Source organism: Tamandua tetradactyla (assembly GCF_023851605.1).
Source record: "Tamandua tetradactyla isolate mTamTet1 chromosome 22 unlocalized genomic scaffold, mTamTet1.pri SUPER_22_unloc_3, whole genome shotgun sequence".
Taxonomy (NCBI): domain Eukaryota; kingdom Metazoa; phylum Chordata; class Mammalia; order Pilosa; family Myrmecophagidae; genus Tamandua; species Tamandua tetradactyla.
In genome coordinates, this window is record NW_027518253.1 from 1258418 (window position 1) to 1322170 (window position 63753).

The 63753-nt window shown below is 43.7% G+C and overlaps 1 long non-coding RNA gene and 1 other non-coding gene across 6 annotated transcripts; one reads left to right on the forward strand and one right to left on the reverse strand.

Moving 5' to 3' along the window:
* Positions 1–30221: 30221 nt before the first annotated feature.
* On the reverse strand, positions 30222–58443 carry LOC143672996 (uncharacterized). Of its 5 annotated transcripts, none has more exons than XR_013170128.1 (7): positions 56013–58249; positions 54363–55921; positions 47291–47915; positions 44082–44166; positions 43535–43618; positions 37010–39530; positions 30222–32377 (listed from the first exon to the last, which is right to left on the reverse strand). It is a non-coding gene; the product is annotated as an uncharacterized LOC143672996 (long non-coding RNA). The 5 variants fall into 5 exon arrangements; XR_013170129.1 differs by having other exon boundaries at positions 54363–54458; positions 55820–58249; XR_013170127.1 differs by having other exon boundaries at positions 54363–55536; positions 55820–58249.
* An 855-nt stretch (positions 58444–59298) lies between these two features.
* On the forward strand, positions 59299–59405 carry LOC143673016 (U6 spliceosomal RNA). Its single transcript, XR_013170142.1, has one exon. It is a non-coding gene; the product is annotated as a U6 spliceosomal RNA (small nuclear RNA).
* Positions 59406–63753: the final 4348 nt, after the last annotated feature.

Here is a 63753-nt window from a genome sequence, read left to right on the forward strand (position 1 = left end):
TTTATTCAATTATCCTGGAGATGCTTAGGGACACCCACACAGCACTCTGAGTAGTGGAAGAAGAGAGGGTCCCAATTAACTTCTGCTCATGTTGTGAATGGCTTGTCTGATTACAAAAATAATGTATATGCACGCTAGAAGACTTAGAGAATAACATTTTTTAAAGTACAAAAATTTAATATCTAGAAGCAACTGCAGGACATATAAACATTTTTTTATGGCAATAATTTTAGGTTTACAGAAAAGTTGCACAGATAATATGGAAAATTCCCATATATCCTCCACCCAGCTTCCCCTAATGTTAACATCTTAACAGAATCATACTACACCGGTCAAATGAAGGGATTAAAATAGTACAACACTATTAACTAACTAAGCTACAGCTGTTATTTGGATTTCAACGGTTTTCAAAAGGATATCAAGAAATACCCTTTTCCAGTTCCAGGGTCTAATCTGGGGTTCTCCCCTGCATTTAGCTGTCATGTCTTCTTAGACTCTGACTCCATCTTCTCTTGATTTACACAGCTTTGACAGCTTTGACGAGTAGTAGGGGTGCTTTGTAGAATGCCTCTCAAATTGGGTTTGTCTGATGTCTTCTGATAAGACTGGTATTGAGAGTTTTGGGGAAGAGTACCATAGAGGTAAAGTGCCTTTCTCATCACCTCCTCTCAGGGGTGCATGCTACCAACAGGACTTATTCTTGACTGCTTGGTTAAGGCGATCTCTGTCAAGTTTCTCCACTGTAAGGTTAACTATCTTTTTCCTTTCCATACGTTCTTCCTTGGAAATGAGGCACTAAGTCCAGCTTGAAATCCAGAGGAAGGTAATTAAGCCCCAGCCTCTAGAGGAGAAGGACCTCCGTATATTAGCAGAGGTATTTTTAATATGCATTTCTATTGGCCACAAAGGGATCACACTTTATGTACTATTCTGGCAGACATGATTTGCCTCTCAATAATATTAGCACCAACTCTTCACCTACAAAATGACTTTTGTTAGCTGTTTACAATTATTTGACTGTCTGGATATATCAGAAATTAACTCATTTGTTAGTTTGGGCCATTTAGGTGATTGACAGCATTCTAGGTAAAGCTTTGAGCTGCTATTTTAAAGGTAAAAGGTCAACTAAAACAGATGTATCAAAGTATACACACTTTTAAAAATTTGGGAGGTATGTGCTGTCAAATTGCCCCTAGAAAAGAGCTATTGCCCCACATGTCCCCTTCTGCTGTGGTTACTCAGGAGCCTTCACCATGGGAATTAGACATGGGGATGCGAGCAGCAAATCGGGGTGGGCAGCTGTTATGGGTTGCTGCAGGAGCAGAGCAGGCACACGAGGTTTGGGCTGCTTCCCTAATACACCAACCCTGGGATGATTTAATCATGCTAATGGCAGCATGTTCTTATCGAGATGGCAGCTGCAACATTTATTTATTCATTAAAAAAAGTCTTAGTAAAATGCATTGCCAAATAAAGCACACACACACACACAAAGCGCATTCAACAAACTTAACCATTATGAAAGAAGTTTAAAGTGAATGCACATGTAACTGTACTCATTGCTTTGGATATGGTATTGAGAATGGGCAAGCGCATCTCATCTGTGCTCCCCTGCCGGTATTGCAGAGGTCTATGCTGGCATCACCCCATCTTCAGATAACCACTAACCTGTCCTCAATGGCAGTCACTTCTGTGCTGTTCTTTATTCTCAAAATCATAGATAAGACATATGTGCATGCGGCAGAAGAGATGAATAGAGGTTTACAATGTGAATTCCCTCCCACCACGCATTCTTCTACAGACGCAGCCTTCTGGATCAATGCCTCCCAATAGAACTTTCTCCCTCGGCACCACCTATTCCAACAGGCACTGGCCGCGCGTGGCTACTGAGCAGTTAAATGTGGCTAGTGTGATGGAGGAACTGAATGTTTAGTTTTCATTCTAAATAAATACAATTGATTTAGTTTTAATTCTAAATAAATAAATGGCTGGTGGCTATCAAATTGGACAGCACAGCTGCATGGTTTTGAAACACCATCTCCTATGTTAGAGCCCTGGGGCCTCACATATCTCACACGAGGGGCAATGCACATCCTCGCAGGTGCAGGACAAGCCCAGGTCTCCCAGGGAACAGTTCTGCAGCTCTGTCCTGGACCTCATGCCCAGCATGCTGCCATGCTGCCCTTCTAGATGTCATCACCAACAGTCAGGTCAGCTATGCATGACTTTTTTTTTTCCTTTTAAGGATCTGTCTCAGTCTACACTCTGAGCTGGAATTTGAGCAACCCACTCAGGGTTCTGTATGGTTTAATTTAAAAAAAAGGGTGGGGTATGGGCTGCTGCTTCCCTCCCCCAATGACCTTTTCTCTCTGAGTCTATGTTTCCATGTAGCTATTTTTGACAGCTGAATTTTGCAGCTCTGTAGACTTGTGTTATCACCAGAGTGATCTTACTTTTTAAATTTTCATCTGTTTCTTCTTTTGAGACCAAAAAATAAAATAATAATGGAGGACAGTTCCTGTTTGTGTGTGAATTAAAGAGCAGACTTGGAAATTGTGGTTCATGACTTTCTACCTCTCTACTGGAGGCTTACACTGGGAGAGCTAGGACCAGAGTCCTGGGCCCAACCCTTCCCTGGTAGCATGCAGGGAGTTTTTGTATAATGATTGGAGACTTGGGGACTGGTTAGGAGAACCCCAGAAGCATCCTCCAAAGTATTTAAGGGGAAGGTACTTAATATTTATGGGTATTTATGGATTCCTTCCCCTGAGCCTAAATTCCACTGCTATTATCACCCATTTAAAACTGTCTCACCACTGGACATCATGGAGGTGGTGTAATAGTGTAATACATCTGCAATATTTCCATTCAACTAGCTAGCTGGCTCAGAGCAGTTACTGTAATGTGTGTTCCATTGGAAGAAAGTAGAAAGGAAGGGAGGAAGGAAGAACAGAAAGGAAGGAGAGAGGGAGGGAAGAAATAAGCAGTTTAGGTACTGATTAAGTACCTCTCATACCTTATCATGTACTTATTCACTCCAACAACTAGGCAAGGGAGATACAGATGAAGAAAATGCACCTCAGAGAGGGCAAGTAACTTGCTGAATCTCACACAGAAGCTAAGTAGTCGAGTTTTTGCTCTGGTGGCAGCTCGCAAACCTAGAATCCAGATTCCCAGATTACTGCATCCATTCTTAAGGATGGTTACAGATGGTTCAATCAGTGTCTTTTGCTGAGTACCTGTGTCCCAAGCAAAGTCCCATGGACGACTTGAGAAATACAAAGCTCTTAGCTCAATTCATTCCTGGAGCCCTTTCTCTTCCTGATATTAAGCAAATTTCCTGTGCTGACATTCTCATGAATATGGATTTAGAGAAGGGGCACATTTCTCAGCATGCCTTAGGAAGTATATTAATTTCACAGAGGCCCCCTCCACTCCTTGAGGAGCCTTCTCACTGAACCATTTAAACTCTTCTTTTGTCTGAGTTGAGAATGGGCATTTCTCCCCTTAAAATGTCCCCCTCATCAAACTCTTTGTTGTGGAGGTCAGGCCCGGAGAGGAGAACATGGTGGTCCAGCAAGCTTGGGAAAAGCCAGAGAGGAGGGCCTTGCAGGGGATGACTAGTCACAGGGGCCCCTGAACTCTGAGGCCTAATCCCCTGTAAGGACCTGTGTCAGGGAGTCTTTGTGGAGCCATGAAAAGAAGTGGCCTGGGGAGGGGCGGTGCCCTTCTCACCCTCGGTTTACAGAAGGCCTTGGGTTGCTCCTTTTTTTTTCTTTTTTGACATATTCCAAGTTTATTCTCAAATGTCGATTCACATCAGTGGGACCATACAGTATTTTTCCTTTAGTTTTTGGCTAGACTCACTCAGCATAATGTTCCCTAGGTCCATCCATTTTATTACATGCTTCATAAATTTATTATGTCTTAAAGCTGCATAATATTCCATCGTATGTATATACCACAGTTTGTTTAGCCACTCGTCTGCTGATGGACATTTTGGTTGTTTCCATCTCTTTGCAATTGTAAATAACGCTGCTATAAACATTGGTGTGTAAATGTCCGTTTGTGTCTTTGCCCTTAAGTCCTCTGAGTAGATACCTAGCAATGGTATTGCTGGGTCGTATGGCAATTCTATATTCAGATTTTTGAGGAACCGCCAAACTGCCTTCCACAGTGGTTGCACCCTTTGAAATTCCCACCAACAGTGGATAAGTGTGCCTCTTTATCCGCATCCTCTCCAGCACTTGTCATTTTCTGTTTTGTTGATAATGGCCATTCTGGTGGGTGTGAGATGATATCTCATTATGGTTTTGATTTGCATATCTCTAATGGCCAGGGACATTGAGCATCTCTTCATGTGCCTTTTGGCCATTTGTATTTCCTCTTCTGATAGGTGTCTGTTCAAGTCTTTTTCCCATTTTGTAATTGGGTTGGCTGTCTTTTTGTTGTTGAGTTGAACAATCTCTTTATAAATTCTGGATACTAGACCTTTATCTGATATGTCATTTCCAAATACTATCTCCCATTGTGTAGGCTGTCTTTCTACTTTCTTGATGAAGTTCTTTCATGTACAAAAGTGTTTAATTTTGAGGAGTTCGCATTTATTTATTTCCTTCTTCAGTGTTCTTGCTTTAGGTTTAAGGTCCATAAAACCGCCTCCAGTTGTAAGATTCATAAGATATCTTCCAACATTTTCCTCTAACTGTTTTATGGTCTTAGACCTAATGTTTAGATCTTTGATCCATTTTGAGTTAACTTTTGTATAGGGTGTGAGACATGGGTCTTCTTTCATTCTTTTGCATATGGATATCCAGTTCTCTAGGCACCATTTATTGAAGAGACGGTTCTGTCCCAGGTGAGTTGGCTTGACTGCCTTATCAAAGATCAAATGTCCATAGATGAGAGGGTCTATATCTGAGCACTCTATTCGATTCCACTGGTCGATATATCTATCTTTATGCCAATACCATGCTGTTTTGACCACTGTGGCTTCATAATATGCCTTAAAGTCAGGCAGTGCGAGACCTCCAGCTTCGTTTTTTTTCCTCAAGATGTTTTTAGCAATTCGGGACACCCTGCCCTTCCAGATAAATTTGCTTATTGGTTTTTCTATTTCTGAAAAATAAGTTGTTGGGATTTTGATTGGTATTGCATTGAATCTGTAAATCAATTTAGGTAGGATTGACATCTTAACTATATTTAGTCTTCCAATCCATGAACACGGTATGCCCTTCCATCTATTTAGGTCTTCTGTGATTTCTTTTAGCAGTTTTTTGTAGTTTTCTTTATATAGGTTTTTTATCTCTTTAGTTAAATTTATTCCTAGGTATTTTATTCTTTTAGTTGCAATTGTAAATGGGATTCGTTTCTTGATTTCCCCCTCAGCTTCTTCTTTACTAGTGTATAGAAATGCTACAGATTTTTGAATGTTGATCTTGTAACCTGCTACTTTGCTCTACTCATTTATTAGCCCCAGTAGTTTTGTTGTGGATTTTTCTGGGTTTTCGACGTATAGTATCATATCGTCTGCAAACAGTGATAGTTTTACTTCTTCCTTTCCAATTTTGATGCCTTGTATTACTTTTTCTTGTCTAATTGCTCTGGCTAGAACCTCCAACACAATGTTGAATAATAGTGGTAATAGTGGACATCCTTGTCTTTTTCCTGATCTTAGGGGGAAAGTTTTCAATTTTTCCCCATTGCGGATGATATTAGCTGTGGGTTTTTCATATATTCCCTCTATCATTTTAAGGAAGTTCCCTTGTATTCCTATCTTTTGAAGTGTTTTCAACAGGAAAGGATGTTGAATCTTGTCAAATGCCTTCTCTGCATCAATTGAGATGATCATGTGATTTTTCTGCTTTGATTTGTTGATATGGTGTATTACATTAATTGATTTTCTTATGTTGAACCATCCTTGCATACCTGGGATGAATCCTACTTGGTCATGATGTATAATTCTTTTAAAGTGTTGTTGGATTCGATTTGCTAGAATTTTATTGAGGATTTTTGCATCTATATTCATTAGAGAGATTGGCCCGTAGTTTTCTTTTTTTGTAATCTTTGCCTGGTTTTGGTATGAGGGTGATGTTGGCTTCATAGAATGAATTAGGTAGCTTTCCCTCTGCTTCGATTTTTTTTAAGAGTTTGAGGAGAGTTGGTACTAATTCTTTCTGGAATGTCTGATAAAATTCACATGTGAAGCCATCTGGTCCTGGACTTTTCTTTTTAGGAAGCTTTTGAATGACTGATTCAATTTCTTTACTTGTGATTGGTTTGTTGAGGTCATCTATTTCTTCTTGAGTCAAAGTTGGTTGTTCATGTCTTTCCAGGAACCTGTCCATTTCATCTAAATTGTTGTATTCATTAGCGTAAAGTTGTTCATAGTATCCTGTTATTAGCTCCTTTATTTCTGTGAGGTCAGTGGTTATGTCTTCTCTTCCATTTCTGATCTTATTTATTTGCATCCTCTCTCTTCTTCTTTTTGTCATTCTTGCTAAGGGCCCATCAATCTTATTGATTTTCTCATAGAACCAACTTCTGGTCTTATTGATTTTCTCTATTGTTTTCCTGTTTTCAATTTTATTTATTTCTGCTCTAATCTTTGTTATTTCTTTCCTTTTGCTTGCTTTGGGGTTAGTTTGCTGTTCTTTCTCCAGTTCTTGCAAGTGGACAGTTAATTCCTGCATTTTTGCCTTTTCTTCTTTTCTGATATAGGCATTTAGGGCAATAAATTTCCCTCTTAGCACTGCCTTTGCTGCGTCCCATAGGTTTTGATATGTTGTGTTTTCATTTTCATTCACCTCCAGGTATTTACTAATTTCTCTTGCAATTTCTTCTTTGACCCACTCGTTGTTTAAGAGTGTGTTGTTGAGCCTCTGCGAATTTGTGAATTTTCTGGCACTCTGTCTATTATTGATTTCCAACTTCATTCCTTTATGATCCGAGAAAGTGTTGTGTATGATTTCAATCTTTTTAAACTTGTTAAGACTTGCTTTGTGACCCAGCATATGGTCTATCTTTGAGAATGATCCATGAGCACTTGAGAAAAGGTGTATCCTGCTGTTGTGGGATGTAATGTCCTATAAATGTCTGTTAAGTCTAGCTCATTTATAGTAATATTCAGATTCTCTATTTCTTTATTGATCCTCTGTCTAGATGTTCTGTCCATTGATGAGAGTGGTGAATTGAAATCTCCAGCTATTATGGTATATGTGTCTATTTCCCTTTTCAGTGTTTGCAGTGCATTCCTCATGTATTTTGGGGCTTTCTGGTTCAGCGCATAAATATTTATGATTGTTATGTCTTCTTGTTTAATTGTTCCTTTTATTAGTAAATAGTGTCCTTCTTTGTCTCTTTTAACTGTTTTACATTTGAAGTTTAATTTGTTGGATATTAGTATAGCTACTCCTGCTCTTTTCTGGTTGTTATTTGCATGAAATATCTTTTCCCAACCTTTCACTTTCAACCTATGTTTATCTTTGCATCTAAGATGTGTTTCCTGTAGACAGCATATAGAAGGATCCTGTTTTTTAATCCATTCTGCCAATCTATGTCTTTTGATTGGGGAATTCAGCCCATTAACATTTACTGTTATTACTGTTTGGGTAATATTTTCCTCTAACATTTTGCCTTTTGTATTATATATATCATATCTGATTTTCCTTCTTTCTACACTCTTCTCCATACCTCTCTCGTCTGTCTTTTCGTATCTGACTCTATTGCTCCCTTTAGTATTTCTTGCAGAGCCGGTCTCTTGGTCACAAATTCTCTCAGTGACTTTTTGTCTGAGAATGTTTTAATTTCTCCCTCATTTTTGAAGGACAATTTTGCTGGATATAGGAGTCTTGGTTGGCAATTTTTCTCTTTTAGTAATTTAAATATATCATCCCACTGTCTTCTAGCTTCCATGGTTTCTGCTGAGAAATCTACACATAGTCTTATTGGGTTTCCCTTGTATGTGATGGATTGTTTTTCTCTTGCTGCTTTCAAGATCCTCTCTTTCTCTTTGACCTCTGACATTCTAACTAGTAAGTGTCTTGGAGAATGCCTATTTGGGTCTATTCTCTTTGGGGTGCGCTGCACTTCTTGGATCTGTAATTTTAGGTCTTTCATAAGAGTTGGAAAATTTTCAGTGATAATTTCTTCCATTAGTTTTTCTCCTCCTTTTCCCTTCTCTTCTCCTTCTGGTACACCCACAACATGTATATTTGTGTGCTTCATATTGTCATTCAGTTCCCTGATCTCCTGTTCAAATTTTTCCATTCTTTTCCTGATAGTTTCTGTTTCTTTTTGGAATTCAGATGTTCCATCCTCCAATTCACTAATTCTAGCTTCTGTCTCTTTAAATCTACCATTGTAGGTATCCATTGTTTTTTCCATCTTTTCTAATTTGTCCTTCACTCCCATAAGTTCTGTGATTTGTTTTTTCAGTTTTTCTATTTCTTCTTTTTGTTCAAAAGCCCATGTCTTCTTCATGTCCTCCCTCAATTTATCGATTTCATTTTTGAAGAGGTTTTCCATTTCTGATCGTATCTTCAGCATTAGTTGCCTCAGCTCCTGTATCTCATTTGAACTATTGGTTTGTTCCTTTGACTGGACCATATTTCCAATTTTCTGAGTGTGATCTGTTGTCTTCTGCTGGCATCTGGGCATTTAATCAGATTTCCCTGGGTGTAAGACCCCACAGGTTGAAAGATTTTTCTGTGAAATCTCTGGGTTCTGTTTTTCTTATCCTGCCCAGTAGGTGGCGCTCGTGGCGCTCATCTCTCTGTGGGTCCCACCAGCAAAAGATGCTGTAGCCCCTTTAACTTTGGAAAACTATCGCTGTAGGGGGGGTCGCCAGCCAAAGCGGCTTGGGGGAGTGTCAATCCAAATCTCCCAGTGGGCCTGGGGATCCGCATGCAGGGAGGGTCGCCAGCCTCTGCGGCTTGGGGGAACGCCTGTCCAAATTTCCCAGCCAGCCCGGGGCGCCAAGCATGGTGGGGGGGCGCCAGCCGCCGTGGCTTGGGGAAGTGTCTATCCACCGTTCCCAGCCGGACCGGGAAGCCACGTGTTTGGACGGGACCCCGTTCGCCGTTCTCTGCAGCTTGGGAATCTCCGAACCAATTCTCCCAGCTGGTCCAGGGGGCTATGCGTAGGGGGGCACCAGCCACCGCGGCTTGAGGGGACCACCTGTCCAATTCTCCCAGCTGGCCCAGGAAAGAGGGAGGGAGGAAATCCGGCCGCCTGCCGCCCTGGCCTGGGGAAGCCCATGCCCCTCGGCGATCTCACTGGAGCGGGTTCTCCCAGCCAGTCAGCCATTCCAGAATGGGGTACACTGTCTTCTTGGTCTCTGTCATGGCTCCAGGAGCTGTTCTGAATCGTTTGTAGTTCTCTAGTAGCTGTTCTGGAGGAGGAACTAAGACCCGCGCGTCTTACTAAGCCGCCATCTTCTCCGGAAGTCTTGGGTTGCTTCTAATGACTGGGTAGGGAGAGGACACAGCTGAAAATCTCCTGCCTGTCACCAAAATGGGGTGAAGGGTGAGGCTGCAGGATTCCAGCAGCTCCAGGCTCAGGGTGCACTCCCCACCCTCCTGGCCAACTGCCCCCCTCCTGCCCTTTGTGGGAAGCCGCATGAACTCACACCCGGATGCTAAACCCCGGGTCGCAGACCCGAGGTCACAGTTCAGATCTATAAGAGATCAGAAGTATGTGGATTATTAAAAATAAAACAGAGCAGGCATTTCAAGACACTAGGGTCAAATATTTAAGAGACAGTGCATGGTCACACAAGCTGACTTCCCTTCTCCGAGACTCAGTTCTCTCGATTTGTGGTGAGAACGAGAGAGGAAAATCCCTAGTGCAATGTAGGTGCTCACCAAGTGGTGGTGACTTGAAGGAATCCAAGGAATAGACTCATCCAATCCCTGAATTCTTGGAAGAAGAAAGTGAGCTCAGAGGTGGGCAGCGATGAGGTAAAGGCTGCAACAGCAAGTTCATAGCAGACCCGAGTGGGAAACACTTTGCTCTGGGAACTAAAGTCGAAGTGCAGAGGGGTCCTGCCCCCAAAGGCCAGCATTACCTTAAAAGCTGGATTTGCAGCATCTACAAATTGAGAGACAGTATCACACACATCTGAGAGATGTGAAAAGTGACTACACATTCCCTTTGGAATACTGTGATATTTCTGGGTGGTGTTTTCTTTGGAGCAGAAACGAAAAACCATAATTTTTAGCTCAGGAGTTGGCATGCTGGGTAGTTATTACTGCTTTAGCATGGAATGGCAAAGGAAATAGTTCTGCTTTTGGAAAAAAGAATATGAATGGAGAGAAAACCTGAAAGAACACTAAAGAGGGGCAAGGTGGTTAGGACTCTGAGGTTCCCAAAGCAAGGAATATTCATGTTGATGAGAAGTGAATTCTGTGTGATTCCTTTAAATGAATTCCTGACTGCTTTGATTTGGGGTCTTCCACTTTGTTATGCTCAGTCTCCTTTGCTCAGTCTGAGGTGGTCAGGACCTTTTCTAGAAGAGGAAGGATTAGTCCTATAAGCACATGTTTATCTGAGTGCCCTACATGATCCCTTGTGAGTTCTGTGAAGCTTTGAGGAGTAGGCATTTTTATCACTTGTATTTTTCAGATGAAGAAATTAAGGCTCAGAGGTAACTTGTCAAGTGTCATTAATCTAGTGAGCAGGTGTGGTGGCACTGGGACACAAGCCTTCTGACACCACATGAAGCAGTCTTTGTACTGACCTGGGGGTAGAGAGTGGGTTTGCTCTCTGCTTCTGGGCAGCAACTCAGGGTGGCAGCTGAGGGGGTTTCTAGTCCATGCCACCAGCCTCTCCTCTGCGGCTTGGCAAGAGTGTCTGCAGACTGGTTGACAGGTTCCTTTTCCATAGCTCATTTGGCACTTAGTCTACCCATGACAGTGGGCTCCTCTGATCTTTGCTCCTGATCCCTGGTGTCCGAGTTCCTGCCTTGTGCCCCTGTTCCTATCATGGGTCACCAGCTTTCTTCCAAACGTAACAAACACTGTTGGCTCCCATTGTCCATGGAATCACCACCTCTTCCTTGCTAACAGAATTTATGACCTTCAAGCAGGCTAGTTTTGGTACCAGCCCCAGGCTTGGGGAGTGACCCCTGATTGGTGTAAGCTAGTTGTCAGGGACCTGCCCACTTCACAGTGATCGCTTTAGGTGTGGGCATTTTGGACCATGAGACATGCATGGACATCTGTTCAGGGGGTTCTGGGACAGGTTTTCCTCATCTTCAGAAGGGACTTCAGGTGTGCTGCTGCTTACGCTGATGATGCCTGGAATTGCAGCTGCCATCTTGGGACCATAAAAGGTATGAGCCTGAGGGGGACCAGCTGGGCTTGGCGTGGTGGGAGGTTGGATGTCACCTGGGTCCTTCAGAATCTCATTGAATTAACCAGCTAATGCCCCTCCTCCAGCCTCCTCCTTAGTGTTTAAGCTAATTTGGAACTGTTTCCCTATTATTTGCAGCTCAAGGCATCCTCATTGATAAAATAAATTGTCCCAATAATCCATTTACTTCCACTTCCCTTCATAGGGCTTTGTTTTTGACACCTTCTCTCTCTTCCTTTTCTGAAGCTCCCTGCTCTGGGAGTAGGGACATATTCAACATTGCAGGGAGGGGAGCTGGAAGCGGGCCTGGGGTCTGTGGGGAGTAGTGACTTGACTACCTTCTCGTGTGTCTCACAGTCTAACTGGCCATACCACTTGATTTAGTGTCTTTTAATAAAAAAATTAGCTTCTAAAACACTGTTGAAAAAGAGCCACTTTAGGAGAATGGGCCCAGGGCAGAGAACAATACCCTGCCATTTCCTGTCTGCTGCTGTTCTGAGGAGACACCCCCCTGAATTGCCACCAGTCCTGTTAGAATGCACCTCCTCCCCCATGCATCTTGCCACCCTCTTCTATCACCAACTGTACAGACAGAGTTTCTTACCCTTTTAACTCTTGTTCCCTCTGGCCTGGTAAAGCCTCCACTGTTACTTCTGCCTCTCCTTGTCCACTTGTGGACTCATACTTGGTGTCTCCCTGTTACCCCATTGAATGTCCCATATTCCAGGTCTGATAGCCAGGCTTTATTGCCAGATATCATTCAATTCATTCATTCATTCTGTCACTTAATTCATTCATAAGTCAGAGAGGTCAAATAATATAATAAAACATATCCAAAAATATGTTCCACTTAAGGCTAATTCTGTAAGATGTTCTGTGAAGAACAGGTCCTGAGGTCATATGATGTATAATATCCTTCTTTGTAGATTTGCAATGTGCCCTTTGATATTAAAAACCAAGAAGTACTGCAGGAGAGAAACCTGCTTACAGCAGTTGAAGCAGTCCTTTACAATGCTGGGGTTTGACTCTGTGGTCGTTTGTTGACCAACGCCTATTAGTATCCATGAAGCATGTGGTGAGAAAGGCTGTCTTGTTTTTCAAAGCAAAGCCTCGAAGTCAGACAGCTCTGCCACTTGCTTTGTGAAGCATGGTTTTTTGATTTGCAAACTGGGGCTAATAGTTATAACCTGGAGAATTGTTCTGAGGATCAAATAGGAGAATCTATGTAAAATGCTAACACAGATCATTATTGTTATTTCATCATCCTCTCTGTTCATTCGTTTATTCAGGAATTTAATAAGCATTTATTTGTTGAGTGCCAAAATGTACAGTCCTTGTTGAATGGAAATATTTCAAGTTTCTTGATTTTCTCTTTACTCTGAGCTGTGCTCAGGTATTGAAAACCAGAGGAAAGATCAATCTTTATCTCTTACAACTTTTCCCCCTTGCCCTCTTTTTAAAAAAATACTTTTATTGATAAATCTTAACACACAAACATTCCATACATGGTGTACAATCAGCAGCTCACAATATCATCATATAGTTGTGTATTCATCACCATGATCATTTTTTAGAACATTTGCACAATTCCAAAAAAAGAAATATAAAGAAAAAAGGGAAAACTCTTACATACCATACCTCTTATCCCTCCCTCTCATTGACCACTAATATTTCCACTTACCCAATTTATTTTAACCTTTGTTCCCCCTATTATTTATTTTTTATCCATATTTTTTACTCATCTGTCCATTCCCTAGATAAAAGGGGCATCAGACACAATCACACAGTCACATTGCTAAAGCTATATCATTATACAATTGCTTTCAAGAATCAAGGCTACTGGAACACAGCTCAATAATTTCAGGTACTTCACTCTAGGAATTCCAATATTTCATAAACTAAAAAGGGACATCTACATGATGCATTAAGAATAACCAGGATAATCCCTCAGTTCTGTTTGAAATCTCTCAGCCACTGAAACTTTATTTTGTCTCATTTCTCTCTTCCCCATTTTGGCCAATAAAGTTTTCTAAATCCCTTGATGTTGGTTCCCACTTTGCCAGGGAGATTTACACCCTTACGAGTGATGCCCCATGAAGGGGTGAGGGCAGAGAATTCACCTGCAGAGTTGCCTTAGAGAGAGAGGCCTCATCTGAGCAGCAAAAGAGGTTCTCTGGGGGTGACTCTTAGCCCTAATTTTAAGTAGGATTAGCCTATCCTTTGCAGGAATAATTTCATAGGAGCAAACACTAAGATTGAGGGCTTGGCCTATTGATTTGCTTGTCTCTACTGCTTACAAGAATGTCAGAAATTTTCCAAATGGGGAAGTTAAATATTTTCTCCTTTCTCCCCAGTGTCCCAAGGGGACCTTGCAAATACTTCTTTATCCTTCCCCTCCACCCCCCACTTTTTTTCCTTTTTTTATTAATTAAAGAAAAAAAAGAAATTAACAAAACATTTAGAAATCATTCCATTCTACATATGCAATCAGTAATTCTTAACATCATCACATAGTCACTTTCTTTTTTTTTTAATCAACAATGATATCTGACCCCAGGGGTCCTCTGACTTCACCTTAAAATCAGATCTAGGCCCTCAGGAAGGATGGTTGGTTTCATCACCTTGTGTCTATAGGTGCAGTGTGGGGTCTGGTTTTGTGAAAAATGAAACTCAGATTGTCCAGTGGCCAGCCGGGACCAAGGACACGAGGTCTGTTTGGTCATGGCAGAAATGCTCTGGGGCAGCTCTGCTGTGGATCTCTTAGCTTGCAAGTCCTTGAAATCTCAAGGAGTTTTGTAACTTTATTTCATTATAATCAGAGTTAACTCCTATGAGTAAATGGTGCTGTATGGGAATCATAACACAAAGTAAAGTCCACCAGTTAGAAATTACCAGGAGAGTCAGTAATTCCCAAGTGCTTTCTTTGTGAGAAGTTCTGTGTTAAGCCTTTTATGAACATTGCCTCACTGAATCTTCACAAATTACCCAATGATTACTCCCATTTTATAGTTGAGAAAACAGAGGCATGGGGAGGTTAAGGTGCTCAAGCCACATGGTTGGAAAGTAGTGGAGTCAGGGTTTGAGCTCGTCGGTCTTACTCGAGGGCTCAGGCTTTTAATCATGTGGTCCTATTATTACAACTAATTCCTATCTCTACTTATAGATTGGAAACCAGGGCTCAGAGAGGTGAAGTGATTTGACTATCTAACCACACAACTAATAAATAGCTGATTTGAAATCTAAACCCACATCTCTCTGGCTCCAAAGTGCTCATACTTTTCATTGTGGAACAACTAACCCCTCCCCACTTCATGGCACCTCACTCAGATCTACACATGGAACAAGAAGTGTCTGGTTACAGTCTCACAGCAGTCCCATGCACTGTGATTTATTAGTCCCTTGTCTGCAGACAAGTCTTACAACATTGAAGTAACTTGCCCAGAGCACACAGCTTTATGCTTGGAAGCCCGGGTTCCAACACTTTCCCATGTCACCCTCAAAACACTTTCCTCTATTCTTCCCCTGGCTAAATCACACTCACCTCCCAGACCCCAGCTCAAATGTCACTTCCATAGGGCAGCCTTCCCTGGTCCTCAAACCAGGTCAAGACCCACCTTTTAGAGGCTTATGGAACATCCTCTAATTTTCTTTCTTGCTTTTAAATGATCTATCTGTGCAATTATTTTATAAATACCTGCCTTCCCCTAGACTGCACATACTGTGAGGTAAGAGCCCGTATCAGTGGTGTTCAGTGATATTGCTAGTGTTTTTATAAACATTTTTTGTTGTGAAATATAACATGTGTATACATATATTTATAGCAATAGCTTTCAAAGTACCTTGTAACCAGTAGTTACAGGACAGATTTCAAAGTTTATTATGGGTTACCATTCTACATTTTCAGGTTTTTCCTTCTTGCTGCTCCAAAAACTGGAAGCTAAAAGAAATATCATTACAATGAACCCACATTCGTATTCAATTGTTAAATCTTATCTTCTCTGTTATAGCTCCTCCTTCTCATTTGGTCCTTCTTCCAATCTATTTGGGTTATGTCCATTCTAACTTTTCATGTCAACAATATGGGATGGAGGATGGAACTAGTTGATGTTCTTCGAGAGAGTGGCCCCTCTGGGTTTCAGAACTTTTCTGTCTTAGGAACCTCTACAGGTTATAGGTTTCAGGAAAGTAAACTTAGTGCAAGGAACTTTCATGGAGTCTTAGGTAGAGCCTTAGGTGTTCTTTAGGTTTAACAGGAATGATAATAGTTGGGGTTTGGCAAACCATGGCAATTAGCAATATCTAGCTGAAGCTTGCATAAGAGTAGCCCCCAGAATAGTCTCTCAACTTCACTGGAACTCTCTTAGCCACTGATATCTTATTTTGTTATGTTTCTTTCCCCCATTTTAGTCCAGAAGATATTGTTGAGCCCACAGTGCCATGGCCAGGCTCAACCCTGGGAGTCATGGCCCCCATTGTTGGGAGACTTTCACCCCTGAATGTCATGTCCCATGTAGGGGTGAGGGTAATGATTTTCCTTGCAGAGTTGGGCTTAGAGAAGGAGAGGCCCCATCTGAGCAACTAAAGAGGATTCTTGCAAGCAACTGTTAGTCATAATTATAGGTAATCTTGGCTTCTTCACTACAGAAATAAATTTCATGAGGACAAGCATCAAAATTAAAGGCCTGGTCCATTTTCTTGAGAGTCCCTAATGTTTGAGAGAGTACCAGGGGTTTCCCAGATGGGAAAGTTTAACAGTTCCATATTTTTTCTCTAGTCTTTCAAGGGACTCTACCAATATTTTAAATTATCAGCCCACTGTAGTTTGGGATGTATCCAGGTATTACATGAAGCTGCACAGAATTGCCATTCTAGTTCTGGTCTACACGTGTTTGGGTTATTTAAATGAACTATCAAGACAGGTTGATTTGTATTGTACATTACAGTAAATTTTAAATTTAGGTTCTAGACCCAAAAAAAAACCCCTCTGCCTTTGGTGTCATACAATAGATTAAGTTCTAGAGTACATACCCTATCATATTTTAGCCTGTATTATGATTTATTTTAGTCCTAAGCACATTGGCTCTGTTTTTATCTCTAACTGAAGCCTGATCTCTTTTTTGGTTACTTTAACGGTTATTGTATGTAGTAGTGCTGACTTCCAAAACTGCAGAGCTCCAACTCTGAATTTAGGTGTCACAGAGATACTCAAAGTTCCTGAGAAATACCAGCTCATACACATATAGCTCTGTGTCGTGGAGTCTAGAAATACACTTACAACTTTGGACTAAGTATGGCTGCTATAAGAGTTTATAATCTAGGCTTCAATTTTTTTTATAAGTATTTTCTGGAAGAGACCATAACTTATTTGTTCCTGTGTTTCTGGCTTATTTTGCACAACACATTGTCCTCAAAGTTTATTCAGTTTGTTGCATGCCTCATGATGTCATTCTTTTCTGTAGCTGCACAGTATTCCATCATGTATATATCTATACATATATATATATCTTTATTACAGTTCACCTTTAGGTTTCTCAGTCATTGTATCTTTCAGCCCCCTCCATTCATTAGGCATCATGGATAATGTCCAAAATAAACAAAACATGATTACAATGTCTTCACTTGGTTGGACAATCAGCAGCACTCTCAATTTTGGACAATTTTCATTGTTCCAAAGAAACAAAGAACTCATAAACTCAGCCTCATCAAATAGCAAATCAAAATCTCCCCAAACCCCCTGTCCTTCCCAACCATTGTCTATCCCTGGTGTTGCTGTGGCACTGTTGCTGTCTTCCTGTTAACTATAGGCCATAGCATGAAATTTTAGTTTTCCCCTTATACCCCCTATTATTGACTGTTTGCACAAGATTTAACCTTTGAAAGAGTTCATGAGAAAATTTATTTATAATCGTAGGGTTAATTGTGGGGTACATGGTACTATCCATCCCCTTTCAATCTCATTCACCTTTAATATGGCACTGTCACTTATAACCCCACTACTTAGCTACCATCACTTCTATCCATTCCCTTGCATTTAAGTTCAGCCACTGGGCAGCCTTTCCCCTATCTCTAGCTTCTGCATACCTTTAGGTCCCATATATTCTACAGTGTAAACCTCTGAGGTTACCTTTACCAGAGTCATATTAGTGAAATCATACAGTCTCTGTTCTTTTGTATCTGACTTATTTCATTTAGCATTATGTCCTCAAGGTTCATCCATGTTGTCATAAGCTTTGTGACCTTATTTCACCTTACTGCTGCACAATATTCCATCATTTATATATATGGCATTTTATTTAACCACTCATCTGTTGATGGGCACTTGGATTGTTTCCATCTTTTGGCAATTGTGAAAAGGGCCACTATGAACATTGGTGTGCAAATGTCTGCTCATGTCACTGCTTTCAGCTTTTCTACTCAGATACCAAGAAGTGGTATTGCTGGATAGTAGGGCAACTCAATGTTTAGTCTTTTGAGGAATCACCAAACTGTTTTTCATAATGGCTGTACCATTATGCATTCCTACCAGCAGTGAATGAATGTCCCAATTTCTCCACATGCTCTCTAACATTTGTAGTTTTCTGTTTGTTTAATAGTAGCCATTGTTATAGGAGTGAGTGAGGTAGTATCTCATTGTAGTTTTGATTTACATTTCCCTTATAGCTACTGATGATGAGCATATGTTCATGTGCTTTTTAGCCATTTATGCTTACTTTTTTGAAAAATGTCCATTCATATCCTTTGCCCATTTTATAACTGGGTTGTTTGTTCTTTTGTTTTTGAGTTGTATAATTTCTTTATATACACATGATATCAAACTTTTATCCAATATGCGGTTTCCATATATTTTCTCCCATTGAGCTGGCTGCCTCTTCACCTTTTTGACAAAGTTGTTTGAGGCACAGAAACTTTTAAGGAGCTCCTATTTATCAATTTTTTCCTTCATTGCTTGTGCTTTGGGTATAAACTTTAAGATGTTCACCCAGTAGAACTCCCTTTAGAATTTCTTGTAGGACATTGTCTTCTTGACTTATTCTCTCAGATTTTGTTTTTCTTTGAAGATTTTAATCTCTTCCTCAACCTAAAAGAATTACTTGGCTGGATAAAGAATTCATGGCTGGAAGCCTTTCTCATTCAAGATCTTAAATCTATCATACCACTGCTGGGCCATGGCGGCTCAGTGGCAGAGTTCTTTCCTGCCACGTCGGAGACGTGGTGCCAGCCCATGCAAAAAAAAAATATATATATATATATATATATATGCATATGTGTGTGTGTGTGTGTGTATCACACCACTGCCTTCTCACCTCATCTCCATGGTACCTGTTAAATATTCTGAACTCAGTCTTCTATGCAGTAGATCACTTTTCTCATGCAGCTTTCAGGACTTTCTGCTTCTCTTTAGTATCTGACAGTCTGAATAGTATGTGTGCTGGTTTGAAAGGATGTATGTCCCCTAGAAAAGCCATGTTTTAATCCTAATCCCATTTTGTAGAGGCAGAATAATTCTTATTCAATACTGTAAGTTTGAAACTGTAATTAGATCATCTCCCCGGAGGTGTGATTTAATCAAGAGTGGTTGTTAAACTGGATTAAGTGGAGGCATGGCTCTACTCATTTGGGTGCGTCTTGATTAGTTTCTGAAGTCCTATAAAAGAGGAAACATTTTGGAGAATGAGAGTTTCAGAGAGAGCAGAGCAGAACGACATAGCCACCAGAGGCAGAGTTGTCAGCCAGCGACCTTTGGAGATGAAGAAGGAAAACGCCTCCCAGGGAGCTTCATGAAACAGGAAGCCAGGAGAAGAAGCTAGCAGATGATGCCATGTTTGCCATGTGCCCTTCCAGATGAGAGAGTAACTCTGACTGTGTTCATCATGTGCCTTCTCACCTGAAAGAGAAAAACCCTGAACTTCATTGGCCTTCTTGAACCAAGGTATCTTTCCCTGGATGCCTTAGATTGACATTTCTATGGACTTTCTTTAATTGGGACAATTTCTCAGTCTTAGAACTGTAAACTAGCACAACTTATTAAATTCTCCTTTTAAAAGCAATTCCGCCCCTGGTATATTGCATTCCAGCAGCTAGCAAACTAGAACAGTATGTGTTTTGGATTTATTCTATGTGGGGTTCAGTGGGCATCTTTGATTTGCATATTTATGTCTTTTATAAGAGTTGGGAAGTTTTCTTCAATTATCTCTTCAACCAGCCCTTTTCTCTTCTCCTTCTGGGATGCCAGTGATGCTCATATTCATATGCCATTAGCTGTCCATCATTTCCCTGTTTCCATTTTTTCCATCTTTCTTAGCTTTTGTCCCATTGTGCAGGTGAGTTCAATTGTACTGTCTTTTAGTTTGTTTGTTCTTTCTTCCATCTCTTATAATCTCCTGTTGTGTGTCTCTAGTATATTTTTAATTTGGTTACAGTAGCTTTCATCTTTTTGAGATCTGCTATTTTTCTGTTTAATCTTTTGAATTCTTCTTTATGCTTTTCTAGTGTCTTCTTGATATTCTTTATTTCTTTATAAATATCCTTGAATAGTTGTTCCAAATTCTGTTTCTCCTCCAGTGTTTTGATTTGATCATTTATTTGGGCCTTTTCTTCCTGGATTGTCAGGTACTTTGTGATTTTCTTTTGCATCTGTGGCATTTGATTATCTTAGAAAAGGTTATTTTGCAAGTTGATTTCCTTCACTACTCTAAAGTTTTGTATTTACTTGGGTTTGCATTCAAAGTCCCTTTTGCACTTGGTTTTTCAGTAATTCCCCGAAAACCAAGCCCTGGATCTCATGCAGAGGGTGCAATTCAACTTGATGGTGTATTAAAAGTTAGGCAGAAAAGAAGCATGGGTGTTTCATTGGCAGAACCTGCCTTTCACATGGGAGACCTGTGTTGGACTCCTGGCCAATGCACACAAAAAGAAAGAAAGAAAGAAAGAAAAAGTGCTTGAGGGAACTTCAAAAACTAGGCAGGAAAGACTGAAGTGGTTCAGCCAGAGAATGCCCATCTGTCATGCAGGTTCGACTCCAGCCCAGGCACCAGGACAAGAAAAAGAAAACAGTGGCCCCAGGCTGGGCTGTCCCTTTGGGCTCCACTCTCCGTCTGTGCGTGCCGAGATCCCCGGGCCTCTGCTGGTAAAGGGGAGCAGGACTGGGACTGCACAAGACTTTCTCACAGGCCGGCTGCCAAGTTGGCTCCACTCCATGTCCCCCTTTCCTCGCTGGGGTGGGGGACCCCCTGGTCTCTGCCAAAACCAGGCACCCATGGCGGCCCACCTCAGGGGTGGGGAGCAGCAGCATGCACAGGAGGGGCAAGTCCTGTGCTCCCCGTGGGAACTCCAGCTGCGGGACCTTGTGGAAAGTCCACCCAGGCCTGCTGTGGGAGCTCCTGAGTGGGGAGCCCGCCACTCCCTAGGGACCTCACTGCACCGCTGTGGGCTGGGAGGTGATGACTCTCACCCCTCTGCCCCTCTCTCTCTCTCTTCCTGCTTCAATTGCAGTCCCAGTTCATTCATTTTGGGTGGACACTTTTCTTGTTCCATGAAGCTTGGGTGAAGACAGTTCACACTACTCTGCCATGCCTGCTCATGTTTTAGCACAGCATTTAGCATGAGTTGATACCCTAAAACTGTTAGATATTGTATATTACTTATATATATGTCTAAGCCTATGTCTATATGCCTCTGTCTCTATCACTTCTCTCTCTCTCCATCTATCTATCAATCATCTCTCTATCATCTATCTATAAATGATAGTCATTAGGTTCATCCAGTTCCTTCTCATTAAAGCATCAATCACAGACATGTCAGTTAATGGCACAACTGCTGCAGCTCTCCGATTAGTTATGCTTGGCACATACTGCCAATCAATCACCATCCTGTCTTCTGCTGAGACCCAAGGGAACCTAAAAATCCTTCTCAAGGCAGTGCTCCAGGAAGCCACTACCAATTAATTGGATTTGGCTTAACTAATGAAACTTGGCCATCCCAGGTGGGGAAACTATTCTCAGATAGTACTTACAACTGTAGTTCTTTTCAATTGAACTCACCTCAGGAATTAAAAAAAAAAATTATTGATGCTTGGCATCCCTTCCCTCAAGAGAGGCTGATTAAGTGATGAGTCTAATGGGCTGAGAACCATTGGCCAACAAAATTCTGGCTACAATGATCTAATCTTGTCTGGAGTCCACTGTACCTTGTATTGTTCAACTTCTATTTATTTTCTTTTATGTGTAGCATGTCATTACTTTACCATGGCAGACTGGGCATGGAGAATACAGAAATGATTAAAGATTTGTCTCTACTCCCAAGGAGCTCTTCTACTATCAAAGGAGACATACAGGCATGAAGAAATTTTAAACAGGGTAGATTGTGAAAAAATAATTTACAGCTGCATGGACATACAAGGGAAGTGTGGCTGATGAAGAAGTAAATTCTACCTGGAAAGATCTAGTAAAGCTTTATGGAGGAGGTTGCAGTTGAACTAACTCTGGAGAGACAGGAGGACTGGACAAGGATGGGGAATACAAATTGTAGAAGACTTTGAATGCCAGGAAAGCAATGCAGAGCCAATGAAGATTTTAGTGAGGAAAATGTACCTTCAGGAAATAAACTCTGAAGGCAGGATGGAGGATGCATTAGAGAAGGATGATTGAGACTAGAGGCTTGGTACAACATCTCAAGTCTGATTCATGACAGGTCTAATTCATGGGGCATGGTGGAGGAAATTACCTAAATGAATCTGATATGGAATGGGATTTTGGAATTCTGGGAAAAATATTCAATACAACGCTAGGAAAACCTATGATAATTAATTGTGTACTTGCAATTATTGCTTTGCATTATACTGTGAACTCCTTGGAAATAGCAGCTAAACATTTATTACATTTCTAATCTAGGCCAGTGACTGTGTCAAACATAATATATAGTTCTTATTTAAACCTTTCAATAATTCTTGAGAGTATTCTCTCTTGTTATTTCCATTTCATGGATGAAGTTACTGAAGTTAGATATATTTTTCATAACTTTACCAAGGTTACACGGTCAAAAAATGGCAGAACCAGGATCCAAACACAGATAACTTAACACAAGAGCACATGCATTGGACTGGGATAATTCAGTCTTAATTACTGCTCTATTCCAGGGGTTCTCAACCAGGAACAATTTCTCTGCTCTCTCCCCAGGAGTCATTTAGCAATGCCTGGAGACATTTTTGGTTATCCCACCTGGTGGGGGTTGGCTTGCTGCTGTCACTTCGTGGGTAGAGGCCAAGGGTGATGCTAAATATCCTACAATGCACATGCCAGCACCCACAACAAAGAATTATCCAGCCCCAAATGCCAGTGGTGCTGAGGTTGAGTAACCCTATTCTATTTTCAGTACCTACTTCAGTGCCTGGTATGTAGGAGGCTCAGCCTACATGTTTGTTGAATTAAATAGAGAGATTGAATATACTTTTGTATTGATAAATTTATATAAATTTTAACGTATATGAATATAGCTCCTTACAAATATACATACTTTAATCCTGACATATATTCTTGATCAAAGAAATGTCACTGTGTGTATGTCATCTTCATTTCCTCTCAAATCTGTAGCTTTGGAACCTTGTTTCTCATTTATCCTTCCCCAAGTCTTATCTTCTGCAATTATGCTGTCTCCTGGCTTGGCCATCATCTCACAGATGGGAATTTCAATTTAAACCCTCCAGTTGTTGTAGTGACTTAGAAAAGATTTGGGGGGGTTTCAATGTTTTCCTTTCCTGCTCCTACCCCATCCTGTTGGAATTCATTGCATCATCCCTATGCTTTCCTAGGCTGACTGCATAGTAGGAGCTGGAAGAGGGGCACAGCATCCACTGTAGGGGATGTGCTGCCTGCTCTGACTCATCTCAGAAACTCCTTGAAAAGTCAGGTACATGTCAGAGCTCATTGCATGAAGTACCTGGAGTTGGAATCCTTGGTTCCTGTCTGGGAAACAGCATGTTTCTGAACTGGAGTGTTATGGGCTCTGTAAATTCTATCCCTTGCTGGAAACCACATGGACTTTGCAAATCCAAGTTGATTATGTTAACCTAGATCAGATTTTCAGCTGGCAGCTGTTGCTCAATCCTCTCCCACCCCCAGCCCCTGTAATGCTCTACCCTCTCCCCCCCTCCTTTTAATGGTACACTTAAGAGCTCAGTTCATTTCCTAAATTCCACATTTTTTGGTCCATTCTGTCAAAATTAACACTGGCACAGCTGAAATAATATAAGCTGTTTTAGCAATAAAGATCATTTCTAGAAAAGAGCTGGGGAGTAGGAGAGTCACCTAGATCTGACCATCTAGAGTGGGCAATTGTGTTCTTCAGTAAGGCACAAAGTTAGGTTGCAAGGGAGGGCTACACCAAAGCCAGCCAGATTCCACAAAGATGGACAAGAAGAACTTAGTGGCCATGGAAGTTCTTGACAGCTTGCTTAAACCTACATCTTATCTTCCATTTTACCTTCCTGATTCTTTAAGTAGATGGATACAATCAGTTACCTACCAGCCCAAAATATAGGAAGTGTGAACACCACCTGAGTTGAGGAAATCACTCAGGACCATTCTCCACCCCTCTTGCTCCAGGTCTGATTTCGTTTCATGAGTGATAGTATTAGTTAGGATGTGTTATATTGCAAACAAAATAAGAGCAAACAAACAAACAGAAATGTTCAGAGAAAAAATGAGTCTGAGATGACTAGTCCAAAAGACTATTGTTTTTCCCCATCTCCCTGCCTGCCTTACACACTGTCTGCCTCTCCTTTGTTCTAAGATGGATACAAACAAATCCCAGAGTAACATCCTTTGTCTCATCCAGCAGGTGTGAAATTTCCCAGATATTCTCTGTATAAATCCTGAAATTCATACTGAATTTGCTAAGGTCACAGACCCCCTGAACCAACCTGGTTGGAACAAGGACTCTGATTGGCATGGCCTATTTGTGAGCCTGCTACTGGACAACAGATGGGAGTCAGGCCATTAGGAAAGACAGGGTAGGCACCCAGACCAATTTCCACCATCGGGTTATGTAGAGTCGTCTTAGTATTTGAATCTCAGCAATCTATTAAAATACCTGTTTGACTGATTGCCTCCTTCTTCATTCTTTCATCTATCCATCCATTCCATCAAAAATGTATGTTAAATACATATCATGTCAATCACTGTGCCAGGTTAAGATACAAGGATAAACAAAAGACTAAGCTCAAGGAATAAAAATGAAGTAGAAGACAAATACATGGGCAATGAATGTCATGCAATTATTTTTTGTAACATAATAAAGAAGTCTGACATCAGCTACTTCCTAAATCCAATCATTGTGCTTTTTCTCAAGTGTTGTTAATTTCTATTTCTACCTGCTTTTTGTCTAAATGCCCTCAAATTGTCTCTTATTCTTCATCCTCCTTCTGATCACTGTATTTCTCCTACTACTGAGGTCACCGTGCACTCTACTCCTTTCTTCCAGAGAGAAGCTTCCCCAAACCTAATGAAGAGCCATATCATCCTGCAAAATTAATAACTGAACCATTTAGTTCATGTGACCTGGGCCATCTTAACAAATGCATGATGAGGACCCGGAGAATGTTGATGCTTTCTAAATAATTTCTCAACTTCACAATGGTTAGAACTACTGCTTAAGCAGGGTGTTTTCGATTCTACTATTGCTAGGAAAGTGAAAACTATGGTTTTACTTAATAGAAACTCAGATTTGGTAATGTAAGTTTTTTTCTTCCTTTTTCTTAGGGGTAAATGTTTTCTGCATGCTTCAGCAGCCACAAGGGTTGTATGGGACATCACTGTAGTGGAAAGCGAAAGCAGTTAAGAGTCAGATGGACCTGAGTTTGAACTCCCTCCTTTGCCATCCTCTAGTTCTGCTACCTCAATCTCTATCCTCCTTGGGACATAAATTATTTTTCTGTAAAATGGGACCATAATTCTTACCATACAAGATAATCGAGAGATTCATATTGATGAGAGCATTAGCACATGTGGCACTTGGGAGTGGCATGCTTAGGTAGTAGTTCATTTCCTCTCCATTCCTCCTTCCTTACTTTTACAACTTTACAGTAAAAAAAAGTTCAAAACCAATATGCAGCCTGTATAACTTTTATTGTTAATCAAGTCTATTCCCATGACAATGAATGTGGTAAGTAATGAGTTATTATATTCTCTAGTAAAGTGACATATTTGAATATTTCTAGCTAATGCAACTCTCAGCCCTAGTTTGCTCCTTAGTGGTGTGAAACTTTAACTGACCAACAAAGAAGTAACTATTGTCATTGAATGTAATGAAATAAAACAATATTTATTCATCCTCTATGAACTAGGGACTGTGCTGTGTGCTTTCACATATATTTTTTAATCTTCCCTAACAAAATATCCCAGATTCTTGGACCTGAATGTCAAGAGAAGAATGAGATATTGCTGCTGGCTTTGAGAGCTTTTTTGTTTCATCACTCGTATCTTTGCAGTTGTTGGGAAATCTCTCCAAAATTCTAGGCATAGCAATTGTAATGCTTCACACATAATGGACCTATTTACAGATGTGGTTACAATTTGCTTCTCACATCCATTCCAAGAAATGCAAACCTTCCCATTGCTGTTTATTTATCTGGCTTCCACTTTCATGTTCATTATGCAAAATTTGTATTTGTAACACTGTTCTAGATAGCTAGCTGCCAGAATGCAATATACCAGAAACGGAATGGGTTTTAACGGGATTTTAATGAGTTGCTAGTTTACAGTTCTAAGGCTGAGAAAATGTCCAATTAAAACAAGTTTATAGAAATGTCCAGTCAAAAGCATCCATCCAAGGAATGATACCTTGGTTCAAGAAGGCCGATGAAGTTCAGGGTTTCTCTCTCAAATGAGAAGGCACATGATGAACACAGTCAGGGCTTCTCTCTCGGCTGGAAGGGTACATGGTGAATAAGGTGTCATCTGCAGCTTACCTCCTGGCTTCTGTTTCATGAAGCTCCCCGGGAGCCTTTCATTCTTCATCTCCAATGGACTCTCTGCTTCATGGTGCTGCAGCATTCTCTGCTATCTCTGAACCTCTTTCTCCAAAGTATTTCCTCTTTTATAGGACTCCAATAAACCAATCAAGATCTACCCAAATGGGTGGAGACATGTCATCCCTTAATCCAGTTTAACAACCACTCTTGATTAAATCACATCATCTGGGGAGATGATCTCATTACATTTTCAAACATACAGTATTGAATAGAGATTATTCTACCTTTGTAAAATGGGATTTATATTAAAACATGTCTTTTCTTAGGGGCCATACTTCCTTTCAAACCAGCACATTCCACCCTCTGGCCCCTAAAAAAAAGACATGTTTTTCCCATATACAAAATACATTAATTTCATAACAATATCAGAAACCTTAAACTTTTCAGTAGCAATACAATGAAGTACAAAATTAGAGACAGTATAAAATCTCATCAAATCAATTACAGGCACGGTCTGTCCTAAGGCAAAATTCTCTTCATTTGCTCTGTACCTTTGAAAACTCATAACAAGTTATTTGCTGCCATACAAAGGAGGAACATTCATAGGATACATACACACATTTCCATAGGGAGGAAGGAACACGGGGTCACCAGACCCACACAGTTTCCAATGTGTGCCTTCTCTGAATCCCTTAGTCCAGACTGGCAGCAGCTCTGTTTATACAGGTCCCACAGCACTCTCATTGGCTTTCTATGCAGTAGTGTTGGATCATGCCCATCAGACATAAGGAGTTTCCAAAAATCTTTCCTGGATAACTCCATGTCCGATCCTGACTTTCTCTGAAAGGCTGAGAGTTCCACATTTGGTTAAATCCCACACAGGTCTACTCTCTGGGATCTCCCTTTCTGGGGGCCCAGAATTTTCAGACTCAATTTCTGATTTCTTGTACCAAGAGTTCAGTTTTCAGCTTATCTCTCTCCTGTCGCATTCCACTATAAGCTGCGAGGAGAAACCAGCTGCACTTTCCACATTTAATTTGGAGATCTCTTCTACTAAATACCAAGCTCATGGCTTTTAAAATCTCCCTTCCAGCCAATACCATTAGACAACTTGCAGATTATCTGCCATTTTAAAACAAGGATCATCTTCCTTCCAGTTTGCAATAACACGTGCCTCATTTCTGTCTAAGGCCTCATCAGAGTTATCTTCAGAGTCTACATTTCTACCAACAGTCTCTTTAAAACATTCTAGGCCTTCTCTATCAAGCTTCTCACAACTCCCCTAGATTCTTCTCTTTATCCATTTAAAAAGCCGTTCCAACATGTTTGATATCTGCAAACTGCAACAGCAGCACCCCACTCTCCGGTACCAAAATCTGTTCTTGTTTGCTAACTGCCATAATGCAATATACCAGAAACAGAATGACTTTTAACAAGGAATTAATGAGTTGCTAGTTTACATTCTAAGGCTGAGAAAATGTCCAATTAAAACAAGTCTATAGAAATGTCCAGTCAAAAGCATCCATCCAAGGAAAGATACCTTGGTTCAAGAAGGCCGATGAAGTTCAGGGTTTCTCTCTCAAATGAGAAGGCACATGATGAACACAGTCAGGACTTCTCTCTCAGCTGGAAGGACAAATAGTGAATATGGCATCATCTGTTAGCTTACTCTCCTGGCTTCTGGTTTCATGAAGCTCCCTGGGAGGCGTTTTCCTTCTTCATCTCCAATGGACTCTCTGTTTCATGGTGCTGCAGCATTCTCTGCTATCTCTGAATCTCTTTCTCCAAAGTATTTCCTCTTTTATAGGACTCCAATAAACCAATCAAGATCCACCCAAATGGGTGGAGATACGTCGTCCCTTAATCCAGTTTAACAACCACTCTTGACTAAATCACATCATCCGGGGAGATGATCTCATTACATTTTCAAACATACAGTATTTAATAGAGATTATTCTACCTTTATAAAATGGGATTTATATTAAAACATGGCTTTTCTTAAGGGCCATACTTCCTTTCAAACCAGCACAAATGTTATCTAAGAAACTACTCTGTTCAGAAACTACCATCTTTTGCAAGAGGTCATGTCCACATTATTTTCTACTACTTTCTTACAAATAAGACAAATTCCATGATATTATCTGACATTTGGATGTCCAAGTTCTGTGCCCTTGTCCCCTAAAAAAAGTCTTTAATCCACCCACTTTGCTCCACTTTTCTGCTGCAATTTCAATAACCATCATTTATCACTGCAATGGTGCAATAGCGGGAGATGGTTTGGGCGCTCACTATGTGCCAGCACTGTCTTCAGCCTTTACACGTATCATTGCATTTAATCTTAATAACAGTCTTAAGAGATAGGAGGTATCTGTATATCCATCTTTGCTGTAAAAATGGAGGCACCAGGAAGTTAGTTAATTTGCCTACTACCTGTAAGAGAGTTTGGTATCAAATCTCGACTCTCACTTAAGAGCTCATACTTTTATCAGCTATGCTCTTCTACTTCTTCAACATTTATACAAGAGTTTCCCCCTGCATCCACTCTTTTTTTTATTAATTAACGGAAAAAAGAAATTAACCCAACATTTAGAAATCATACCGTTCTACATATGCAATCAGTAATTCTTAACATCATCACATAGATGCATGATCATTGTTTCTTAGTACATTTGCCTCGGTTTAGAAGAATTAGCAACACAACCGAAAAAGATATAGAATGTTAATATAGAGAAAAAAATAAAAGTAATAGTAGTAAAAACTAAACAAAACAAAACAAAACAAAAACCTATAGCTCGGATGCAGCTTCATTCAGTGTTTTAACATGATTACTTTACAATTAGGTATTATTGTGCTGTCCATTTTTGAGTTTTTGTATCTAGTCCTGTTGCACAGTCTGTATCCCTTCAGCTCCAATTACCCATTATCTTACCCTGTTTCTAACTCCTGCTGGACTCTGTTACCAATGACATATTCCAAGTTTATTCTCGAATGTCGATTCACATCATTAGGACCATACAGTATTTGTCTTTTAGTTTTTGGCTAGACTCACTCAGCATAATGTTCTCTAGGTCCATCCATGTTATTACATGCTTCATAAGTTTATCCTGTCTTAAAGCTGCATAATATTCCATCGTATGTATATACCACAGTTTGTTTAGCCACTCATCTGTTGATGGACATTTTGGCTGTTTCCATCTCTTTGCAATTGTAAATAATGCTGCTATAAACATTGGTGTGCAAAATGTCCGTTTGAGTTTTTGCCCTTAATTCCTTTGAGTAGATTCCCAGCAATGGTATTGCTGGGTCGTATGGCAATTCTATATTCAGCTTTTTGAGGAACCGCCAAACTGCCTTCCACAGTGGTTGCACCATTTGGCATTCCCACCAACAGTGGATAAGTGTGTCTCTTTCACCGCATCCTCTCCAGCACTTGTCATTTTCTGTTTTGTTGATAATGGCCATTCTGGTGGGTGTGAGATGATATCTTATTGTGGTTTTGATTTGCATTTCTCTAATGGCCAGAGACATTGAGCATCTCTTCATGTGCTTTTTGGCCATTTGTATTTCCTCTTCTGAGAGGTGTCTGTTGAAGTCTTTTTCCCATTTTGTAATTGGGTTGGCTGTCTTTTTGTTGTTGAGTTGAACAATCTCTTTATAAATTCCTGCATCCACTCTTGATGCTCCAGGAATCTTCTCCACCCTGCAGCATATTCAAGTACATTCTGACTGTATCATTCTCTTGCTTGAAACACCCAGAATATCTTAGGAGGGTTCGGCCTTGCCCATCTCCAGCCTCATCTCGCTGCGATTGCTCTAGCCCTTTTGTGCTTTAGATTCACCAGCCATTTATTATGCAGTGCCCCATCCTCCCACAAGGGCCTTTACAAAGCTTCTTCTACCTTCATTTCTCTCCTTGTATTCTGAGTTTCAGCTCTTACTGCCAGTGGGCTCTCTTAATGTCTTGGACATTAAGACATTCACTCCTTGTTTTCTTTTCATATCTCCTTTCCAATTCGTTTGTGGGCTTCTCTTCTCCCTCCCTCTTATACTTTAGGGATCTATCCTCAGTTCCTCTCTGTCCCCCCATAACCCTATTATCACCTTATAAACTCTTCTTATTTTAAACAAACCTATGACAAACTAATGATGCTATTTATTACTATTGATTACTGCCCAATCTCCTTCTAAAACTTAATTTTGGGCCTCATATTCCAACACCCAACTGACTTCTACATGTTTCCTCTGAGAATGTGCCTAAGGACTTCAATTCAACATGTCCAAAAACTATGTCCATTATCTTCTCTTTTAAACTGCTACCTGTTCCTGTATTTCTGCAGTAAGTTATTTTTCCACCCACCTGGTCATCTGTTATCAGAAACTTCAAGAACATCTTTAACTTTCCTTTTACTTACCAGGTCTTCAAGTCCTGTGAAATTAATCTTTAAAGTGCCTGTTGGAAAGGTTCTGTCTCTTCCTCATTCCTATTATTTTTGACCTGGTGCAGACATGTATCGTCTCTCATCTGAAATACTGTAAAAATCATCTACCTTGTCTACCTTCTAGTTTATTCTCCATTCTTCCCCTAGCAGGAAGAATCAAATCAAAGGATTCAATTTAGTGTGACCAATATTTCTGAGAGTGAGGAGCACTTACAAAGGAGGAAAATTCACCCACTGAAATGAAAGTGACATTGATAGACAATTCTCTGGACTTAGTCCTGTCTACTTCACAAAGTCATATTATTTCTAAGTATAGAATGATGATAACAGTGGAAAAAGTAGCAGCAGCTGCAGCCACCACCACCACCTACCTACAACAACCTGCAGAATTTTTGACCCTCTGACTGTGAATTTGGCCCAATTCAAACTTTATACACATGATCATTTTAAGTCTATGCCTTATGTGAAAGAAGTAGTGGTAGTAGTAGATTTATGAAATTTTATTAATTGTGCAGCACTTATAGCTTCCTAATAGGACCCAGACAGTCTTTGGTCACCTACCCGTAGTGTGCAGAGTTGGTGTGATTTTAAATCAGTAGCCCTCCCCCCTGGCAAGGGGGTGGTTACTGGACTCAAGCGAGGCCAAGCAAGGTCTGCACTAGGACTTTGAAACTTAAATGAGTGGCACAAAGAGGAGAACCTTTGGGCTCTCATTTGCTTTTGTGGTGGCACCTGCATTAGACAGTTTAGTAGTGCTTTCAATCAGACATGCAATGCCGTGCTGATGTTCCTGTCCTGATGAGCTTCCTGTCTCCAAGCCTGGCTCTACCGCCTCCAGCCTTCTGCTCGTTCTTTGAGCTGCCCACCTCTTTCACCAATGCCTTCCTTTTCTTCATCTTTCCTTTCCCTGCCCCTCCCCTTCTTCTCCCTGTTCATCCTCTTCTTCTCTCCCTCCTCCTCTTCCTCCTCTTCCTCCTCTTCCTTCTGCTCCTCCTCTTCATCTTCACATTCATTAGCCAAAGTGGGTTTCAGTTGCTTACAACCATAAACCCCCCACTGATGATGAAATCATCTCACTAAAGCCTTTTGCTTTAGACATCAGAAAACTAAGACCTACCTGTTACTTGCCCCAGGTCATACAGTGACTTAAAATATACTTTTCATTCTTAGTCTAGTGCTCCTCATAGCAGAGTGTTTCAAGAATGATCCCAAGGCCCAGACTCCCTGTTTTGAATACCTGGTTCTACCACTTATTTAGCAGAGTGATTTTGGGAAAGTCACTTATCTCCTTCTGCCTTGCTTTTCTCACTTGCAAAATGGGGATGACAATAGCCCCCTGCCTTACAGATTGTTGTGCAGATTATATTGGTTAATACTGTATGTGCTTTGAACAGTGCCTGCCACGTAGTAAGTACAGTCCAAGTGTTAGGGATTACTATTGTTATTATTTACACTGTACCAAATGGCCACATTTTTCCATAGTTTGTCAATTTTAATTGCATTATCCAGGTTTTCATGGTCAAGGAAGTCTCACTCAGATGGATCCAAAGGGCCTGCCCAGCAGCTCAGCAGGAAAAGAGTGTATAGCTTGGGAGCTAACAGTTCATTCTATCTTTTTACTCTGAAAAATAAATCACCAAAAAGAACTGTTACTTTCTTATTTTTTCTAACCAACGCAGTGGACATCAAAGTATAGAATGCTTGACAGGAGGACCAGTTGGTTCTATTTAGGGACATATTATGAATTGTTCATTTTTGACAGAGGGAACAATTCATTACACTTTGTTTATGTAGCACCTCCTGAGAGTCCATTTCTAAGTGGTTCATAAAAGGCTTGTTCTCACTGGAACACATTTGTCCTTCAGGGTTTCCAGGGACTGAAAGTTGCATGTACAAACAAAATAAACTCACCCCAAAGGTAATTTAGATTAACAAAGAGCTATGTTTATACAACTCCATTAACAAAATTCTGCACAGCAAGTTGAACTCAACTTTCTCAGGTCACACAACCATTTCTAAACAAGACCTCATGAAGAATGGTTAGTTTGTGGGGACATGAAATAAGGGGGAGTCTTTTCATAGTTCTCATTCTACTGAACCTCTATTTCCATAACCCCCTGTTTCTTAGGAGACAGCTCAGAGACTGAAGCAACTCGTATCCTGAAGCTTCTCTATCTGTAGAAATTAATTCTGGTCCCTTTATCCATTCATTCATCCTTCAGTCCTTCCATTATTTATTCTTCATATTCTTATTTTAAAAATAAGTCTGAAGTAGATGATAGAACTAGTGTCCCAACTAGTTTTACTTACATCTGCTCCCCATTTGGAGAACTAGGCAGGGAAAAACCATCTGAAGCTGAGTGACACCTCCATTGTATAACAACTTGGAGCTTTTATCTTGATTCACACAACAGCCATGTGAGAGAGATAGGGCTGATTTTTAACCTCTCTTTCTTACAAAGGAGCAGAGACCCAGAACAGGTTTAGGCATACCCAATGGAAAGAAGGCTTCCATTTACTGGATTTCTACTATGTTCCAGGTATAATACGACAGTTTTTCATGTTCATAATCTCTTTGCATCTTCTAGAGAGCATTGTGAAATTGTGTGTGTGTGTGTGTGTGTGTGTGTGCGTGTGTGTGTGTGTGTGTGTATATCCATTTGATAGATAAGGAAATGCTATGGAATTGCAGAGATCATCAGGAAGTGGGAGGCTGAAAAGTCTCAGTCTTTCCATTGGGCCATGCTGCCTCCCCAGAGACCACCTAGGGACCTCCCCCTCTGCCCACCTGAGCCCCTCGGTGACATCCTGGCCTCTTCCCCTTTTCTCCCAAACTTTCAATGAGAAGAGTCAGAAAGGAAAACCACAACTCCAACACAAATAGTGGAGGAAAGGCCAGGGTCGGAGAAGGGCCCAAGGGAGAGTGTGTCCTATGAAGATAACATTTTCCACCAGGACTGGGGAGCCCAGAGACCATGTGCTCCTCCCAAGCATGCCTTTCCCATTGGTGTTTCCTGACCAGTGCTGGTCAGTCTTTCTTTCCTCATTTATGCCCTGACTCACCAATGATGGAGTTTTGTGTTCTGAAAGGTCTTTGCAAACTTCTCCTAGAATCTGTGCTCTCTTTGGTGCCTGTACTGGCTCTCATTATTTTCTTTCCTTTCTGGACACATATCTCACCTGACTTAATACCCATTTCTATATTGGTGTCCCAGAGCTGTACCTGCATCCAGGTCTGGCTTTGAACACCACTGACTCCATTCATACAAGTGCCTAGGGACCCCTCTGCACCTGAAGCTCTCTCCTGAAGTGCCCTATTTTTGCATTCTCTATTTCAGATAGCAGCAGCACTCTGCACCTAGTATTTTCTAATTCATTCACTCATTGGAATAGGTATTGATTCACTTATTCTGCAGTCTTTTAAAAAAAATTTTTAGTACTTATTTGAGTTAGCAGCAATGTCCTTGATGCTGGTGTATAAAACATAGAAAACAAACCTAATCTTTATGAAGCTTCCAATTCAAGGTGGTATGTCAGTGTGAGATGGGGAGGGGGACTGGAGAGTGGGGCCAGAGTATTAAAGAGAAATTGTAGTTCTGGGCAATCAATTGGTGCTATGAGAGAAGTGAAAGCAAGGTTCATCAATGACAGACACCTACCCCAGGTAGGAGCTAGGGGTGGGGTGGAGATGCGTCTCAAAGGAGACAAATGGTTCATTTGTCCTTTCTCCCACATTACCTTAAATGTTTGCCTCTTTTGAATCTTTTCTTCTACTTAGAGGGCTTTCCCCAACATTCTCCCCCGACCTGAATCTCTCAGGCTCTCAAGTCTCAACTCAAAGACTATGTCCTTGACACCTTTCCCCAGGTCTGCACATGGAATTGGTCAGAGAAATCTTCTCTTTGCATAGTGCTTCTTCCTCCATTATGGCTCTGCTTCTTTCTGCTAGCAGTATGATGAGCTTCCCACACATTCATCACTGCTTTTAGAGGGTGAGCGTCCAGCTCTTTCTTATGCATCCCTGGGGACCTCCCTGCAACTGCACCAGCCCTTGTGCTTGGCCCAGGGCAGACATGATATTGTTGCATGGTTTTGTCGGGAGTGGAGAGGAGTGTGCATGGTGTCATCAGCACTCTTCCTCATTCAGTCACCTTTGCCACCAAGGAGATGTGTTGCCTGGTGGTTAGTAGTAGAATGCACAGACGGGTGAAAACTGGCCCAGAGAGGGGGTCTCTCATAGTGCCAAAAGCAACTGAGCTAGCTGGCCACCGTAGTCCCATCTATAGTTCAGGGGCTGTTACATAGCAGGTGCTCACTAAATAGTGGTTGGATGAATTCATGAAATGAGAAGTGAAGGTGTGAGTAGAAAGCCTGTTCCTTACTAACCGCTGCTGTTGCTAGAATAGAATAACAAATCCCTTTCCAACCACTACTATTACTAAGGTGCTTTAGTTTAGGTTTCCTTTAATCATGCTGTGTATTGAAACTATTTCCTTGGAAGAAAGGAGAAATTGGCAATATATTTTAAGGGTTTCCCTTTATGCCAGGCACTGTATCATAGACCTGAGGAGGTAGTGTTTTTATTTTTATTTTAGAGATGACAATACTGAAGCTTAGAGGCTAAGCTACCTACCAAAGGTCACATAGTTAGCATGCAGCTGGAGTTTGAACTACAGCCTGTCTTAATCCATTGCCTGTCTTTTTCAGGGCTCATCCTATAATATTTCTAGTTCATTAAAAGCTGCAATATGTATCTGGCTAAAGCTTCAGCCATCATTTCATTCTATTGCCAGTCAATGCCATTTCATTCCGGTTCCACCAAAACCCCTGAATTGTTACGTTAGACAAGAATTTATTTTTATATTTCATGTGTTCAGGAAATACATTTCCCAAGGAATGGAGCAGACTTTTCAGCTCTCTCTGGTAGGTCTCCATGTTGGTGAAGATGGGAGCTGAGTAAGCCATGGGATGTCAGCTCTCCACAAGCCCCTATCTGTCTGTGGCCACCATCAATAAAGCCCTTTAATCAGATCTGTACATTTGGGGGCCGGCTGGTGAGGCACATGCCATGAAGTACCCCCTCCCCAATAATCAAACTCTGTAAGCTGTGTTGAATGAAATTCTTTCTCCAAGGAGCAGTATATGTTTGTTTGTTGGCATGGTCCTAATGACTTAAAGAAAAATGCTGGAAACTGGGGCTGCACTTGTCCCTGAAAGGAACATTGGGCCTTTGTTCAAGAAATGCATTTGCAAAATGGTTTCTGAGTAACTCCTTGGAGCCTTTCATGTTTTATATGTCTTTGTAAGCTCTTGGCACTGAAGAACTGAGGGTTTGCTTTTGCTTTTTTCTCGCCAGTGAATCCAACATTGTATTGAACACACTCTCACTCAATTCTGATAAAATCAACAACTCACAAAGCCAACTTGAGTGGAAAAAGCAGGAACAAGAGTAAAATTCACTATCATTTTAGGCTGTTTGGGGGTATAAGTTTTGGAATGTGGGTCTTAAGGTCAGAGCTTTCCCCCTTCCTTCACTGCTATTTTCCTATTTTCTAATGCTCTCTTTATTCAGCAGTAGCATCACATTTGTTTTTAACAACTGCAATGCTGTTCAGACATACAGTGTTTAAAAATACTTTCCATAGCACCTTCGTCCTTTCTATTTTCTTAACAGGATTGTGGGGTAGCCTTGAGAGCTAGAGCTTGGTGGCAGATAGACTCAGGTACCAAATGTGGTTTCCTTCACTTCTGTCTCTTTGGGATGGAGGAAGTTCTAAACCTCTCTGACCTCAGCTACTCTATCTGCCAAAATGGGAATAAGGCTTTTTACCCTAGGTGGTCATGATGGGGATTGAATAAGTGAGGAAGTTGCTAATGTCATGTGTTAGCAATCACATCAGAGGAGCTTAAGGAACACCTTCCTCCCCAGCTCTCCCCTTGCCCTGTCTTCCTTGAAGGGTGAGGACACTGAATGGAGAGAAGTTGATAGGCAGGTGGAAGGGATTGGTGGCTGTTAAAATGCATGATGGATTCTGTGTACAAAAGAGCAGTTCCCTCTCATTTTGCCTCCTTCAGATTCTACTGACTCTAAGTGAGCAGCACCCAGCTTGGCACCTGCCTGTCCTCCACTAGTTTTTGTTTGGCCTGAGTCTCACTGCCCCAGCTGGATGGAAAGCCCCTTGAGGCCAGAATGCTTCTGAAATGCCTGCAGCTCCTAGCCTGTGCTTCAACATGGTGGATACACAAGACTTACTTGGAATTTGCAGATTTGCTCATCACTGTAGCCTGAAATATCCAGCACCATATGCCTAGAATATAGCTAAGTGTTCCATAAATATTTGTGGTTCATCAGCAATCATGTATTGAATGTGAATAAGGCAATCTTTGCCCTTGAGGAACTCATGGTCTCCTGGGGAAGACAGACAAACAATTTCAGACCAAAATACACAATTTTATGGATATATGAGAGCAGTAGAGAGAGGGCCACAGAAACACAGACAGAAGGGGATGGGAACTTGGGAGGAGAGCCAGGTGGTTCAGAAGTAGCACCGGGGAGCCTGCTGTAGCTGTCCACTCCTAGGCCTGAGCCACCACCTGTGGAACAAAGATCTGCTCTGTTCACAGAGTGCAGCCCAGGTACTGCAAAGTAAGGTGCCCACAAGGGAGGGACAGGAAGTACAAGAGGTGAGCATAAGAAAAATCATTAGCTCTCAGCAGTCTATATTTTATTTTCCCATTCTTATCACGGTGCTATGGCATGGCAGAGACTGTGAACAACAAAAGGTAAATGCTCTCCCCACAGTCTGGAGATCCATCCAGCTGGAGCCCACATTCCCCCACCTAAATCACATCTTGTGTGGCAGGGACTGGTCCTCTTCAGTGACATGTCTGTTCCTTCTGGGCCAGGGCTCTAAGAAGCATGTTGGGTCCCCCACCACCACTTTCCTTTCACATTCTCAGGCTGAAGGTGCACTGTGGAGACCCTGGAGAGAGACAGGTACCCAAGGCAGAAGGGGCTGGGGTCCCGGGGTGGGTGTGGGGAGGAAGGTCAGTGACACTGGCCATTGTAAGACTGAGGTGGGAACTTCCATTGCCTTAAGCCCCTGACCCTTGGCAGTTTGTTAATCACAGTGGCTGATGTCACCTTAAATAATACACATGGAGAGAAATATTTTCTCTAAGTACAGAAACAATAAAGTATCATATCATGGAACTGGCACTGAGGTGAATTCTTGAGGGAGGCAACAGGGAGTGGCGGGGAGTGTGGAGAGCTGGAGAGATTTGCTATATATAAGGAAGAGTTTTTAATATGAATGCTTCCAATTTTTAAATCCTAGTTCACTTAAAAACAAACAAACAACAAAACCAATGAAACTGCACCTACCAAATAAAACCCTTCTATGGGCCCCGCACCTCTTCTCCCGATAGCCAGTGGGTAAACGAGGAACTGGCTGCACCCGGGTTGTATTCTGCACTGTTCAGGGGAGTTCAACGGGGCCACTTCTTGCCTCTCTGCTGACACCACCAGCGACTCTGCACATAAGGAGGCTGTGAGGGTCTCTAGAACACAATGCTGTTGCAGGTAAGAACACGTGAACCTTTGGTGCCGGCTGGATGAACGTGGAGGGTCACCATTCAGGGCCACTCGGTTTTACGGAGCTGCTGTGGCTGCAAAACCGCTGTGTCCTGCTCAGTCCTCCAACTCCACCGGCTCAGCCTGGCGACTAACTCCATTTTTTACTTGAAGGGAACTTTAGAATATTGAGGGTGGGAAGGAGAACTTTGGGGGTGTTGCCAAGTTCCCGGTTTTCTGCTGGCTGTGGGGTGTGGGGCCCAGCATCTAAGTTGGTGGGAACTGGCCCCTTATTGTGGCCTAGCGGAGAATACAGGAGCTTTTTGGGGACCCTGACCATCTCTAAAGGGACTGGTGCCAATGGGTAGATTCTAACATTTTAGCCAGGTGGCTGCGTGCAAGTCGTTTTACCTCTTTGAGACTTGTTTTCCTCAACTGATAAGAGGAAGAGGACAGAACTGTCCGCCTGGTGGAGGGTGCTAGGAGGGTATTAAAAGGTTAAGTGGGAAGGGCTGTGCACGGGCGCCGCATAGGGCCATCCTGGGTGTGGCTGTGGACCAGCTGGAAAGCGTGGGGTGCGGGATGCGGGGCGCGGGGCTGGGTGGCCGCCAGCTCGCCCAGGGGGTTGGCCCCAACTGCCCGGCCTGGGCTGCGGCTGCGTTTCAGGATGCCCAGAAGGCGGCTCTGTGCAGAGAAGCGAACAACGCGGCCATTGACGCACCGGCTGGCTGCCCGCAGGGCCCGCGCGGGGCGGGGGAAGCGCAGAGCGGTGGGGGCGGCTGCCACAAAGACGCGTGTCCTCCCGCGGCCTCAGCACAAGAAGACGGTTGTTCCGCACCAGCCGGCGGCCGGCGCAGGCTGTCAAGGTAGCTGAAGAAGGGGAGTCGGCCAAACCACCAGGGAAACCAGCGCGCCCGGGAATGGGCAGGAGATGAGAGCCGCGGGGGGTGGCCCGGGGCACACACGGTCCTACCTGGGGCACTGCAGCCACGCTAGCGCCATTGTCTGCAAGGATCCATGCCAGAGCAAAGGGCGTTCGGCGAAGGTCGCTTGCAGACCCCTGTGTTCCCACGGCGGGGCGCAACTTCAAGCCGGCCCTTGTTGCCTACTGGTGGAGCAGGAGGGGGCGCCCCTTCTGGCTCACATCGGCTCCCTTCTCCTCTTCCCCGTCCCACGCTCTCATCAGCTGCCGTTTTCATTCCTTACAAAGTGAGAGTCCACGTGGCTGCATCTGCTCCCAGCCCCGAGGCCTCAGCCACCCGCTCCCGGGCGCCCTCTCCCCCGCCCCCACAGGATCCCTTCGCTTCCCCTCCTCTGCGGTGTCCAGAGGGCACCTCGAGTTTGTCGCATGCAAAATGGATCTTGCTATCCTCAGCACCCTGCCCTGGATCAGAGGCATGCCGATTACTCTTTTGGAGAGGATTAAAGGAGGCAGTCCTGGTTAGTGGTAGAGCTGGAGGAAGCAGGGAATTTAACATAACTCAGAATTTGCCAACCATCCAACTATTGTCCATATCAAAGAATTGGGGAGCGGGGTCTGATCGGAATTACAGGGGAGGAACTAAAGGCTCCTTCCCATGCCATCCCTTGGGAACAATTGCTCCAGCACCCATATTGGGTCCCATTGCATACTGGGATGGTTTGGCTGGCACCTGCGCAGAGGTACCCTTAGCCAAACCAGCCCAGTCGCTGTTTTCAACACGCGTCTATTGAAGGCACCGCACGTGCCCAACACTGTCAGCCACAGCAGGAGCTGCTGAGACTCCAGAGAGAATCTGAGCTGCTGCATTCAGCCCCCGATCCTCAAGCGGGCGCCTCCCAGTATAGAGTGAGTTAGGCAGAAATGCAATGGCCATCAGCTGGGAAGCGCATAGTCCTCCTTCTCAAGAAGCAGGGGGTCCTGGGGGCCTGCACTGCTTCCCGGTCCTTTGGGGAGTCAAGGCCGTCCGCGCTGCGCCTGTTGGGCAGTGGGGGTGCCAAGCAGGGGTTTCCCAGCCTGGTCTGGAACAGGAACAGGGCTTTTCTTTTTCCTTCTTTCTTTTTAAACATTAAAAAAACTTTAAAAATTCATTTGCTGAAAGAGGATAAACTCAAAGTGGTAATTTCAGGGTAAAAATTTACAGCATTTTCTTTGACTTTAGGAGGGCAAGCCAGGCCAAGTGGGGCCTGGGAGGGGATTTGCATGGGTGGTCAGAAAGCAACATAAGGTCCAGAGGCAGCTTATAGAAATGCCTGCAGCCCCGTGGGTGATGAATAAATTAGTTTCTATCCCTTCTTTTCCCCTAAGCCTCTCCTGTAACAATTTCATCAAATCAGACTCACTGTCAGCTTACCTTATTTTTTTTAGTATATGTACTCTAGTAGTTGAGACTTTTATTTTGTTTCCTAATTAGCATCTAAAATTATAGTGTAAATAGATGCATTTGAGTAAAAAATTTAGCTAATGTGAATATTATCCTATTTTCCAGAAAAAACTGCTATTACATTTTTCTTAGGTATCCCTTACGAAATGCTGTCGGCGCATAAACCTAACTTGTTTTTAAAATAGTTCTTTGTCCCTTCCATTTTCATTTCATAATGTAACAAAAAAGCTCTTATGATCCACATGTAATAGCTGCATAGGTTTCTTTGCTTTTATTTAGTGAATCTTCCATTATTTTCAGTAATTTTCTACTAAGATGTGGCATGGATGAATAGCATTATATATATATATCTTTGCAAATATATCTGCAGAGTCAACTTCAGGAAGTGAAGTTGTTCAGTTACATGGGATGTGCATTTTTATTTTTGAATGATGTTGACAAAATGTCCACCATGGAGGCTGCTTCTAAAGGTGGCTGGAAATAGCTGTTCCTCACCTGCTCATCCACACTGGATACTGTTAGACATTTTAATATTTGGTGATGTGCTAAGTGAATACCGGTGTATCATTGTTTTAATGTGCATTTCAAGTATGTATGAAGTTGAGTGTTTACACATATTAACAATTTTCATGTATTATTCTCTGAAGTGCTGGCAACCTTTTCCCATTTTTCTGTCAGATTTTATATTGGGTTTTTGTCTGTTTTTTGCCCTGGTTGTAATAAGGTGCCTCTATGTTGGTGCCCCGTGGTCCTCATCTCCTTGTGTTCTTGTCCTCCTCACCTCTTGTTGTCTCCCTTGCAGTAGGCAGAGCACACTAGAGTGATGGGTATCTCTCCCCATATTAGGTTCTAAAAGGAAGGGATTCCATCCTGGGCACTTTGCTCTCTTGCCAGTGCTGTCCTCTGTTGGAGCAGTCACCATGCACAGGAGCCCAGACTATGCTACAGGAGGGGTCCTGTGCAGAAGGAGGCCCCAGAGGGTGAGGGATGAGACACCCAGCCCACAGTCAGTACCAGCTGCTTCCATGTGCCTGAGCCTCAGGGATGAGGCCCCTCCACCCCGGTCAGGCCTTCAGATAGCTGCAGCCCCAGTGGGCCAAGAGCAATCTCCTGACGCCCCTGAGCCAGGCCCATCCAGCTTTGCTGCTCCCACATCCCCAGTCTGCAGGAACCAAGATAATACGTACTGGTTGTCTTAGGCTGCTCAGTTTTGGGGTAATTTATTATGTGGAATTAGCTAACTAGTACACAGGTGCTGCAAATATTTCCCCAGGAATCCACAGTTTTTTTTGTTTGCTTGTTTTTATTCATGATGACTTTTGTGGTGGAGAAATTTAAAATTTTTATGAGGTTGAATTTATAAACTTGTTCTCCTATAACTTCAGATACATCCAATGAAATTAAGTTGCTAACAAATTTCTGGCTTAATTTTTTTAACTAGAAAACTTATTTTTGAAAATTATTGTGGAAAAAACTGCCTGCGATTGAATACCAAAAGACAACTATAAAAATTTTGATGTGGTTTGTTAAGATGGATTTTCCCATAGATGAGATCAACTTGTATATAGTTCTATATCTTCCTTTACTCCAGTTATTACAATAATTTTACTTGCTACTGCTTATTTTGTGCTGACACCATGCTAATAGTTTAAAAAGCACAGCTCTTTTAGTCCTTACAAAAACTCTTGAGAAAGGCTAATATTATCCTTATTTTAGAGATTAGGAAACTCATACTCAGGACAGCTAAGCTGAGGTCTGGCAGTGGACAGCTGAGTTAGAATTTAAATGCAGGTCTGTTTTTCTAAAGTGCTGAACTCTTAGGATATATTGATTCTTAATATTAACATTAATTCATGGGTATTGTTTTTGTGTGTCATTGAACGTTCTTTGAAATCATTATTTTAAGAGCTAGTAATATTACTTCAAAAGGCATGTCACAATTAATTTAACCTTTCTCCTCTCTTTGGAAATTTTGGGTGATTTCAATTTCTGTAAATTTTTAACAGCAGTGTAATGAATGTTTGTAGTATGTAAATCTCCCTTTCTTTTCTTGGTTCCTAGAAGGAGAATTACTGGGTTGAAGGGTATAAATATTTTCAGGACTCTCTAAACCCATGCAGTAATGTTCCCTGATAAACAATATCAAAGAGACCTAATTCAAATCACAACCTAGCACAGCCAATGCAAGTATGACTGCTTATCAGGAACAAGAAAGATGAGGTTTTTTCCTTCATCTTCGCAAGTGCAATCTCTTTGATGGGGAATCCAGAAAACTATGGGGAAGTTGAGCTGACCTGCTCTCAATCTCTGGCTTCGCCTTTCATTGGTTGCCTGGCTTTAGGCAAGTTAATTAACCTCCTTAGACTTCAGGTACCTCATTTATTGTTGTGAAGATTAAATATGCTAATGAATGGAAAATGTCCAGAAAAACACATTCTCAAGCTCAACCCCTTCATGTGGATGTGACACTGTCAGCAGGGCCTGTGCTAGGCACCTCAAGGGCCTCATCAGAAGGGCCTTCCTGCCCGTGCAATCCTACAGAGGAGGCCTCGGAGAAAGGCCAACAGCATGGCTGGAGGCCAGAGCCACAGGGTCCACAGAGCAAGAGGCAGTGCGTGTGGCCAGGGGTCTGCCCTCACCACTGCCCAGGAGAATGTGCCAAGACACCTGTACCGGGCCAGCACCTCCCACTTCACCTGCCTAACTCCAGCACCTCCTGCCTCATCAATCTGCTGCCAGCACCTCCCACCTTATGCGGTCCACCACCAGTACCTCCCACCTCCCCTGCCCACCACCAGCACCTCCCGCCTTACCTGTCCGCCATCAGTACCTCCTGCCTTACCTGTTGGCCACCAGCAGCTCCGTGCTCTCCTGGTGTTTGACCCTGGGAGGAGCTGGCCATGCACTACCAGGCTGAGGTATTCTCCTAAAGCCAAAGGTGCAAGCACCAAAAAGGATACAAGTTGCACATTTCAAAGCAGACAAGAGAAAACCAGGCTAACATCAATACCAGTTTTCACACCAGCATCTTGCTGGATGTGACATGCGCTACAGGATATTCTAAACATTGCACCAACCTGAAAACTTAAAAAATATCCATTTTTAATCTTATATTTCAGGGTACAAAACCTAATTTTATTTAATATAACTATCAGTAATCAAAGCACAATGAGGTTAAGCCATAATTATGGATTTCCCTAAATCTCTAGAATGTTCTACATGTAGTTACTTATACCTCAACAGTAGAAAAATTATACAAACTGTTCTTTCTTTGTACAATATTTCCCCATAATTAAGCTCAAGCATTAAATAAGTAGCCAATGATATAGAAAAAAGCTGTGTCCCGGTCGTGACTGTCCTCCCAGGTAAGGGGTAAAAGGCACACGGACCTGCCGCTGGATGAGAGCTCGTTGGGGGTTTCCACATTCTCCGAGGCTTCTGACCTATCCTGGACAGCACGTCCGCCTTCTCCTTCTGCACAGGACAATTTGGACAGAGTTCACAAAGGAAGAAACACAACACACTTGAAAAGACAGCAATCAATAACTGCAAAGATAAAGAAGCTATTTTTTTTCACCCATCACTTTCAAAAAGATAAAATAGACTTTTGATGTTCAAATTGGGTGAGGGTTTGAGGAAAAGGGCACCCTCAAGCCCTGGAAATATGAACGGCTCAATGTTTCTAGAAATAAAAATTCAAAAGGTGGCCAATCAATTCAACAGTGTAAGTGGGAAGAAACACAGCCTGAGCAAAGAAACGGACACAAATGCAACCATACCTCCAACAAGGTGCACACCCCGTGAGTCACCTCGTCATCGCCACAACACTGGCAGAAGGTGACCATTAAGTAAGTGGCACACTGACCGCCCTCTGGCTTGCCAGCCAGGAAGCTGTCCATGGCCATGGCAGCCCCAGGTGGGCACTGTACGGGCAACGCAGGCTGGCAGCACACCTGGCAGCGACACACACGAGCCTAGGAGTGACACACACAACGCCTGGCAGAGACACACACATACATCTAGTAGTGACACACATATATGCCTAGTAGCGACACACACATGTGACTGGTAGTGACACACACATACGCCTAGCAGTGACACACACATACACCTGGCAACAACACACACACACCTTGTAGCAACACACACATAATGTCAGGCAGCGACACATACATACGTCTGGTAGTGACACACACACACATGCCTAGTAATGACACACACATATGCCTAGAAGTGACACACACATAACGCCAGGCAGTGACACATACCTATGCCTAGCAGTAACACACATGTAATGCCAGGCAGCGACACATACATATGCCTAGTAGTAACACAAACGTAATGCCTAGTAGTGACACACATATACACCTGGCAGTAACACACACATATGCCTGGCAGTGACACACACATATGCCTAGTAGCAACACACATATAACGCCAGGCAGTGACACATACATACACCTAGTAGTAACACACATGTAACACCTAGTAGTGACACACATATACACCTGGCAGTGACACACACATATGCATAGTAGTGACATACACATAACACCAGGCAATGACATACATACACCTAGTAGTAACACACACATAATGCCTAGTAGTGACACACATATGCCTGGCAGTGACACACACATAACTCTGGTAGCAACACACACATATGCCTGGCAGCAACACACACATATGCCTAGTAGCGACACACACATATGCCTGGCAGCAACACACACATATGCCTGGCAGCGACACACACATATGCCTAGTAGTGACACACACATACGTCTGGCAGTGACACGCACACGTGCCCCTGGATGAAGCCCACACCCAGCAGCACGGGGCTGACCGTGCTTTTCCATTTTCTTCTTCAGGTTCCTCTCTGCTTATCTATTTATTTACTATTTTGGGTATGTACCATATTTTTCTTAGAATCTTATATGTTTTCCTTATTTTGATAAAAAGAATGTAATCAATAAATAGCAAACCAAAGTATTAAAAGAATTATATTTACTTAATTATTTAAAGTAAAAGATATTTATGCTTTACAGAGCAGTAAAAATAAATCAGAATTTGAGTACTGGAAATACACTCTGAAAAAAACTCCTGGTATGTATTATTTTTAAAATTAAAATGTAAATTAAATCTTAAATTGGTATAGTCAAGATACATTTTCCTAGGACATCATGATGAGTGAAGAAAGCCCTCTTCAAAAGGACAAATACTGTATCATGTTACTTATATGAAATAAGTACAATATGCAAATTCATAGTCAGAAAACAGAATGCAGGTTCCAGGGCCAGGGGGGTGGGGGGGCAGTGCCCGGTGGAGCGGGGCTTGGGCGCGGGGCAACGGAAAGGCCTGGGCAGCAGCAGCAGCAGCGTGGCACGGGAACCGCATACCTGAATGCTTCAGGCTCTACGTGTCACCAGAACAAACACTTTTACAAACCCTCAAGCTGCACAACACAAACAGTGAACGCGAATGTAAACCATGGACTCCAGTTAATAGGACAATTACAATAATATTGTCTTACTAATCATAACAAAGATGCCACACTAATCAAACTGTTAATAACAGATAAAACTGTAAGTGTGTGTGGAGGGGTACACAGGAACTCTGCACTCTCTGTGTAATTTTCCTGTGTATCTACAAATCCTCTAATAGAAAAAAGATGCTTCCTGAAGTTACTTTTACTGATGCAATGTAATAATGTAAAATATAAATCTGCAATTTCATGCCTATTTCTATAAAGGTATACAATTTATACCAAACATATTTTTTTTAATTTTCAAATTTTTTTAAAAACATAACATACAAACATGAACATTCTTACCATATGATCTTGGTATTGTGGGGGGTCAGGAGCAATAAATCAGGCAATAAATCAGGCCCTAGCAAGAAGAAGGTATCCGGAGTCACAAGATCCAGGGCAGGAAGTTCCCAAGAGTTAAAAATTGAACAATAATCATTGTTAAGAAAGAAAAAGAATGGGATGTATTGTGCAAGAGCAAATGGCATTTCTCTGCTTCTGTAGATAAGATTGCTTCTTTACAGCTGCAAACCAAGATGTGGCTCAAAAAAGATAATGTCCTTTTTCCTGCTTCTGTGGATACGCTTGTGGTCTTTACCTTTATAAGCCCCCCTTGAGAACTCCTCGGGACTGCTCTCTGATTCCTCCTTGAGTTTCAGAAGCAGTGGCCAGCTACCGGCTAATAAAGACTCCTAATTGGCTTGCAAATTGCTTTGACTTGTGTGGTCTCTCTTCTGGTGCGCCCCACAACAGTATATAATCAATAATTCACAATATCATCACATAGTTGTATATTTATCACCATGACCACCTCTCAGAACATTTGCATCAATCCAGAAAAAGAAATAAAAAGAAAAAAATTTGTACATACCATACCCCAACCCTCCCCATCACAGATCACTAGCATTTCACTCTACTAAATTTATTTTAACATTTGGTCCCCCATTATTCATTTATTTTTAATCCATATGTTTTACTCATCTGTCAATAAGGTAGATAAAAGGAGCACCAGACACAATGTTTTCACAATCACACAGTCACATTGCAAAAGCTGTATCATTATATAATCACCTTCAAGAAACATGGCTACTGGAACACAGCTCTACATTTGCAGGCAGTTCCTTCCAGCCTCTTCATTACACTTTTATTAAACAGGTGATATCTATTTAATGCATAAGAATAACTTCTTGACTCTGTTTGGAATCTCTCAGCCATTGACACTTTATCTCATTTCGCTCCTCCCCATTTTGGTCGAGGTTTTCTCAGTCCCTTGATGCTGAGTCCCAGCTTATTCTAGGAATTTTGTCCCATGTTAACAGGAAGGTCCACACCCCTGGGAGTCGTGTCCCACAGAGGTAAAGGGCAATGAGTTTGCTTGTTGTGGTGGCTGAGAGAGAGGCCACATCTGAGTAACAGAAGAGGTTCTCTGGGGGTTACTCTTTGGCCAAATTTTAAGTAGGCTTAGCCTATCCTTTGCGGGGTTAAGTTTCATATGAACAAACCCCAAGATTGGGGGCTCAGCCTATTGCTTTGGTTGTCCCCACTGTTTGTGAGAATATCAAGAATTCTCCACTTGGGGAAGTTGAATTTTCCCCCTTTCTTGCCATTCTCCCAAGGGGACTTTGCAAATACTTTTTTATTCACTTAAATATATTTATTTCAGTCCATTTCTTACGTCCATCACTGGTGGAGTCACCTAAAAAGAAGCACATATCAGAAAGTTAACATTTATGTTAGCAAACCTTGAAATATTAAATGAGCATCACAGGATAACACATGTAAATAAGTAATTATGGATCTGTACTAGGAAAAAAGCAACCATTTCCTCTTAGCTGTTTTTCCAGTTCCTACCATCATTTTATTTTCAAAGATGGAAAGCCAAAGGCCAATAAAAACTATGAATTGTAACACGGTATTAGGTAAAAACACAGGAGGAAAGTGTATCATAGAGATAACATCAGACCAATAACTAGACAATGCCCATGAGACCGTGGGAGTGGGCGTGGGGCAGGAGAGCTGGGGCCTGCCCCCTCCGTCCTGACCACCTTGTGGGAGTGTAAACCTCTACCCACCGAGGGCCTCCAGGAGCAGCTGCCCAGCAGCTTCTCACCAGGAGAGGACAGCGCTCCAGCTTCCCGTGGCCTCCTTCAGCCTTCAACCTTCTGCCAGGACCCTCTCCTGCAGGGCTTCTTCTGGGTGCTGGGGCCTGACTGGGGGTTCCCTCAGCACTCAGGAGATCGGAGAGGTGGAAGCCAGGCCCACAGAGGGACAGAGCAGAGCCTACACTTTCAGAGGGGCTCCCTCAGTCCCCATCCCCCTTGACCACCAGCCTCCACGCGGCCCAACCCCCTGCCCACCCCCTGTTCACTCAGGCCCCCCTGGAACTCCTCCATCCCTCACAGCCCAGCCTCTGCCCCCCCCAGCATCCTCCACAGGGTGAGGGAGATACATGAAAGAGAGAGAAAGGAAGAGGAAGGGAGGAAGGGATGGCAAATGTGACAAAATATTAAAAGTTGTTGGGCCTGGGTATCTGGGTGGGGCGTGTTGGAGTTCTCTCTGTGGGTTTTGTATTATTTTTGCAATTGTCCTCTCAGTTTGAAATGATTTCAAAACGCAAAACTTTTTTTTTTTTTAGTGCTCTGTGAGCATGAAGTCAGGGTGTGCCTGGCTTGGCTTGCAGGGCCCCACACGATGACCCCCCCACTTTCTCAGGCAGCCTCTGGATGTGTCCTGCAGCCCCAGGAATGCATGTGGGGTGGCGAGCCCGGGGGCCCCCCTGCAGGAGGCTCGGCCGGCCCCTGGAGCCCCGCGACCCAGGAGAAAAAGGGGCTGCACCATGGCCTCCCTCTGGGGCGCGCCTCCCACATCCCCTGGCAGGGAGAGAGCAGGGCAGGGCCTCGTCTTAGCTTTCTGTCTCACCACAGGGTCTGCCTCCAGAGTCTCACACCACAGACCAGTCAAATTCTCATCTGAAACACTAGATGAATGGGTATTAGCTTCTTTTGCTCCTGACAAAACAGTTTAAAATTGGTCATTAAGGGGTGCCCTTGGGCAGGTGCAGGGCTTCACCAACCCTGACTTATCTGTTTCCTGTGCTGCAGCTCCCAGAGGCTCCCTGCCCGGGTTGCAGCTATGGGGTCAGGAGGAAGGGCAGGGATGCCCCAGGCTGGGAGCAGAGCCCCGGGCCCGAGCCCACTGGCAGCCCAGCCCACGGCCCCTCCGCTTCTCATCTCCAGACCCATCACCCACAGTCACCGCACTTGCCTACCCAGGCCCAGGAGCTGAGCAGCACAAAGAAGCAGCCGACGGGGGAACGGAGGAGAAGGCGGCCGACGGGGAGAAGGAGGCCGATGGGGGAACGGAGGAGAAGGAGGCCGACGGGGGAATGGAGGAGAAGGCGGCCGATGGGGGAACGGAGGAGAAGGCGGCCGACCGGGAGAAGGAGGCCGACGGGGGAACGGAGGAGAAGGAGGCCGACGGGGAGAAGGTGGCCGACGGGGGAACAGAGGAGAAGGCTGCCGACGGGGCAGCAGAGGGGAAGGAAAGCATCCTTGGCACTGTGCGAGCGGAGCGCTGCACACACGGCCTCCCACACCCCTTGGCACTGTGCGAGCGCTGCACAAACGGCCTCCCACACCCCTGGCTACAGGTGACCCACGATGTTCCAAAGTTTATGAAAACGGGGTGGGGGGAATCGGGTTCCTGGGAAATAAAATATTCCTCCTACCAACAGCAAAAGTGTGGGTGGGAGGTGGGGGGAGTGCCAGAGAAACAGGTTTGGATCATGGTGGAATCCAGAGCTGGAAAACAAACCCATTCACTAAGCCCAGGACTCATGAGAGGAAACCAGAAGACAGAAATAACATTGCAGCATGTTCCCTTACCTAAAACACAGATTTATAATCTTTTAAAACTAGTCAAAGAAGTAGTTTATACCAGAATCAACCTGTCATTAGCTATCACAGAACTGCTTTATTTATGTACAAAATGCATAAATTAGATGACAATTTTCCAAGGAAATTTTTTCAACCTATAATTTATACTGAAAAATCTATATTTTTTTCAATCTATGATAATACTGACTTAAACAGTTTGATTCAAATGGTTAATTACTTATGATATTTTATGGAGGGCAGCCAAAGTTTCTAAAAAACAGTTCTAAAAATAAATGCAGATTTGGCTGCTAACCATTATCAACTTTGGAAGAAAATACCCTGATTATTTTAAGTTCTGTTGTATTTTATTTGAAAGTGCCAAGCATTTTCTAGACTCAACGATAAACCTATGAGCACAGAAGGGAGAGCGCGTGTGCACGACCTTGTTTCTGCAATTCAAGGACACTCTGCACGACTTCACCTTTCCACAGCTCTAGGGTGTTCTTAGATAAGCTTCCCCAACCCCCAAACTTAACAAACAGAAAGAGCCCCAGACAGCCTACACATCCACTGACAGTACCATGAACACCACAGAGGGCAGACTAGCCAGCTTGCCAAATAGCAGTTTTAAAAGAAAAATAATACACTTATTAAAAAAATTAACATGACTGAGATGGCATAAAATGACAGACACGGCAGAATACGCTGCCTGGAATGATGTGGTGCCCAGTGACCACGGGGTTAGGCTGGGACCTTAGGGCCACAGGGGCCCCCACGTGGGGCAACAGTGAGAGGTACTTGGGCTGTGCTGCAGGCAGGGCGCATGGCCCCGGGCACAGGGTCCCCTGCAGGCCACTGTCCATTCTCGGAGCTGGGTGGTCAGACCCACACCTGCATCACATGCCCGGCTGATGACACGGCCGTGCCTAGGCCAAGGGTATGCGTGCCCAGGGCTCTCCACTGGCCGGCAGGGTGCAGCCTGAAGCATGGGCACCCAAGTGAGCAGGTGACGATGATCAAGCAAATACGGACCCATGTCTAAAAAGAGGGTGGCGAGAGAGGCGGGTGCCACCACAAGCAACCGTGAAAAGAGGCCAGAAGAGTGGACACTCTGCAGGACAAAACCCAATCTCTCCAAAAAAGTCAATGCACTGGGCATAAAAGGGTGCCAGAGGGGGATGTTACGGAAACGAAAAGAATAATAAAAATACAATATGGTCAGCTTATTTGGATCCTGGTATTTTTTGTTTAAAAAAAAGAAACATGGAAAACATTTGTGAGGCAATCAGAATACAGCCTGGATTTTAGATGCTATTGGAGGATAACCCTTCTGAGGAGTGTGACCAGGGTTTATGGCTATGGAGGATGTCTTTTTTTTTTTTTTTTTTCAACTACAGGCCTAAGTATTTTGAGGTAAAGTGACAGGATATCTTTAATATACTCTGAAATGGTTCATACAAATATAGAGCTATTGTGGAAACACTATGGATGTGCTGGTTTGAAAGGATGTATATCCCCTAGAAAAGCCATGTTTTAATCTAAATTCCATTTTGTAAAAACAGAATAATCCCTATTCAATACTGTATGTAATTAGATCATCTCCCTGGAGATGTAACCCAATCAAGAGTGGTTATTAAACTGGATTAGAGGAGATGTGTCTCCACTCATTTGGGTGGGTCTGGATTAGTTTCTGAAGTTCTATAAAAGAGGAAACATTACGGGAGATTCGGATAGCACAGAATGCTGCAGCACCATGAAGCAGAGAGTCCACCAGCCAGTGACCTTTGGAAATGAAGAAGGAAAATGCCCCCTGGGGAGCTTCTTCAGGAGAAGAAGCTACCAGATGATGCCGTGTTTGCCATGCGCCCTTCCAGATGAGAGAGAAACCCTGACTGTGTTTGCCATGTGCCTTCTCACTTGAGAGAGAAACCCTGAACTTCATTAGCCTTCTTGAACCAAGGTATCTTTCCCTGGATGCCTCAGATTGGACATTTCCATAGACTTGCTTTAATTGGGACATTTTCTCGGTCTTGGAACTGTAAACTAGCAACTTATTAAATTCCTTTTTTTAAAAGCCATTCTGTTTCTGGTATATTGCATTCTGGCAGCTAGCAAACCAGAACAATGGCAAAGTATTAGAATTACTAAATCTAGGTGAGAGGTGTACAACTATAAATGTACCATTCTTCCTTTTCTTCTGTATTTTTCATAATGAAAAAATTTGAACACTAAAGCAAAATAAAATAAGGGAACCCAGGCAAAATAAAGATCTGGCTTAACACCCCAGAAGCACCTGAAGCTGTCAAACAGCTGCAAAGAGAATGAGGAACCACAGGCAGCATGTGTCACACAATACAGGACTTGGGGAGAAACTGCTCATGTTTTGCAATAGAGATGTATAAATTCCCTGCTGAATTCTCCTACCCGCGTGACAAGGCAAAGCACCAGCTGAACCCACCAACACCTTCCAGCCGAGGCGGCAGCACCGTGTGGGTTGGACATGGGCACAGGTGGCAGTCTGGGCTGTCGGCAGTACCCGCGCCATCCTCCTGTGCAGCCCGAGGAACAAATACTCCCTGGGGTGACAGGCCCACTCACCAGGCCGACGGCACGGAGACAGGAGACATGGAGGGAGAAGAACACCTGCCGGCCAGTGATGAGTGGCCAGGTCAGAGCATCTGCGATAGGATGGCCGGGCAGGGCCTGGGTGTGGCACTTGCCCTGGGCCTGGGCAGAGGCAGGGCTGAGGGGAGCAGGGTCTGGAGGGAGGGGCTGCCCATGCAGGGGCGACAGGATTCATGCCAGCCTCCTGCCCGGAGAGCTCAGGTGAGAGACCACTTGTGCTGTGCTCTGGGTGCCTCAGCGACGGGGCCCGCACTGCTTCTGCACTGAGAGCTGGGCTCTGTGAGGAGCACAGCGGGTTCCTAGGAAGCGCTTCCCTTCGCTTCACTCCCACTCGTGCTCTCAGCAGGTCTCTGCCACTCCCCCACACCCAGGTAACCTCGCAGGCAGATGCAGGGGGGCCTGGGACAGGCCTGCAGGTACACACAGCCCCACATTTACCCATTTCACCCCCATGAGCAAACTGGCTCAGAAAACCTCCTGTGCTTCCCGCTCATGACCGCAAAGCTGGAAGCAGAGGGGCTGGGTGCAAGGCTGGTCAGCCTGACGCTGCCACCCACTCTACCCACTGGCCTCAGCTGCAGATCACCAGGATGCCGCAGCTACCCAGCTGCCCTCCCAGGGCCGTGTCCCCAGGAGCTGCCCCCTGCCCGCTTCCCTCTCCTGTAGCCCAGGACAACCAGGGTGTTTCCCACTGCGGGGCCCTCGGCTGAGACAAGTTCTGAGAAAAATAAAATGTATTGTCACAAACGTGGTTTGCCCCCTACATGCACAACCACAGCTCTCATAGGTGAGAAGTGACTCTGCTCCACTCCAACACCCTTTCCTCATCATCCCAGATGGCCGAGGATCTGAGGAACCACACAGCTGCAGCCCATGTGGAATAAATGACCATGCATCACCTTCAACTGGACCTGCTGTGCCAGTTTACAAACACATTCCCTTGCAGGAAAGGCATGCCAAAGGGGGAATGCCCATTACCCTAGCTACGGCAACCCAAAGCCAAGTGAAAGTCAGACACATACAAGGCAGGTTCAGTCTTGAGCAAGACAAATGTCATTCAAGGATTCTAACGTTTCCTGAAGAATTTAGTCAAAATCACACAAGACCAGGTTGCGGATGTTGATCCCCAAATTAGCCCTTTTGAAACCCGACAGGCACTGGTCTGATTCTTCCCAGGCAGCCGAGGCGAGGACTTGCCAGCAGGCGCACACCAGTCTTACACGCAAACCGGCAGACAACAGCATCGACTCACCAGTGGGGCACAAGCACTTCAAAAATTCTTACTGTGCAACATTTCCCTCATATAACACAGCAGAAAAGGCTGGAGATTTAAAAAAAATAATAATTTCCTCATTTAATCAGCCACACCATTTTATAAAATTCCAACAGCAAGATGAAAAAAGCATTTTTATTTAGATGTAAAAGTAAATTAGGTATATTTAAAATTAAAGATTTAACTTAGAGCCGAGTTATTCTTTACTATATAACTTAGCAAACTGAAGCAAATAAAATATCAAGTCATCTGAGTGGTAAAAAATCTGATGAACATTAGTTAGAAAAATCAAAAATAATTTAGAACTATACTGAAATGTAAATACTTCAAAGTATTGAGGAATTTAAACTAAAGAATATAGATTTCTTACCTATTTATGAAATTGTAGATTCCTGATCTGGTTCATTATTTAATCCAGACACTATGGGGTCTAAAATTTTAGCTGAAACATTATCCTCCTTTCTTCCTGACATAAAATAGTTAACAACAGATTAAAATACTGTAATGGCTTCTGGCTTCTGCATTTGGTTGCTTTAGTTCAGTTTTATAGGAGCTTCAAGTCAGGGTCACCAATTGTTCTGTCTACCCCAGTGGTCAATTCTCAGCCTCACGAAACGGGCCCTCTGCAGTGCTTCCAGGCTGCCCCACCCTCCTTCCGGAAACGGCCCTCCCCTGGGCTGGCTGTCCCCCCCGCTTGCTCCCCTTCCACCCTGTGAACCTCTCTGAGCTCCCTGAGCCCCCTCTGTACCGAGACCCACCCCGGGTTACCACACCAGGGCCCGTGCCTGCCCAGAGCAGCTCCCAGTTCTCTGGTTTACCTTGAGTTTACCCAACACTCTGCCCTGAGATCCAGACCTGCACATCCAACTGTCAACACATCGGTGGTTCAGCAGGGCAGGCATCTCAGACTTAAGGGGTCAAGACAGAATGCCCCTGCTGTCCCAAGCCCACCCAGCAGCTTCTCCCAAAGCCTCCCCATTCCAGCAAACTGCCCCAACGAGGTGCTCAGCAGCCCCACCCCAGAGTGACCTTATCCGTGATCCTTCCTCATTCTCACAACTGACATCCAACCCCTCCTCATGTGCCATCCCCACCATCACGCAGACCTGAGCCCTGGGTGTCCTCCCACTGACAAGGTCCAGGCCACCTCTGGATGCCGCGGGGCCTCCTCCCACTCCCGGGCCCACCCTGTTCTCTGCATCGCAGTCAGTGTGGGCCTGCCCACATGAGAGCTGACTCATGACTCTCTCCAAGGGCTCCTACTCACACCCACTGTAAAACCTGGCCTAGGAGGCCCTGCGTCCAGCCACTTCATTCTGCTTGGCCTCGCCGACCAGACCACTTAACACCCAATGGCCAGTTTGTGTCCACTCAGGGCCTCTGCCCAGCCCTGTATCTGCGTGTCCCCCTTCATCTGCAGCTCTCTGCTCAGAAGCCCTCTCCACTTCTCTCTGCTTCATTTTCCTTCAAAAGACTCACTATTAATGCTTTCTATCCCTGCTTCCTCTTTACTCTGTGTTCTAGATGACATGTCCTGAGAACATCTGCAGAACAGAATGGAGGGCACAGACTGACCTTGGGTGGAAACAGCCAGCCCCGGCGCTAGGACCAGTGTGGGTAGGGTCAGCTCCAAGGCCTCTGGAGGCAAGGATGGGGGGCACAGCCCCAGGCTGGTGCCACTCTGGCCAGTGGGCAGCGTTCTGGGCTCACACTCCACCTCCAGCAGAGCCCAGCTCTGCTGCATGCCCCCAGAGTGCTGTGCCAGGTGGCTAACAGTTTCACCTCCCAAACCCTACTCACAGCTGCCGCACGGCCCCACGGTCTTACCGAGCTGCTTCACGGTATGTTCCTTCTTAGCTTTAGTGTAGGAAGAGTTATGATCTCTTTCAAGGGAAAGACTATTTTCATTGGTTCTAGAGTCTCTTTTTCCTGACATGAAATTGCACAATGAAAATATGTATGAAAATGAATACCTATTGCAGTATAATTATCCAATAAAATAAACTTCAAATGTACTCACTGACTCAAAGGACTGCTCTGATATAATGCACCACTTAAGAAGAAGCAAATATGACTGTCTTCTCATGCAGAATGCCTTCTGGATTCTACAGAGTTCTTTTAAATATATCTGGCCACCATGGAGCTCTCCACCCTACAGGAAATGCGAAGCCTAAGTCCTTGAGAAGAACACTGAGGCCCTCTGTCTCGGGCACCTCCCGGGTACTGGGCACTTGCCCCAGTGCCTGCCCACTTTAGCAAACACCATGAGGCTGAAGAAGCAGCTCTGGCTGGGTGAGAGCCCAGAGGAGGCCAGCAGACAGGAGTGACCAGGTGGCCACCATGTTTCTGGGAGCTCAGTGAGGTTCAATATGTAACACTTCCAGAGCTCTGATAATAAAACTTCTCAATGACTGTCCAAAATAAAAAAACAAAACCCTGTAGCCCATGTTCACCAGGAAACATCAGGGCAGACACTGAGAGTTATCAGAAAAGAAAAGACGATGAAAAGACAGTCCAGAGAGCCAAGAGCCTCAAGGGGAGAACCACTGGACTTGCAGCCAGCCACAGGCTGTATTAAAGACACATTTGCAAACATCAAGAAGGCATCTCCTTGCCAGCTGGGGTCATTTTAAAATGAGGGGGAAAATACCATTTCCAAACAAACCTCAAAAGAAAACAACCAATCCTGTGATCACCTGGTCAGCCTACAAAGGCAGCAGGGCCTGGTGTCTGGTCAACCTGAACCTGGAGGGGCCGGCCTTCCCCAGAGAATGACAGCTCCAGCTCCAACACCGCCAACTAAGTCCAGGTAAGTTATTTTGTTTCTTGGTTTTTTTGCAATGGGGATTTTTTGAATCATGAGGTGATTTTAAAATTCATCTAGAAGAATAAATAAGCAAAATTGTTTAAAACTTTCTGAAAAGAATAATGATACGAAACTTGTAGAAAAATAGAAGGCAGCAGCAGTGAGAAAAACAGACTCCCACCTGTGAAGGTAGGCAGGGGATTAGGTGAGAAGGGAGGGTACTGGAACAATGAGGAACTCTTCTGAAAAAATGAAGCCAGACTGCTGCCTTATACCATGGATGAAAAAGCAGTAACTGAAGGATTAAAAATAAAAACCCATGATAAAACACAAATCTTTATTTCTCAAATCTCTGGACAAGTTACAACACACCAAAAAAAAAAAAAAAAACTGGCAGCTTCTAGCACATAAAAATTAAACACTCGGGCAAATCAAAAAACAAGCCAAACATCATTGAAAGAATAAACTGAGAAAAATGCAGCAATGTTTTTTATTGGCTGGTGCTCTGGGCAGGCAGGGCCTTGTGCCCGTGGGAAGAAGCCTCCTGGAGTTCCCGGCAGCAAGGAACACAGCAGACACAAGGACTAACAAACTGAGCGGATGTTCAATCTCACCAGCAGTCAAAAGTTTTCCAGTTTCACCTATCAAAGTCAGCAAACCATTTTAAAACACTGGAGGAGGCACAGGGAAGAGGGAACAGTTCAGGGCACACAGAGCTAAAATCCCACCTTTCCCACACTGTATCGGTGTGAAACAGAAGAAAATGCCTCTGGCACAAAAATGTCCACTAAAGCATGGCTTATCACTGTGCAAAGGTGGAACTTACCACCTAAGTACAACTGCTACAGGAAAAATTCATCCCATACATTTTTGCTACCCTTCTTTAAGTGGCACAATTTAAGAAAAGGAAGATTTTTCAGAAACTACTACTGCTCATCTAAAGTAACCTTATATTTCAATTACAAGTAAGCCTCCAGCACCACTTCTCTGCATCTGCCTGACACACCTGCCCTGCTTACTGGTCTGTTATAAAGCGAGGCAGCCCCACAGCCATGTCAGTTTTAGTCCTAGCCACGGTTCCCAACAATAATTTATTTAGCTTTTTTAAAGTGCAACTATCTGCTGCCTATATGTTCTCTATATTTCATCCCATCTCAGGATTAAATTTAGCCTGCCAGTGCCAAAACACAAGCATCGAGAAATATGACAGATCAGAATATTTCTAGAAAATTGAAATTTGATCACACCTTCCAAGAGACTGTAGATTCCAACCCAGATCTCCAGCGAAGAGTAGCCGCACTGCCCGGGTGCACGTGTGGGTGGGGGCTGCGCAGTCTGCCAACATCCCACCCCAGCAGAGCTGGCTCCCAACCACAGGAATGCCTCTATTAGATACTGTGATTAGCGGCAAAGAAAGTGATATCAGTCTTTTCGCTAAAGAGATAATAAGCTTTGCAGTACCTTCCACTGAATTCTTGGACCGCCGTTTTGATGCTTTTGTCATCAGTGACCTGGACGCTTTAGTGGAAACCTCAGTCTTCAAGAAAAGAGAATTTTAAAAAACATTTATTTATGTAATGACAAAACCATTAGCAAATTAACACACCTGCTTCAGCTCTTCATAAGGAAGAACCGAGAAGCACAGAGAATGTCTACATCGGCTTCGGGCAGGTCTGATGCCAATTCCATGCACCCACACCCCGCAGCCCCCACACCTGCACCCCACACCCCATGCATCCCCCCACACCCCACAGCCCCCACATCCACCCCCCACAGCCCCCACACCTGCACCCTGAACCCCCCACACCCCACAGCCCCCACACCCGCACCCCACACCCCCCACACCCACACCCCACAGCCCCCACACCTGCGCCCCACACCCCCTGCACCCCCCACACCCATACCCCACAGCTCCCACACTCGTACCCCACACCCTCCATACCCTCACCCCACAGCTCCCACCCCCCATAGCCCCCACACCCACACCCCACACCCTCCACAACCTCACGCCACAGCCCCCACACCCCACAACCCCCACACCCCACAGCCCCCACACCCTCACCCCACAGCCCCCACACCCGCACCCCACAGCCCCCATAACCCACAGCCCCGGCACCGCACAGCCCATACCCCACAGCCCCCACACCGCACAGCCCACACCCCAGTCCCCACACCTGCACCCCGAACCCCCCTCACCCTCACCCCACACCTCCCACACCCGCACCCCACACCCCCCACAGCCCCCACACCCGTACCCCACACCCTCCACACCCTCACCCCACAGCCCACACCCTCCACACCCTCACCCCACAGCCCCCACACCCCACAGCTCCCACACCCTCACCCCATAGCCCCCACAACCCACAGCCCCACACCCACACCCCACAGCCCCCGCACCGCACAGCCCATACCCCACAGCCCCCACATCCGCACCCCACAGCCCCTGCACTCCGCAGCCTAAAAACATGTACAAATGTGTACATATAAAAAGTTATATGCCATGCTCACTTCGGCAGCACATATGCTATAACTGGAACAATACAGAGAAGATTAGCGTGGCCCCTGTGCAAGGATGACAAGCAAACTCCTGAAGCGTTCCATATTAAAAAAAAAAAAGTTATGTGCTTTACCAAGTGATTAAAGAGCAGATTATAAAACAGAACAGACCAGATTTTTAAAATGAAATAATTTATGCCTATAATCACAAAGAAATGGGTTGGAGGCACATTTTAGTTGTAGAACTGTAAAAGTTAACTACAATGAACATGCACTACTTCTAAAATCCAGGATAAAAATCAAACAAATATTACTGGATTATTTTCCAAAAAGTCTAATAAATTTCAGCAAAATTTGAAACATATAACCACCTGAAGTATATTTTTTTACTAAAATTTTTTTGAAGCTCAAGAATATTAAACAAATTTTATTTTCTTCCAACTATAAAAATTATTATGAATTTAGAATTTGGGCTGTACCTGGATAAGAGGCATACAATTCACAGGATTTTAAAAAGAATTTTAGGGACTTCAGGGACCATGTCAGAGTAGAGAGCTCCAGGACTCAGTCCTTCCAAAAACACAGCTATCGCACAGGCAGGAGCCGTCTGCAACACATTCTGGATGTCCAGAGGCCAGAAGAACTCTGCAGCCCCCAGGGGAGAGCGCGCAAGTGCTGGACTGTGACCGCTCTCTGCAGGCGACTGCGGCACCCACACCCCACTCTCACTGCAGGCCGCAGTGGGGGCCAGTTCCTGGCTAAGTACCAGGGACATAAAAATCCAATTCCTCAGCAATGGGGTGGGCATGGTCACCAACCAGGGCTTTGGATGGCTTGTTCCCGGCTCTAAGGGCAGCCACTGTTCTAACCCCATGCTGACAAAGGTGGCAGCAGCCATGGTTTCAACCCTCCCCAGACAGGGGCGGAGGCTGAGGAGATTTAAAGATGCAGTGCTTCCTCAGGGCTATGGGGGACATGACCCAAAGGGCTGCATTTGCTGGGCAGGCCAGGATAGCTCAGCTTTGGGGAGCCACTGGAGAAGCTCTTGGTGCCGTCCTGATCCCCTTTCCAGGGCACTCTGGAGCTGTCTCGCCCCCTTCCTGGGTCCCTGGCCCTGTTCTGCCTGGGAAAGACTGACCTGAAACCCTCTTCAGGGTAACCCTCCTCCCAGAATTTCCCTCCAGGCAAAAGCAATGTGAGACAACAAAAGGAGTGTAAAAAACGATAGAGGCCCACCCTCTCTGTAAGTGAAACCACTGCCTCTCCCTACGTGGGACATGACACCTGCGGGTGGGGGTCTCCCTGGTGATGTGGGAGATGACTCCCAGGGATAAGTTTGGCCCTTACACCGTGGGATCAACCATGCCATCCTGACTAAAAGGGGAAAAGAAGTGTAAGAAGGTATCAGAGGCTGAGAGTGTTCAAAAAGAGTCAACAGGCTACTCTAGAGGTCATACAATGCAAGCTTCAGTTAGACCTTGTTAACTAGCATAACTTGGCAAACCCCAACCAAAACATTCCAGCCAACCCTAAAGAGCACCTAGGGCAATATATAAGATCCTACAAAGGTTCCATGCACTAGGGTAACTCTCCAGAAACCTACAACCTCCAGATAGGTCCCTGGACTGGACAGATCCTGGGGCCTAGAGGACCCAGTCTCCGGAGCGTCAGCTAGCCCCACCCCTAAACCATGTTACTGACAGCCCGTCCAACATGAAGGGGTTGGAATGGGCACAGCCCAAATACCCCTAAAGAGTGGGAGAAGGATCAGAGGTGATAGTGGAGTTGTACAGAGAAGTTAGGGTTTAACAAATGAGTATGAGTGCTAAATCATTAAATTGATGTTTCTTTTGGTCTCTGGTGTTTTAGAGCAGCTAGAGGTAAGAAGGACCTGGGATTGTGGAATTGTGGCCCATGCCAGACTCTGAAATCTGTTCTACAATTGACTGTTGCACTGTGTGGTTTGAAATTTTTTGTATATACGTTATTTTTACAAAAAAGTTGATTGTGATAATAAAAATATTTATTCCTTCTAGCCTCCTATGTTCTGGAACAGCTAGAAGGAAAAATCTGAGATGATGGTATGGAAGTCCATGACAAACTCTGGGATTTGTCCTGTAACTAGTTGTTGAAGAGTACTTTGAAAACTACTGCTTTTTACTTTCTTTGCTATGTATATATGTTATACAATAAAAAACTTAAAAAAAAATTGTTAGAGGTGACAGTCTGGGACAAAGGCCTGGGAGTGCCCAATGCCCAGGAAAGGGAGGTCGGTATCCTAGGAAACAGAGGGAACCAACTCCAAAACAACCAGCTAAAGCCCAGGACATGACAGAGGCCCCAAAGACAGGGAAACGCTGCACACCGCATTTGCCAGGGCAGACCTTCCTGCTAGGAGAGCCGAAGCTGAGAAAATCTGTCTCATCACCAGCTGGTTACAAAACCAAGTAACATCCCAGGGAGTAAGTCCCAGAGAAAACATTTTAAAATATTAAAATGTACAGTGTGCAACAAGAGCTTACAGGACAAACAGAGAAGCAGGAAATGATGGTCAATCCAAAGGAAGAGGATAAAAACCCAGAAAACACCGACAAAGATGAGGACAGGGATATACCAAACAAAGCCTTTTAAAAATGATCTTATGAATCTCTCAAGGAGAGGTGATCCTGGATGTAATTCTTATGCAGTATATAGATACCCCTTTTCAGTTTCTGGTGTATTGCAGTAGCAAGAGGGAAATATCAGAAACTGTTGAAGTGTAATCTGATAGCCTTGATTCTGGAAGATGACTGAATTACTATAGAGCTTTTAAGGTCTTTGTGTGACTGCAAAAACCTTGTAACTGACACTCCCTTTATCCAGTGTATAGACAGATGAGAAGAAAAAAAAACAAAGTAAATAAATAAACAATAGTGGGAATGGAGGGTATGGGACATTTTGGGTGTTTTGCTTTCTTTTGCTATTTTTATTTTTATTCTTATTTTAATTTGGGGGGTAGTAAGGAAAATGTTCAAAACTCGATTGTGGTGATGGATGCACAGCTATATGATGATACTGTGAACCACTGACTGTACACTTTAGATAATTATATGGTATATGAATATATAATATATCTCAATTAAAAAAAGAAAAAAGCTCAAGGAGATGAAGGAAAGGACAGAGAAAGAACTAGAGGGTTTTTGAGGAATGAATGAGATGAAAGACTCAGTGAATAGAAAGACATTTTTAAAAGAACCAAACAGAAATACTGAGGTGAAAAACACAATAACTGAAATGAAAAATGCCCAGGATGGTTTCAGGAGCAGATTGGAGCTGGAAAAAGAATCAGTGAATTTGAAGACAAGACACTTGAAATGAGTCGGGCTGAGGAACAGAAAGAAAAATTAAATATTAAAAGCAAATACAGGGTTCCGGGTCAAGATGGCAGCTTAACAATGTATGCATTTTAGTTCATTCTCCAGAGCAGCTACTAAATAACCAGAAACAGTGCAGAACAGCTCCTGGGGCCACATCAGTGACCAGATACACAGCGTACCCCAGTCTGGTCCAGCTGGACCAGCTGCAAGCCCCCCCAGAACCATGAGTTCCCCAAGCCATGGCGGCCGGTGCCCCTCCCCCACAGGCTGCTTCCCAGAGGGGAAAGGAAAGAGGCTTTACCAGCAACAAGGCCTAAGCACAATCAAATGCCAATAGTGGAATTAATTAACAAATTCTGACTACTAAAAACAGGCCCCCAGCTTAGGTGAACCTGTTCAAAGTGGAGGTGGCTCATTTTTGCCCCAGTGCCAAGGGGGCAGAGCTGATGGAAAAAGGGGAAAAAAAGAAGGAAACAGAGGTTCTTGTGGCTGTGTTTCTACAAAGGCTTGACTGCCTTTGGATACAGCAGCAGGACTTCTCAGGCTGCAGCTGCCCCAGGCATAGGCAGAAGTGAGCTCTTTTGGAGGCTTGTCTGGAGCCTGTGCCTTCCCCAGGGAAGGGGTGAAGCCCAACTCAGGTGGAATCCCTCCCTCAAGGAATTCAGACACCAGGGCTTGGTAATTTGAAGCCATTAAAACCAGCCTATAGCCTCTCCTCTGTCTCCACCATGTCCCCAGCAGGGAGAGACTACCAAAGTTAATGGTACCTCATCATCGTATGCTGGTGGGACCTGCAGGCAGACAAGTACCACATACTGAGCAGAATACGAAAAACAGAGCCCAGAGACTTCACAGGAAAGTCTTTCAACCTGCTGGGCCTCACCCTCAGGGAAAACTGATGCAGGTTACTCTTTCCTCCTGATAGGAGGCCAGTTTGGTCTGGGAAAATCCAGCTGGGGTATATACTATCTAAGTAGACCCTCCAAAGGGTAGGGGGGGAAAGACACCATACAAGCAGGGCAAGAAACAAGAAAACAAGAACTGAAAAATTCTCTTCTGTTAAACAAAACTTAAGCTAGAGGTCCAGATAAAGCTGAACTGAA